At 45.4% G+C, this 60,948-nt stretch overlaps 1 protein-coding gene across 2 annotated transcripts; it reads left to right on the top strand.

The window, feature by feature from the left end:
* Positions 1–15,515: 15,515 nt before the first annotated feature.
* LOC120030633 lies at positions 15,516–43,886 on the top strand. 2 transcript variants are annotated; one of them, XR_005473662.1, is made up of 3 exons: positions 15,516–15,586; positions 43,485–43,582; positions 43,748–43,886. XR_005473662.1 is itself a non-coding variant. In XM_038976066.1 (2 exons), exons 1-2 carry the CDS (start codon positions 15,576–15,578, stop codon positions 38,171–38,173), a joined length of 1,227 nt encoding a protein of 408 aa, XP_038831994.1. In that variant the 5' UTR covers positions 15,526–15,575; the 3' UTR covers positions 38,174–38,447. The 2 variants fall into 2 exon arrangements, 1 of the variants encoding a protein (XP_038831994.1); XM_038976066.1 differs by lacking the exons at positions 43,485–43,582; positions 43,748–43,886 and adding an exon at positions 36,958–38,447 and having other exon boundaries at positions 15,526–15,586.
* Positions 43,887–60,948: the final 17,062 nt, after the last annotated feature.

Genomic DNA, 60,948 nt, shown 5'->3' with positions numbered 1-60,948 from the left:
CCTTGTTAAATAAAGGTTAAACAAAATAAATAAATTAAAAAGAACATTACGTTCATCATTGAGGACATGTAAGAGATCAGAGATTCTTTATGATCATTTATTTCCTGAAGAAGGTATCACAGGGGCATCATTTCAGCTAAACCTAGGGTATGGCAAAGGATATAAAAGTTAATTAAGGTAATTTACTGCATTTCTACACTATTTAAAAACTCTAAAATGAAATTTGCAGAACTGCAAAAACAAGCAAAATTGACTCCAGCCATTATCACCTTCTTGTTGTAGCTTCATTCACCTCGGTCAATAGGTGACATTCTACAAAAACATGTCATAATGTCATACAATAATTAGCTGCCTGCTACACACTTTTTGGATCTTTTTTTTGGACCTAAACTTGTCGCCTATCTTCCCGCCTTTTGGACCACTCCCTTTGTTAGGGCGACATGAGCATCTCATCATTATATATAGAGCTCTGCTCTCAATAAAGCCAGGCAGCAGTACAAACAGCCTTCCTTTCCGCTCCCAGGCATCCGCATGGTCCTCAAGTCAGTATATGTATCACAGCTAAACTGCATTTGCCTTCTAATAGCGAATGGAATGACTTTAGTTATTTTTGTGGCCACAAATGTTTGTATATAGGCCTACTGGTAATTAAGTAAACAGGGCCCGGTTTCCCTAAAAGCATCTTAAGGCCAAGTCCATCGTTAGAATCTTCGTAGGAGCATCGTTAGAATCTCAGAGTTGTTTCCCAAAACCATCGTTACTAAAATTGCACTTGAAAACGCTCATAATCTAGCACCTGCCTCAGGCGACTTGTAGAACAGTTAAGTGGGTAGGTAGATGCTGTTTTGCCCTCCCGCGCCACGTTAAACACAGATAATCTCCGCTAAACATAGAATCACATGATTTGTCCATCTCTCTGTGACCCCTGATAACTTGTGAACAAAGTTGACAACAAATACAAAGTTGCCAATGTCTTTTCAATTGATACAAACAAGCAACGTATAAAAACATGCTTCAAATGAAAACCGAGACGACTGCTTTAAAATATAAACTGTAGGCTATAGGCCTATTTCAATCATATTTGGCGGTGCACAAGTGGCCCAGCGTCGTCCGGGTTGGAGGAGGGTTTGACCGGGGTAGGCCGTCATTGTAATTAAGAATTTGTTCTTAACTGACTTGCCTAGTTAAAATAAAATATTGAAATAGCTACATTTCATGTTCAAACAATTTAGTTATATTTTGCTAATTGTAATCTACTGTCTGTAATTTGTCTAAATATATTTAATGCAGAGCACATGCTCATTTGTACTTCTAGTCTCCAAAGTGCTCTTTAATTTCCCCGAAAATGTAGGTATTTTTTTGTATACATTAGGCCTATTTTTCAGATTTTCTGAACCCACTGCCCGCAAATCTCATCTATGCTTCAGAACCAAAAAGTTGTGGGTCTTGATTGTTGACCAATGACCAGTCATCAGCATTGGCAAGCCTAGGCGGACGCATATTCAGATTAGTGACCAGAAATAATTTAATTTAATCCAGTTTTGCCTGCAAAAACAGAGCAGACCTACGTTTATCATTCATATAAAATACAGTTCAGCAATCTACTACTGTCTCATCTTTGCCAGAATTTTCATTTTTCAGAAAGGCCTATTTGACTGGCTACTGGCTATATGTCTAAAGATAGGCAGCTGTAACATCGCACTGCCATCAATATTATGGGATGAGGATGTAACATATGTTGTCAAATGTATTATGTTATTTGTGAGGAAGAACAGGGAGGCTGCCCTCAAAGTGATGGGGAGGTGCAGACAGAATATGCTTTCCATCCGATCCTGCAACCTCAGCTACAAGTAGGCTGTATGATTTTTCTTTCTCTGGACGCCAGAGAAGTGATAGCCTATATCCCTAGTTGATATTGGCTGCTAACATGAATGACTTTCAGCTCCAAATGCAGGTGTAAAACGCAGTATTTCTGTAGACTTTTGAAAAGAATGCATCACCATTTATGGCGTTTATGACCGACTACATTTGCACAGCGATTGTGCGCATGTGTGCCCAGGGTTGCACGTTTGGTACCACACATTTTTGGGGTCCATGGGTCAAAAAAGTTTCAAAACCACTGAGATACATGATAGTGGCAACAAATGGTGTTGGGTTTGATATAATAATGGAAGGCTACAGTATTTCTTACAATCTTCTATTTTGACTGGAATTGTGTTGGTCATTGTTAGTAAGTAGGTAATTTCTTCAAGCTGAAAATAGTTTAGCAAAATACTTTACTCATCAGGTTTTGCTGCATTCCCCTCTTCTTGTAATAATTTCTCAATGTCACGCGTGCCCCAGCTCCCCCTCCCTGGCGCTCGATGGCGTCAGGCTACCCTTCTTTACACGCACCTGTCATCATCATTACGCGCAGCAGCGCTCATTGGACTCACCTGGACTCCTCCACGTTGTTGATTAGCCCTGTATATCTGTCTGTTCCTCTGTGGTGTTCCCTGTGTCCTCATGAATTGTTGTTATGTGTTCCTGTCCAGACGCTGGTCCGTTTCATGGTCAGCTATTAAACCTTCACTCCCTGTACCTTTTTTTTTTGTTGGGGGGGGTGCCCTTTGTTTTGTTTGGGCAAATGCTCCCCAAAAGGTCTGTGCAAGGCCCTGCTAACATTGGCGCAAGGATGTGATAAATCTGTGATTTAGGCCTTGTGCATTTTCATTGGGTAAACATTATAATAAGCCTTAGCCGCTGTAATATTTGCAGCCATAGGTGGTAATATCTGTCTAGGAGCTGATCCATTATCAGTATTGTGAAATAATTCTAATAGTAAGGTAAGATTTGAATAGAGAAAGCTGATCAGAGCAGCGCTGCCTTTCTTTCGGTTGGAAAACACATGTTACATCTTCGTCCATTGTAGGAAATGGTGAGGGGGTGTAGCTCCATTTTAAGGTGTGAGCATAGAGATGAATAGAAATCGCAAAGTTGTATCCGTCCCATTCCGACGCCATGTCTGTGAGCGCACGGGCAGCACCAGTGAGGCCATCTCCATTTTGAAGTAGTCCATTTTCTACCTCTGAGTTGATAAATAAACTGAAATGGTGTATAGTGCTACCTGGAATGTGTAAGAACAGGTACAAAGCCAAGTTTTTAAATGTACTGCCACCTGCAGTTATGGAATGTTTGATCATGAGTATAATGCATTGGCTGATCCTACCTGATGTAGTTATGTGATCTTTCCTTAACACATAGGAAGTATCACCCAGTTGACTACTTCCAAATGGTGAAAGTCCTCAATGGCGCTGCCCATGCTAAAACTGGCATTTTGGGAACTAGAGTCCTCTATACATCTCCGTGTGTGAGCGGGACTGTGACAAGAAACTGAAAACCACTTCCTGTTGACTGAGTTCTGTGCTGAGAATAAGTGTTTGAAATTCTCAAGTGTGAAGGTGCTCTGTATATGTATCACGGTTTCCATGGCAAGAATGAATTAACTTTTTTAGGCCCACATTTAAAATAACATGGAAATGGAACTGAATCATGTCCAGGTTGATAGCAACTCATTCGATTTTGCAACGAAAGTTTTTTTTTGTGTCTCAGGTAGATTTTTTTTAAATTATAAAAATAATAATATATATATATTTATATATAGTCGTTTAAAAAATGTATTACCTAATTTTCATTATCTCCAGCACAATACCAAAACCATACTTTTAACCTTGTTTTACTAGGCAAGTCAGTTTCAAATAAAACGGCATTGTTGGTTAAGGGCTTGTAAGTAAGCATTTCACTGTTGTATTCGACTCGTGGGACTAACAACATTTGATTTGATTTGAATTTGTCTCCAACTGCCTCTAATGAAGAAATCTCCTTTATTTGTTTGGAAACCTGCCAACTATCCGGCACCCTCAACTGAAGAGATGATCTCTCTTCTCTGAAATCAGCTGACTTGGTGAGAAGGGGTGTACAGTACTGGAGTTGTGAGGTTAGGTGGGAGGAGAATGCTGGGCTGTTCCACTATAAGACCTGCAACACACATCACCCCCATTCCTCTGACTGCAGAACTGAAACAAACCATCTCCAAGAGCAGAGGTAAGGTGAAAGGGATGAAAAGATGCTAAGATTTTATTTTGTCTGAATCTCAAACTGAACACTGAGGACTCAATCACTCGATATGCTTGTTCACGAGTCAAACTAGTTGTCGAGTCACCGAATGGCGCAGTGGAAGCATCTTTATCGAGTGGGCAACCTGTGCATGTGGTGGAGAGTCAACTCTAAAATAATACATTCCTCGACTCGTTGCCAGTTGACTCCCATTTCTGGGTGTCAAGTTGTGGAATCGACTCCTAGACTCTTAAGATTCAGTATTTGTGCAAAGGATGAGACTGAGTAGCTGCCATAGGCTACTTCAGAGAACACAAACTCGCATCTACCAAGCAGAGTCCGAACCGTGCATCCAGTAATCAGAAGCTGTATCTCGAAATGCTTTATTTCACAATTTTTTGGAATGCATTGTCTCGCAAGTTAACTAAAGTAGGAGCAATCAATGAGTAGGCTATTCTATAAGCAATAAACTTAAGACAGAACACACACATCTTTCATAGAGAATAGATTTCGAAAGAGCAGGAGAGCCAGCGAGGGAGAGAGAGGAGGGGCAGGCAGACAGTCGGAACCAAGCGCATAAGCTATTTTGGCAATCCGTATCTCGCAATGTCTTGTCTTGCAATGCCTCATACATTCATCAAACGTATATTAAAGTATAGATTAGGTTATCAATGAGTATGGCTAAGCTATTCCATAGCTTTTCTTTAGCTAATGGATAAAAGTGTATTGGTAGGCTTATTTGGTCTCAAGCCTAACATTTCACGAAGCTATACGAGGTGTCTGTCCGCTGGCTAGCGGCAATAATGTAATTCTTCTACTTGTTCAGTGATTAAAGTTGGAGATTCAAACACTGCAGATTGTAAAATACATTTTTGATGCAACATCATATTACTCCGCTACCAATAGATTATTTTGCATATACAACGGTCTTGTATAGCCTACCTGAACCTGCATGAACATCAGCCGCCTTCGTGCTCTCGCCCAGCTTGAATAGAAAGTTATAGGGCATAAACCAGTCTATTAATGCCAAATAATACAGCCTAGTCTCAGAGCATTTCATATTATTCTGTACGTAAATTTGAGACACACCATTTAGTATGATATGTTACGTTCGGTATGGTTACAGAAGACAGATGGTTACTTAAGGCAAAAAGGAAAGTAGGGTGGCTGGTCAGGGTGGATGGGTAGGCATATAACACGAATCTCTAGCAACCCAGAGTTGCAAGTTCCAATCTCATGGACAACAAGTTTAGGAACCCAAATGTTCATCAAAAAGTTTGAATCTCATCATAAACAACATTTGCTATTTAGCAACTCTTCAACTTCTTACTACTTTTTATGTACTTTGTACCAACTTAGCATGTTAGCTAACCATAACCCTAACCTTAACCCTTTTAGTTAACCCTTCCCATAACCTTAACCCTTTTAGCTAACCCTAACCGTAACACTTTTAACTAACCTTAAAACCCTTTAATGTAACTCCTAAACTTAACCTTAACCCCTGACTCCACTGAATTGGTCCACACACACAGACAGCGTTGTGAAGAAGGCGCATTTTGATTTGACTCTAAACCCTAGCCTAGCTAATGTTAGCGAGCTAGCTAACATTTGCCAACTAGCTAGAATTCGTAACATGTCATACGTTTTACAAATTCGTAACACATAATACAAATTGTAATTCGTAACATATCATACAAATGGGTGATGGACATCCACAAATTAATACATACCATATGAAACATAACATATTATACTGAATGGAGTGATTCGGATTTAAATCCTTAATTATATAAAATGCACTCAGACAAGGTGTCACGCTCGTCGGAAGGATGAGACCAAGGCGCAGCGTGATACGTGTTCATGCTTCTTTATGTAAAACCGAACACCAAACAAAACAACAAAAGAACAACGAACGTCACGTTCTGAAGGCTACACAGAGCTAACAAAAAACAACATCCCACAACCTAAGGTGGCAAAACAGGCTGACAAAGTATGATTCCTAATCAGAGACAATGATAGACAGCTGTCCCTGATTGAGAACCATACCCAGCCAAAACATAGAAACACAAAACCTAGAAATAAAGAACATAGAATGCCCACCCAAATCACACCCTGACCAAACCAAATAGAGATATAAAAAGGCTCTCTGAGGTCAGGGCGTGACACAAGGTCAAATAATACAGTCAGAGACCAGTTGAATACTACAGTCAGTAGTAGTATCCACTCTCAAAACACTATCTTACTAGAGATTGTTTCATTATGCAGTGTAGACTACAATCTACAGCCACATACCATATTTAGCTGCTATTTATTACACATCAAATAATCAAAATAGACTAACAATAAGGAAAAAGTAGTTGGCTTGTGTAACGGTTTTTGTTGGTGGAAGAAGGTGAGGACCAAGGTGCAGCGTAGTACATGTTCGGCATTTTATTAAATATAACTGAACACCAGATAACAAAGTAACAAAAGGCACAACCGAAACAGCTCCGTCAGGTATCAACACACACTAAACAGAAAATAACTACCGACAGCCTATAGTGGGAAAACAGGCTGCCTAAGTATGGCTCTCAGAGACAACGATAGACAGCTGCCTCTGATTGAGAACCATATCAGGCCAAACACAGAAGTACAAAAACTAGACAAACACAGAATGCCCACCCCAACTCACGCCCTGACCAAACAAAAAGGAGACATAAAAAAGGAACTAAGGTCAGAACGTGACAGTACCCCCCCCAAAGGTGCGGACTCCGGCCGCAAAACCTAAACCCATAGGGAAGGGTCTGGGTGGGCATCTGTCCGCGGTGGCGGCTCTGGCGCGGGACGTGGACCCCACTCCACCATAGTCTTGGCCCACTTAAGTGGCGCCTTTGGAGCGGCGACCCTCGCCGCCGACCTCGGACTGGGGATCCTTTCATCGGGCCCCGAATAGACGAGCGGCTCTGGCAGCGCCGGAGTGAAGGGTGGCTGTGGCAGCTCCTGACTGACGGGCGGCTCTGGCAGCTCCTGACTGACGGGCGGCTCTGGCAGCTCCTGACTGACGGGCGGCTCTGGCAGCTCCTGACAGACGGGCGGCTCTGGCAGCTCCTGACAGACGGGCGGCTCTGGCAGCTCAGGACAGATGGGCGGCTCTGGCAGCTCAGGACAGACGGGCGGCTCTGGCAGCTCCTGACTGACGGGCGGCTCTGGCAGCTCCTGACTGATGGGCGGCTCTGGCAGCTCCTGACTGACGGGCGGCTCTGGCAGTTCCTTACAGAGCCGCCCGCCAGCCAGGATCTGCCGGAGCCGCCCGCCAGCCAGGATCTGCCGGAGCCGCCCGCCAGCCAGGATCTGCCGGAGCCGTCTGCCAGTCATGAGCTGCCCTTCAGTCCGGAGCTGCCCTTCAGTCCGGAGCTGCCCCTCAGTCCGGAGCTGCCCCTCAGTCCGGAGCTGCCCCTCAGTCTGGAGCTGCCCCTCCATCCAGTGGCGCCCTCTAGGATGGTATTCAGTCCGGGACTCGCCGTACCAGAGGCGCCACCAAAGCAGGAATTGACTATGGTGAAGTGGGGGTCACGTCCCGCACCCGAGCCGCCGCCATAAGAAGGCCCACCCGGACCCTCCCCTTCTGTGTCAGGTTTGCGGCCGGAGTCCGCACCTTTGGGGGGGAGTACTGTCACGCCCTGGCCTTAGTTATCTTTGTTTTCTTTCTTATTTTAGTTAGGTCAGGGTGTGACATGGGGAATGTTTGTGTGTTTTTGTCTAGTCGAGGGTGTTTGTAGTGTCTAGGGGGTTTTGGTAGAGTTTATGGGGTTGTGTTCAGTGTAGGTGTCTAGGTATGTCTATGGTTGCCTGAGTGGTTCTCAATCAGAGACAGCTGTCTATCGTTGTCTCTGATTGGGAGCCATATTTTAGGCAGCCATAGGCATTAGACAGGTTGTGGGTAATTGTCTATGTCTATGTTGCATGTGTGCACGTAGGTTTGTAGCTTCACGGTCGTTTTTTTTTTTTTTTTGTATATTTGTAAAAGTGTTTGTTTCGTCTTCGTTATATTAAAAGAAGATGTATTCGTATCACGCTGCACCTTGGTCCTCTCTTCCACAGAAAGACGATCGTGACAATAAGAAATAAAAGTAACAAGTAATCAAAGAGCAGTAGCAAAATAACAATAGTGAGACTATATACAGAGGGGTACCTGTACAGAGTCAATGTGCGGGGGCACCGGTTAGTTGAGGTAATATGTACTTGTAGGTAGAGTTATTTAAGTGAATATGCATAGATGATAACAACAGAGAGTAGCTGCGGTGTAAAAGATGGGGGGGGGGGGGGGCAATGCAAATAGTCTGGGTAGCCATTTGATTAGATGTTCATGTGTCTTATGGCTTGGGGGTAGAATCTGTTTAGAAGCGTCTTGGACCTAGACATGGCGCTCCGGTACCGCTTGCTGTGCGGTAGCAGAGAGAACAGTCTATGACTAGGGTGGCTGGAGTCTTTGACAATTTTTAGGGCTTTTCTCTGACACCATCTGGTATAGAGGTGCTGGATGGCAGGAAGCTTGGCCCCAGTGATGTACTGGGCCGTACGCATTACCATCTGCCGAGCAGTTGCCATACCAGGCAGTGATGCAACCCGTCAGGATGGTGCAGCCGTAGAACCTTTTGAGGATCTGAGGACCCATGCCAAATATTTTCAGTCTCCTAAGGGGGAAATAGATTTTGTCGTGCTACAGAACTGCTGTATTTGAAACACCACTCCCTTCTGCCCATTTTCCCTGATGTTGCTATGGCAATCAAGCTATTTGGATCATCTCTGTAACTGTTGCTTCTGAAGCTAAATCGTTTTCTTAGATAAAACTCATAAAAAGCAATAGAAGCATTAGGCTCTTGGTCTGAAATGTGCCTTTGAACACCTGAGTAAGCTAGACTCTGACTTTTTTGAGGCTTACTGTGTGCCAGTGAATTGGAAGTTCAACAAATTGCCAAATGTGTCAGTTTAATTAGGTCTAAATGTGCAATGTAAAGTATTTTGTCTATAGCTTATTTTAATGAAACCCTGGATGTTGACTTCCTAGGCAATAGATCACAAAGCAGGGCATCCCCGATTCCCCACTGAGCTAAACTTTTTGCAAATGGCAAGTTCACTTTCTCATCCATAAATGCATCTCAAGTGCAAATACTGTTCAACAGCTCAAATCATCAGGACGTTTTTATTAGGAGGGACGTCTGCCATGGATCGCTAAAATAATGATTATGATCACACTTTCTCGATTTAACCTGTCTGGCCCAGGGGTTCCGCTAGCGTTCCACTGAAAAGGCAGAGCGCGAAATTCAAAAAATATTTTTGAGAAATATTTAACTTTCACACATTAACAAGTCCAATACAGCAAATGCAAGATACACATCTTGTGAATCCAGTCAACATGTCCGATTTTTTAAATGTTTTACAGCGAAAACAGCACGTATATTTATGTTAGCTCACCACCAAATACAAAAAAGGACAGACATTTTTCACAGCACAGGTAGCATGCACAAAGCCAACCTAACTAACCAAGAACCAACCAAAATAACCAAGAAACAACTTCATCAGATGACAGTCTTATAACATGTTACACAATAAATCTATGTTTTGTTCGAAAAATGTGCATATTTGAGGTATCAGTTTTACATTGCAGCTACCATCACAGCTACCGTCAAAAATAGCACCGAAGCAGCCAGAGTAATTATAGAGACCAACGTGAAATACCTAAATACTCATCATAAAACATTTCTGAAAAATCGATGGTGTACAGCAAATTAAAGACAAACATCTTGTGAATCCAGCCAATATTTCTGATTTTTTAAGTGTTTTACAGCGAAAACACAATATAGCATTATATTAGCTTACTACAATAGCCTACCACACTACCGCATTCATTCATCAAGGCACGTTAGCGATAGCAATAGGCACGTTAGCGATCGTAACAAACCAGCAAAAGATATACATTTTTTTACTAACCTTGATAAGCTTCCTCAGATGACAGTCCTATAACATCAGGTTATACATACACTTATGTTTTGTTCAAAAATGTGCATATTTAGAGCTGAAATCAGTGGTTATACATTGTGCTAACGTAGCATCTTTTTCCCAGAATGTGCGGATATTTCTATTAGACTCTCACCTATTCTGACCAAATAGCTATTCATAACCTTTACTAAAAAGTACATGTTGTATAGGAAATGATAGATACACTAGTTCTTAATGCAATCGCCGTGTTAGAATTCTAAAAATAACTTCATTACGACATAAGGCTTACGTTATGGCGAGAGTGCCCAAAAACTGGGCGCAAAACTAATAGTTCACAAGTTCGACAGATATATGAAACAGCATCATAAAATGGGTCCTACTTTTGATGAGCTTCCATCAGAATGTTGTACAAGGGGTCCTTTGTCCAGAACAGTCGTTGTTTGGTTTTAGAACGTCCTTTTTCCCTCTTGAATTAGCAAGCACAGGAGCCAAGTGATGCGAAGCTCTCCTTCCTGAACAAAGTCACACAACGCAACACGCCTAACGTCCCGAATAAATTTCAATAATCTAATAAAACTATATTGAAAAAACATACTTTACGATGATATTGTGACATTTATCAAATAAAATCAAAGCCGGAGATAGTAGTCGCCTATAACGACAGCTTTACAGAAGGCAATACCAGGTCCCTCCTCGCGCTTTCCAGAAAACAGGAAATGGGTGACACGTCATGCCAAGAGGTTTTATTCCACCTCAGACCAAGATAAACACTACATTTCTTCTCTCACAGCCTATTGACATCTAGTGGAAGGTGTATGACGTGCATGTATCCTAATACACATCAAGCCCATTTATAGGCATGCCCTACAACAGAGCGTCGTTTTCAGATTTTCCACTTCCTGATCAGGAAGTTTGCTGTAAAAGGAGTTCTGTTTTACTCACAGATATAATTCAAACGGTTTTAGAAACTAGAGAGTGTTTTCTATCCAATAGTAATAATAATATGCATATTGTAAGAGCAAGAATTGTGTACGAGGCCGTTTAAATTGGGCACGATTTTCCCCCAAAGTGAAAACAGCGCCCTCTGTTTTCACAGCGCCCTCAGAATTTTTTGAATTCTGTCCTCAACAGGTTAAATCTTATTAGGACACGTGTACATTTGACAGCAAAGCACGAGTTATCAGTGTAGCCTATCGTCTAGACCAGTGGTTCTCAAACCTCTCCTCGGGACCCACAGACTTTTCACTGCTATGCCAAGATGGCGTGGTTTGTCGTCCTCTTGTTTACTTTTTGCATTTTTTTGTCTTTTTTGTATATATTTCAATTTATTTTCAATCTCTTTTCTTTTTTTAAATTAAATATACCTTCCTGTAACCCGCCTCACTCAATGTGACACAGATCCGCTTTTTTTAAGACCTTATAGCCAGAACCTCCATCATAAGCTAGCCATCAGAAGCTAACCAGCTAATTAGCTACTAGCTATTTAGTCATTGTTAGCGACTGCTAGCGGCCTTTACCTTCTGCACAGGCACCAACCGTTTTTTTTTGACTGGATAAAACCTACCAGCCTCGGACTGTTTTTCTCCACTACAACACCGGATTCCTGCCGTAAACCCTGGGCCATTACTCCTGATCATCACAGCTAGCTAGCTGCCACCGAGTGACCCAGCCCCGAAGCTAGCCCTGAGCTAGGTCCACCTACCGTCCTACTCTGTGATCACCCGACTACCCAGCCGATGCCTTCCGGACACGGCTAGAATCCACTACTCCGCCGTATACTTGCCGTAAGCTCTGGACCTTTGCAGCGGATCATCGCTGCTAGCTAGCTGCTACCGAGTGGCTATAGTGGCTAACGCCCCTGCCCTGAAGCTGGCACCAGTTTGCCGGGAGCCAGGCCCATCTCCCGGCTAGCAAACGAAATTACTACAACTACAATACCTCTTTCGCCATCTTGGCCAGGACCCTTTGTCGACACGACGCCCTGCCGTACCACCACGACTGGTCCGCAGATGTAATTCCATCCGCTGTGCCCTCAACCGGCCGTCGCCGGACGTCGGAGCAGACGCTTCTACTTTCCCCGGCCTGCTAACTATAAATGCTGTGTCTCCCGTGTGCTAGCGTAGCAACGACTACGTTGCGGCTTCCCTGCTCCATCTATTGCTGTTCACTGGACCCTATGATCACTTGGCTACATAGCTGATGCCTGCTGGACTGTTAATTTATCACGGTACTCCATTTTGTTTATTTCCTTTTGTTTATCTTTCGGTCCTAGCCCTGAACTCAGGCCCTGTGTGTAGTTAACCTACCCTCAATGCCCATCATCGCCATTTTACCTGTTGTTGTGGTCTTAGCTAATAAGCTGTTGGTGTCTTACCCGTTGTTGTCTTAACTAGCTCACCCATCAACACGTGTGATTGCTTTATGCCTCGCTTTATGTCTCTCTCAAATGTCAATATGCCTTGTATACTGTTGTTTAGGATAGTTATCATTGTTTTCGTTTACAGTGGAGCCCCTAGTACCACGTCCGCTGCCCACACTCGCCCGCTCGACTAGCATCACTATCCTGGACGGTTTTGACCTAGAACACGTGGACAACTACAAATACCTAGGTGTCTGGCTAGACTGTAAACTCTCATTCCAGACTCATATTAAAAATCTCCAATCCAAATCAAATTTAGAATCGGCTTTCTATTTTGCAAACAAAGCATCCTTCACTCACGCCGCCAAACTTACCCTAGTAAAACTGACTATCCTACCGATCCTCGACTTCGGCGATGTCATCTACAAAATAGCTCCCAATACTCTACTCAGAAAACTGGATGCAGTCTATCACAGTGCCATCTGTTTTGTCACCAAAGCCCCATGTACCACCCACCACTGCGACCTGTATGCTCTCGTCGGCTGGCCCTCACTACATAATCGTCGCCAAACCCACTGGCTCCAGGTCATCTATAAGTCTTTGCTAGATAAAGCTCTGTCTTATCTCAGCTCACTGGTCACGATAACAACACCCACCCGTAGCACGTGCTCCAGCAGTTATATCTCACTGGTCATCCCCAAAGCCAACACGTCATTTAGCCACCTTTCCTTCCAGTTCTCTGCTGCCAATGACTGGAACGAATTGCAAAAATCGCTGAAGCTGGAGACTTATAGTTCCCTCACTAACTTTAAACATCAGCTATCTGAGCAGCTAACCGATCGCTGCAGCTGTACATAGTCCATCTGTAAATAGTCCACCCAATCTACCTACCTCATCCCCATATTGTTTTTATTTACTTTTCTGCTCTTTTGCACACCAGTATCTCTACTTGCACATCATCATCTGCTCATTTATCACTCCAGTGTTAATCTCCTAAATTGTAATTACTTCGCTACTATAGCCTATTTATTGCCTACCTCCTCACGCCATTTGCACACACTGTATATAGACTTTCTTTTTTTATTGTGTTATTGATTGTACGCTTGTTTATTCTATGTGTAACTCTGTGTTGTTGTTTGTGTCGCACTGCTTTGCTTTATCTTGGCCAGGTCGCAGTTGTAAGTGAGAACTTGTTCTTAACTAGCTTACCTGGTTAAATAAAGGTGAAATTAAAATAAATAAAAAACAATGTTGTTGTAGCCGTAAACTAACTCAACGATTCAACTAGTCAAGGGCTTGATGATTATTTGACAAGTTGAATCAGGTGTACTAGCTCTGGAATAGATCAAATACATGGAATGGCTGGTTGGACCTGAGGAGAGGTTTAGAACCACTGGTCTAGACATGATGTTAAAATATCTTCATGTCTAGAATAAAAACCTCCACTCCAGGCGTCAGTCATAAGAGTAGATTGAATGAAAAAAACTGGGGAATACTGAAAGCAATTTGGAAAATCTAATCCCGTGAGAATGATCCTCTGGAATAACACACATGCTTGGCACAAAGGGGTGTGGTATATGGCCAATATACCACGGCTAATGGAGGTTCTTAAGCACGACGCAATGCGAGTGCCTGGATACAGCCCTTAGCCGTGATATATTGGACGTATACCACAAACCCAAGAGGTGCCTTATTGATATTACAAACTGGTTACCAACGTAATTAGTGCAGTAAAAATAAATGTTTTGTCATACCCGTGCTATACGGTCTGATATACCACGGCTGTCAGCCAATCAGCATTCGGGGCCTGAACCAACCAGTTTATAATAATTATATAATCAATGTCTCTAGTAATACTTGTCCTGTCTGAATAGGGCTATATAGCAAAGAATAGCCTTACTGGCGTATGCCTGTAGCTTTGGGACACAACATCGGGAGTCTGTGAATTGGTTGGACTCCCTGAGTTGTGAATTCTTCTGGTGGATGGCAACAGAAAATAACCCTACCACAATATAGCCAGCTTTCACAGACTCCCGATGTTGTGTCCCAAAGTAGCCAGCAGATCCGACCCACTTGCTAAAAGCTGCACTAGGGTCAGGCAGCATTCCTGTGTAGATTAAGACACCACAGAGCCGGCACGGGATATGGCTGGTAAAACGTACCTCAATCCAGGGATGAGAAATATGTACTCAAAATTATCCCAACTGTTACACAGATACTTTTTTATTTATTTTATTCAACCTTTATTTAACCAGTATCAGGTTATAATTTTCAGAGTAAAAACTCAACGGACACTATGAAAGCTTAAACCAAGTTTATTCTTCCCACAAGCACTGATATTTAACCCTTTCTCCTAGCCTGAGTCTCCTACACATTTGAACAGCCAAATCATCTCTGTTGCTAGACAGAACCTTACTGATATCTGTTCTTCCTCACTTCATCTGACCTGACCTCTGCCCCAAACAAGAATCCACCCCAAATTGTATTTAGAAGTAATAACTAGTGATTACAGGCTATTGTGAAATGGTAGAACCTGCTGTAGCTAACTAACTAGACATGTGCTTTTTTCTCGGTGACCAAAACATTATGAAATTCATTATGTTTGTCGCTTTTGAGACACCGTAGCCAGTATACTTCCTCAAAACAGTCTGAATTCATCTGATAATGGAAGAAATCTGTAATAAATGTTGATGTTTTGGTAAAGTATTTCTCAAGTGAAAAATGTGCATGAAAATGATATGTCTATCATTGAATGACAACAAAAACTTTATTGCAGAATCCGTATTGTTGACCAATCACCGACAATTTTTTTTGTATTCACGAACAGCTGAAGACACCCTTGCTGAAGACCAATACAAACAAAAAGGTCACAAAACTCCACCATAATATATACACAAACTGTTTCGGATTGGGAAGCATGTGGACACCTTTAGGGGTCAAGTGTTCGGTTTGAGATTCAGTCTTAAAATGCTTTTCCGGTGAGAGTTTGTTGAGTTCTCACCTTACTGAGATTGTTGATTAGTTTGATTCTTTCATATACAGTATAACATTCCTCAGTTGAAATGCCATGTTCTCTGTCGACAGAGATAACTTACCTGTCAACCTTATCTTCCTTGGGTGGATTACACAACTAAAGACCATCATGGCATGCAAGTAAGTGTCAACAGATTTAATTGTTATTTCAAATGTTATTGAATGTTTACGATTATTGAGGGACACAATTATAAATATTTGGGTATGGTTTCCATGGCCTAGATTAAGCCTACACTCAGAGTAAAAACATTCTCAATGAAGAATAGCTCAGGCTTAATCTAAATCAGGGAAACCAGCCCTTAGTCTATTTAAAATCCATTTAATCCCATCGGTCACAATAGTGAGAAGACATTCTTCTTTTGTCCTCTGCAGGCTCTAGAAGTTAAAGTTAATAAGTCATATTATGCCTCATTAAGGTGTCCAGTATTATTCAGAGATGTTTCATATGATTTCTCAAAATGGTCACAATATCAAGGTGTACTTTTACAGATTTGTTTCTTAGAAGATATAGTATTTAAAGGCCGGGGTTCCTCTAGCGCCACTCCTCCCACATTCCACTGAAAAGGCAGAGCGCGAAATTCAAAAAATATTTTTTAGAAATATTTAACTTTCACACATTAACAAGTCCAATACAGCAAATGAAAGATACACATCTTGTGAATCCAGTCAACATGTCCGATTTTTAAAATGTTTTACAGCGAAAACACCACGTATATTTATGTTAGCTCACCACCAAATACAAAAAAGCACAGACATTTTTCACAGCACAGGTAGCTTGCACATAACCAACCAAACTAACCAAGAACCAACCAAACTAACCAAGAAACAACTTCATCAGATGACAGTCTTATAACATGTTATACAATAAATCTATGTTTTGTTCGAAAAATGTGCATATTTGAGGTATAAATCAGTTTTACATTGCAGCTACCATCACAGCTACCATCAGAAATAGCACCGAAGCAGCCAGAGTAATTATAGAGACCAACGTGAAATACCTAAATACTCATCATAAAACATTTCTGAAAAACACATGGTGTACAGCAAATGAAAGACAAACATCTTGTGAATCCAGCCAATATTTCAGATTTTTTAAGTGTTTTACAGCGAAAACACAATATAGCATTATATTAGCTTACTACAATAGCCTACCACACAACCCCATTCATTCAAAGCAACGTTAGCGATGGCGAATAAACCAGCAAAAGATATATAATTTGACTAACCTTCATAAACTTCATCAGATGACAGTCCTATAACATCATATTACACAATACATATATGGTTTGTTCGAAAATGTGCATATTTAGAGCTGAAATCCGTGGTTATACATTGTGAAAACTTAGCATCTTTTTCCCAGAATGTCCGGATATATTCCTGACACTCACCTATTCTGACCAAATAACTATTCATAAACTTTACTAAAAAATAGATGTTGTATAGGAAATGATAGATACACTAGTTCTTAATGCAATCGCCATGTTAGAATTCTAAAAATAACTTCAGTATGACATGCAGCTTACATTATAGCGAGAGAGCGCCCAAAATCTGGGCGCAAACTAATAGAAAACATGTTCGACAGATATATGAAATAACATCATAAATGGGTCCTACTTTTGATGATCTTCCATCAGAATGTTGTACAAGGGGTCCTTTGTCCAGAACAATCGTTGTTTGGTTTTAGAATGGCATTTTTCCCTCTCGAATTAGCAAGCCAAACTAGCCAAGTGGCGCGAAGCTCTCCTTCCTGAACAAACGCAGAGAACGCAACACGCCTAAACTCCCGAAAATATTTCAATAATCTGATGAAACTATATTGAAAAAACATACTTTACGATGATATTATCACATTTATCAAATAAAATCAAAGCCGGAGATAAATGACGTCTATAGCGAATGCTTTTCAGAAGCCAACACTGATGACCTTTATGCGCTTCCTGAACAAAGGAATTCGGGGGTCATGTCATTCCAAGCTCTCTCTTTTGACCATAGAAATACCTAGAAACCCCATTTCACCTCTCACAGCCTATTGACATCTAGTGGAAGGCGTATGAAGTGCATGTATACTAATAGATTTCAAGCAAATTTATAGGCAGGCCCTGGAACAGAGCCTCGATTTCAGATTTTTCACTTTCTGACAGGAAGTTTGCTGCAAAATTAGTTCTGTTTTACTCACAGATATAATTCAAACGGTTTTAGAAACTTGAGAGTGTTTTCTATCCAATAGTAATAATAATATGCATATTGTACGAGCAAGAATAGAGTACGAGGCCGTTTAAATTGGGCACGATTTTTTCCCAAAGTGAAAATAGCGCCCTCTATCCTCAACAGGTTTTAAAGGGTCTACACTGAGTATACCAAACATTAGGAAAACCTTCCTAATATCCAGTTATTAAGTTACAGGGATGCTGGCCCATGTTGACTCCAACGCTTCCCACAGTTGTGTCAAGTTGGCTGGATGTCCTTTGGGTGGTGGACCATTCTTGATACACACAGGAAATTGTTGAGTGTGAAAAAAGCAGCAGCATTGCAGTTCTTGACACAAACCGGTGCACCTGACACCTACAACCACACCCTGTTTAAATGCACTTACATATTTTGTCTTGCCAATTCACACTCTGAATGGCACACATACACAATCCATGTCTCAATTGTCTCAAGGCTTAAAAATCCTTCTCTAACCTGTCTCCACCCCTTCATCTACAGTGATTAAAGTGGATTTAACAAGTGACATCAATAAGGGATCATATATTTCACCTGGATTCACCTGGTCAGTCTATGTCATGGAAAGAGCAGGTGTCCATAATGTTTTGTACACTCAGTGTATATAATATGATGAGTTCAATAAGAGGGACCAGAATGGACACACAGACAAACAATTAGACAAAACAAATATAAAAGACAAAACAACTTCAAGAAAAACCACAACAACCAAAATCATTGCAACATATGTTGCATTATTTGCCAGTGAAGTTGTGATTGATTTCAATAAATAGAGACATAGACAATTCATATTAATATCAAGGGCCAGCAAACAAGAGCCACATAGGAAAGACATTCAGCTGGACAATGCTATCTCCCATTTGCAAGAACAAACACTGTTTAATAAGTTCCTGCGAATTGGAAATAGCATGTGACCGTTGGCCAGAGTTTCGGGTTTGGCCACATACAAACTGTCAGTGGACCTCTTAAACTGGGCATTATCAAAGAACACAAGTTCCCAAATTCTACACAGGACAATATTTGGTTCGAACCAGCTCCTCAGAATTTGTTTTGCCTGCTGTTATAGCAGCCATAGCAATTTTCCTCACTTGATAAGTCAACGAAAATGCTCGGACTGTAACCCAATAGGAGAAGGGATGGGCAAACAGAGAGGCTCTTGCCTAGAATGACAATATGTCCTGGGTGGTAATTGGTGAAATAAACTGAAAAATCCACATAACATCATGCATTGTCTCATAACACTACCTGTGATCTGGTTGTAAGTGTTTGAAGCGTCTGAAATGCATCTGAGAGATAAAGGAATACATCATGGACGACCACAATGTGATTATTGTGTATGATCTTCTATATTGAAAAACACCCATTCACTTCCATTCATTTTGCCACAGTCATGTTATGCAGAGTTGGGAAGTGGCTAACCTTACCTTCTAACGAGTCCTGTGTGGCATGTGAGAGTCATAGAGCAAAACAGGCGGCATGTCTGTGTAAGTGAGAATTGGGTCGTAAGCGTTTCAGAATGGGGTCATAATAGTTTGTAGTTCAAACCGTTCAGACTTCACAGATGTTTTCGTGAGAATAACTGTTTTCAGGGATCTTCCCTTGTCACAAACACCGCTCTAGCTCATGCCCCATCCACTGCACAGGCTCATTGTGTGTGTTGGCGTTCGGTTCCTTGTTCCTTGTCAATCATTGGCTCATTGGTGAAATTAGCATTATGACAATATCTTTAATTAAATCATTCAAAAACCTTTATTAATGCAATTGCAGACAGAAGTTGACCATCAGGAACATAGCATGCATGTTTACGAGTAAGTTCTGCATCAAAGAAAAGGTCCCATGTTATTTGATCAAATCCGAAGTCCAGCCCTAGTGATGTCACTGCCTACGTCATTATCTTTTGCTCATGAGACCAAAACCAGCTATATAAACAAGGCTTTTAGTGTGTTATCTAAATGCTTAGCAGTAAATGTCCAAGTTGATTTATAGTGGAATGTCTGACTAGTCTTATCTCCTACACTCCCCTGCAGAGTTCTGTCTCAGTCACACATTTCTCAGAGGGGTCTCTTTATAAGAGGCAGAGAGAGAGAATTAGAAAACAACTGTGGAACAATACTAGAAAACAACTGTGGAACAATATCAAAATTCATAATGTATATATATTGTTAATCTGTAGTCTAGGACCCTATAAATGTAAGGTGGGAGGGGTCTTATAACCCCTTCTATTAATACAACATAAGTATAATCAATTATTCTAATACATCAATCATTTGGTACAGCCCCAATCATGACCCCTAGGTGAACTCCTGACATGGGTATCAATGGACCTTGGGCGGGCACTTTTAATGTACCTCTATGGCAGCAGCCAAGGGGTCTACAGCTGCCTGGAACTCCTAGTAAGTGCTGTATCCCGTAAGCACACGGCAATCACGTGCAGCCAATGACGTTCAACCAGAGAAAACCGAGGGCTGACCCCTGGCAAGCCCCTCCGCAAAGGAACACTGAAGTCAGACTGAAACAGCTGCATTTGGGAGCTGGCTTACTCAAAGAAAATGAACAAAAACAACAATAAAACAGATAACTGATCACAAATGCTTTATCAGCTAAAACAATTCATTTTTGTAATAGTTTGCTAACTGATATTGAAAGATTACTGGAATCTGTGTGGGTAGCTGGACAGATGGGATGACTGACACTGAAGGTGAACAGGTGGTGACGGGTCAGGTGACTGAGGAATGGATGAGACTGAGGCAAGGATTCCTTTAACCATAAAATGGTATATTTACTGGAAAGTGTGGATTCATGGACGCCCAGAACTTCTGGATTAGACTGAGTTAACTTCTTTGGAGTAGGGGGCAGTATTTTCACGTCCGGATGAAAAGCGTGCCCAGAGTAAACGGCCTGCTACTCAGCCATAAAAGCTAGAATATGCATATTATTAGTAGATTTGGTTAGAAAACACTCTGCAGTTTCTAAAACTGTTTGAATTATGGCTGTGAGTATAACATAACTCATATGGCAGGCCAAAACCTGAGAAAAAATCCAACCAGGAAGTGGGAAATCTGAGGTTGTTTCGTTTTTCAACTCATTCCATATTGAAGATATAGTGGGATATTGGTCATGTTGCACTTCCTAAGGCTTCCACTAGATGTCAACAGTCTTTAGAGCCTTGTCTGATGCTTCTACTGTGAAGTGGGGCCGAATGAGAGGGGATTGAGTAGGGTCTACCATGAGCTGAACATGCGCGTTCATGTGAGAGCGAGCTCTGTTCCTTCGCATTTCTGAAGACAAAGGAATTCTCCAGGTGGAACAATATTGAAGATTTATGTTAGAAACATCCTAAAGATTGATTCAATACTTCGTTTGTCATGTTTCTACGGTCTGTAATATAACTTTTTTAACTTTTCGCCCGTACTTTCCGCTGGACTTGCACGTGAGTTTGGAAAGTGTACTGAACGCGAGAACAACAAGGAGGAATTTGGACATAAATGATGGACATTATCGAACAAAACAAACATTTATTGTGGAACTGGGATTCCTGGGAGTGCATTCTGATGAAGATCATCAAAGGTAAGTGAATATTTATAATGCTATTTCTGACTAATGTTGACTCCAACATGGCGGATATCTGTTTGGCTTGATTTGTCGTCTGAGCGCCCTACTCAGATTATTGCATGGTATGCTTTTTCCGTAATTTAAAAAAATAATCTGACACAGCGGTTGCATTAAGGAAGAGAAAGCAGCGAGATCGGGCGATGGCGATTTCCTCCTTTTAATGAGTGGAGATCTGTCAGACATTTCCACCTGACCTAATTAAAGCGCCCCTGGCCCAGCTGAGCAAGTGGCCATGAATTAAAGGATTATTCCACCAACTCCATGGGCCTTTTCTACAGCCACCCTGGAAATGTGTTAAATTCCACACTCCTCAAAAAGGCTCATTGCTCCCCGTCCTCTATCATCTCAGGGAGAGGAATTAGTGGGGCAACTGGCCTAATATATGTCCTGTCCGGATATATGTCCGGTTCTTTACCTGGATCTCCACTGATCTAACACGACCATCGGTCCCAGGCATGGTCTTAGTGATATGGCCCACCGGCCTTGAGGCTCGAAGCAGCTGAGGGTCCACTATCATTACTACTTGGCCAGTTACCAGGCTGGCCGTTTCTCTCCGCCATTTCCCTCTGTGCTGTAGGCTTGGTAGGTAATCCCGAATGAATCGGGCCCAGAAATGGTCAGCCAAGATCTGGCTGTGTCGCCACCGGCGACTGCTAACGAGGTTGGTATCAGCATATATGGCTTGAGGAAGTGACGCATCTCGGCATCACATCAAGAGCATATTCGGTGTAACCGGATCGGGGTCAGCGATCCGGTTACAGCGGTCATATTCTGGGGCAAGAGAGAGAAGGCGGCTGTCCTTGGCCACTTCCCTACCGGCTTTCATAGCTTTTAGCTCCTCGGGGAAGCTAACTGCTTGTGCATGCTGGAGGAGTAGTGTTTCTGCCGCGAGGGAGGTGGGTATGGAAGCCACCCCATGTGAGGTCTGGTTTGTGGCGGCGATCAGATCCGGCAGTGTTTGGGATTGTGCTAGGTCAGGGAGAGCTGTTGTTGATTCCGTAGAGATGCTGTAGCATTGGGCGGACTTCCTTAACTCCTGAGCTTGGGGGCTGTCGGCCACTCGTTCTCTGGTTGGGACAAGAATGGTGGTCATAAGCTCCAGCGATGGGGTTGAGCCAGTTCCTTAAGGGTTTTACCACGAGTAACGTCATCAGCAGGATTGTTTACGCTGTCAACATACCTCCAGTCCTGGACGTCTGTTAGGTCTTGGATTTCCGCAATGAGAGTATACCTGCAGAACTCCGACTTGAGCCAGGTCAATACAGTGGTCGAATCACTCCAGGAGATGACCCTTTGGATTGGCAAGGTGAGTTCGGCTCGCAAGGTACAGGCCAACTTATCTATAGAAAGGGCAGCACTGAGTTCCAGACTAGGCATTGACAACTGCTTCTTGGGTGCGACCCTGGACCTGGCCATGACAAAGGAGACATGGGTGTGGCCGGCCTTATCCTCCACTCTTAGATTGGAAACAGCCCCATAAGCCCGCTCTGAAGCGTCACAGAACACATGCAGTTCCAGGCATGATCCCAGTTGGTCAGCACAGGGTGGCATTTGGACTGTTTCCCAACAGATCCATCGTTCCACTAAGTCAGCCGGGTGGATCGGTTCAACCCAGTCCCTCTTGATCTGCAACAGGTCCTGTACTAAGACTTTGGCAAGGTTTGTGTATGGCAGGATATACCCAAGGGGATCGTATTCTTCCACGAACTCCATGGGCCTTTTCTACAGATATGATATAATGTTGTGGCTAGAATGAACATCAGAATTACACGCAAAACAGCACCATCTCTTGGATAATGGTGGTGCCCCACTTCACCACTGGATCCAGGCACATTTAAAACATTTATATTTTAGTCATTTAGCAGATGCTCTTATCCAGAGTGACTTACAGCAGTGAGTACATACATTTTCTAACCCCCTCCCCCTTACTGTTTCCCGGTGGGAATCGAACCCACAGCCCTGACGTTGCAAGTTCCATGCTGTACCATATACAGTCAGCATCTTATACACATTTTTTTATGTGATAAATTATCTGCCTGTGTTCTGTATAATTAGCCTTTTGCATCAACTCTAGATAGCAATTTCTCTCTATTAAATAAATCTGAAGGTTTCATTCTCTGTTCTGATATGATGAGAAATAAGTAGATATTCCTCTTTTACAACACTTCCTTACTTCCCTTAATGTATGTGGGGAAATGCAAGCGGGACTAGGAAACTCAGAAATTGCTAACTTGTCGAACAAGGTACATGTATAAATCTCGACTGGTATCAAGGACTTCATACAGGTTAATGTACAACCTGGGGTAATGCCGGAACTAAGCAACTCAGTAAATTCCCGACTTGCTAACTATACTGAACAAAAATATGAACACAACATGCAAAGGGTTGGTCCCATGTTTCATGAGCTGAAATTTAAAAAAATTCATACGCACAAAAAAAGCATATTTCTCTCAAATGTTGTGCACAAATTTGGTTACATCCCTGTTAGTGAACATTTCTCCTTTGCCAAGATAATCCATCCACCTGACAGGTGTGATATATCAAGAAGCTGATTAAAATAACATGATCATTACACAGGTGCACCTTATGCACAAGGACAATAAAAGGCCCCTATAAAATGTGCAGTTTTGTCACAACACAATGCCACAGATGTCTCAAGTTTTGAGCGACCGTGCAATTGGCATGCTGACTGCAGGAATGTCCACCAGAACTGTTGCCAGAATTTAATTGAAGGTTCATATCCCAACCATAAGCCGCCTACAACGTCGTTTTAGAGAATTTGGCAGTACGTCCAACCTGCCTCACAACCACAGACCACGTGTATGGCGTCGTGTGGGCAAGCTGTTTGCTGATGTCAACATTGTGAACAGTGCCCCATGGTGGCGGTGGGGTTATGGTATGGGCAGGCATAAGCTATGGACAATTAACACAATTACATTTTATCAATGGCAATTTGAATGCACAGACGAGATCCTGGGCCAGTTGTCATGCCTCCGCCATCAACAATTGTTTCGGCATGATAATGCATGGCCCCATGTCATAAGGATCTGTACACAATTCCTGGAAGCTGAAAATGTTCCACTTCTTCCATGGCCTGCATACTCTCCAGACATGTCACCCATTGAGCATGTTTGGGATGCTCTGGATTGACGTGTACGACAGTCTCTGCTTCCAACCTCGGCTCCGCCGACCGTCCCGTGTGCCCCGCCCCAAATTTTTGGGGTGGCTGCCTCTCCTGGCTACACTGCTTGGTCATTTGGTGGTGGGTGGTTCTGTCACGATCCTCTTCCTGGAAATGACTGGACCAAAGCGCAGCGTCGTGAGTGTACATTTTATTTTATTATTGTTATTGTCGCCAACAAAATAAGAAACGAAGAAACAACCGTGAAGCTTAACAGGGCTATAGTGCCACTAACTAAGATAACTACCCACAAATGCAAAAGGAAAAAAGGCTGCATAAGTATGATTCCCAATCAGAAACAATGACAGACAGCTGCCTCTGAATGAGAACCACACCCGGCCAAACATAAAGAAACAGAAAACATAGAAATAAAGAAACTAGAATGCCAAACCTAGTCACAATAGAGATTTTTTTTTTGATAATTAAAGCCTCTCTATGGCCAGGGCGGGACAGTTAAAATGTTCCAAAAAGGTCTTAACCTTTCTCGCCCCGGGGTTCCGCTAGCGGAACACCCACAACATTCCACTGCCTTCGCAGAGCGCGAAATTCAAAAATATTTTTTTGAAATATTTAAGTCCATTACAGCAAATGAAAGATAAACATCTTGTGAATCCAGCCAACATGTCCAATTTTTAAAATGTTTTACAGCGAAAACACAATATATATTTATGTTAGCTCACCACAATAGCCAAACACACAACGCCATGTTTTCACCGCCAACATAGCTTTCACAAAACCCACAAATAGAGATAAAATTAATCACTAACCTTTGAAAACTTCATCAGATGACAGTCTTATAACATCATGTTATACAATACATTTATGTTTTGTTCGAAAATGTGCATATTTAGAGGTATAAATCGTAGTTTTACATTGCAGCCACCGTCACAAATAGCACCAAAACAGCCAGAATAATTACAGAGAGCAACGTGAAATATATAAATACTCATCATAAAACATTTATGAAAAATACATGTTGTACAGCAAATGAAAGATAAACATCTTGTGAATCCAGCCAATATTTCAGATTTTTTAAGTGTTTTACAGCGAAAACACAATATATATTTATATTAGCTCACCACAATAGCCAAACACACAACGCCATTTATTCACCGTAAAGATAGCTTTCACAAAACCCACAAATAGAGATAAAATTCATCACTAACCTTTGGACAACATCAGATGACAGTCTTATAACATCATGTTATACAATACATTTATGTTTTGTTCGAAAATGTGCATATTTAGAGCTACAAATCCTGGTTTTACATTGTGAATACGTAGCCATAATGCACAAAATTGTCCGGAGATATTTTGGACAGTCACGTTATCTAACCAAAGAACTCATCATAAACTTTACTAAAAAATACATGTTGTGCAGCAAATGAAAGATACACTGGTTCTTAATGCAACTGCTGTGTTAGAATTTAAAAAAAAACTTTAGTACAACATACAGCATGCAATATTGTGAGACAGCGCTCACATATTCTCCGCCTTGTTGGAGCCAACATTTACCACAAAAATACGAAATAACATCATAAATATTCTCTTACTTTTGATGATCTTCCATCAGAATGTTGTGCAAGGAGTCCTAGTTCCAGAATAAATCATTGTTTGGTTTTAGAATGTCCATTTCTTCTGTCGAATTAGCAACTTTGGCTAGCCATGTGGAGGGCACATGTCCAAAAATCGTTGCGCCTGGAAGGAAAAATTCCAAAATTCCCAATAAACGTCGAATAAACTGGTCAAACTCGGTTGAAATCCTACTTTATGATGTTTTTCTCATATGTATCCAATAAAATCAGAGCCGGAGCATTTCGTCGTGTATACGTAACGCATTTCAGAAGACAATGTGGAGTTTCCCTGTGCGCAGTTGAAAACTGACAAAAGAGCGGACCTGTCACTCCAAAAGCTCTCATTCGGCCTCACATCAAGCTAGACACCCCATTCAACCTTCTACTGCCTGTTGACATCTAGTGGAAGGCGTATGAAGTGCATACAGATCCATAAATCAAGCCATTTGAATAGGCAGGCCCTGACACAGAGCCTCATTTTCAGAATTTTCACTTCCTATATGGAAGTTTGCTGCCAAATGAGTTCTGTTTTACTCACAGATATAATTCAAACAGTTTTAGAAACTTCAGAGTGTTTTCTATCCAATAGTAATAATAATATGCATATTGTATGATCTAGAACAGAGTACGAGGCTGTTTAATTTGGGCACGATTTTTTCCCAAAGTGAAAATAGCGCCCCCTATTCACTAACAGGTTAATTGCAGTTGAAGTCGGAAGTTTACATACACCTTAGCCAAATACATTTAAACTCCGTTTTTCACAATTCCTGACATTTAAACCTAGTAATAATTCCCTGTCTTAGGTCAGTTAGGATCACCAATTTATTTTAAGAATGTGAAATGTCAGAATAATAGTAGAGAGAATGATTTATTTCAGCTTTTATTTAGTTTCATCACATTCCCAGTGGGTCAGAAGTTTACATACACTCAATTAGTATTTGGTAGCATTGCCTTTAAATTGTTTAACTTGGGTCAAACGTTTTGCGTAGCCTTCCACAAGCTTCCCACAATAAGTTGGGTGATTTTGGCCCATTCCTCCTAGGAGAGCTGGTGTAACTGAGTCAGGTTTATAGGCCTCCTTGCTCGCACATGCTTTTCAGTTCTGCCCACAAATGTTCTATAGGATTGAGGTCAGGGCTTTGTGATGGCCACTCCAATACCTTGACTTTGTTCTTCTTAAGCCATTTTGCCAGAAGTGTGGAAGTGTGCTTGGGGTCATTGTCCATTTTGAAGACACATTTGCGACTAAGCTTTAACTTCCTGACTGATGTCTTGAGATGTTGCTTCAATATATCCACAACATTTTCCTCCCTCATGATGCCATCTATTTTGTGAAGTGCACCAGTCCCTCCTGCAGCAAAGCACACCCACAACATGATAGTGCCACCCTCGTGATTCACGGTTGGGATGGTGTTCTTCGGCTTGCAAGCCTCCCCCTTTTTCCTCCAAACATAACGAAGGTCATTATGGCCAAACAGTTCTATTCTTGTTTCATCAGACCAGAAGACAGAAAGTAAGATATTTATCCCCATGTGCAGTTGCAAACCGTAGTCTGGCTTTTCTATGGCGGTTTTGGAGCAGTGGCTTCTTCCTTGCTGAGCGGCCTTTCAGGTTATGTCGATATAGGACTCGTTTTATTGTGGATATAGATAATTTTGTACCTGTTTCTCCAGCATCTTCACAAGGTCCTTTGCTGTTGTTCTGGGATTGATTTGCACTTTTCGCACCAAAGTATGTTCATCTCTAGGAGACGGAACGCGTCTCCTTCTTGAGCGGTATGACGGCTGCGTGGTCCCATGGTGTTTATACTTGCGTATTATTGTATGTACAGATTAACGTGGTACATTCAAGCATTTGGAAATTGCTCCCAAGGATGAACCAGACTTGTGGAGGTCTAAAATGTTATTTCTGAGGTCTTGGCTGATTTCTTTTGATTTTTCCATGATGTCAAGCAAAGAGACACTGAGTTTGAAAGTAGGCCTTGAAATGCATCCAGAGGTACACCTCCAATTGACTCAAATTATGTAAATTAGCCTATCAGAAGCTTCTAAATCCATGACATCATTTTCTGAAATGTTCCAAGCTGTTTAATGGCACAGTCAACTTAGTGTATGTAAACCTCTCACCCACTGGAGTTGTGATACAGTGAATTATAACTGAAATAATCTGTCTGTAAACAATTGTTGGAAAAATGCACAAAGTAGATGTATGTAAACTTCCGACTTCAACTGTAGCTTGAAGGTGCCCGGCATGCCTTAACTTCTCTTGGGTAGGGGGCAGCATTCGGAATTTGGATGAAATGCATGCCCAAATTAAACTGCCAGCTACTCATCTCCAGAAGATAAGATATGCATATTATTAGTAGATTTGGATAGAAAACACTCTGAAGCTTCTAAAACAGTTTGAATCATGTCTGGGTGTATAACAGAACATATTTAGCAGGCGAAACCCAGAGGAAAAACCATTCCGATTTTGGTTTGTTTTGAGGTCACTCTCTTTTCAATGAGGTTTCATTGGGAAACCAGATTTCTCAGGGACTTTCTTGCAGTTCCTACCGCTTCCACTGGATTTCAACAGTCTTTAGAAATTGGTTGAGGTTATTCCTTTGTGTAATGAAGAAGTACGGCCATGTTGAAGGAGAGTCACTTGAAGTGTCCTGTTAGATAGAAGTGCATGACCAGAAAGCTAGCTACAGTTGGTTTTAATCCTGTATTGAACACAGATCATCCCGTCTTCAATTTTATCGCTTATTTACGTAAAAAAATACCTAAAGTTGTATTACAAAAGTAGTTTGACATTTTTTGGTAAAGTTTACAGGTAACCTTTGAGATATTTTGTAGTCACGTTTCACAATTTGGAACCGGTGTTTTTCTGGATCAAACGTGCCAAATAAATTAACATTTTGGATATATATCGACGGAATGAATCGAACAAAAGGACCATTTGTGATGTTTATGGGACATATTGGAGTGCCAACAACAGAAGCTCGTCAAAGGTAAGGCCTGAATTATATTTTTATTTCTGCGTTTCGTGTCGCGCCTGCAGGGTTGAAATATGCTTCTCTCTCTTTGTTTACTCTGTTGCTATCCTCAGATAATAGCACCGTTTGCTTTCGCCGAAAAGCCTATTTGAATTCTGACATGTTGGCTGGATTCACAACAAGTGTACATTTTAACATTTAAGTCATTTAGCAGATGCTCTTATCCAGAGCGACTTACAAGTTGGTGCATTCACCTTATGATATCCAGTGGAACAACCACTTTACAATTGTGCATCTAACTCTTTTAAGGGGGGGGGGGACGCTTGCCCAACTCGGAGAGGGTGGAGAGGAGGATCTGATGGTTCACTGTATCAAAGGCAGCCGATAGGTCTAGAAGGATGAGAGCAAAGGAGAGAGAGTTAGCTTTAGCAGTGCGGAGCGCCTCCGTGACACAGAGAAGAGCAGTCTCAGTTGAATGACTAGTCTTGAAACCTGACTGATTTGGATCAAGAAGGTAATTCTGAGAGAGATAGCAGGAGAGCTGGCCAAGGACGGCACGTTCAAGAGTTTTGGAGAGAAAAGAAAGAAGGGATACTGGTCTGTAGTTGTTGACATCGGAGGGATCGAGTGTAGGTTTTTTCAGCAGGGGTGCAACTCTCGCTCTCTTGAAGGCGGAAGGGACGTAGCCAGCGGTCAAGGATGAGTTGATGAGCGAGGTGAGGTAAGGGAGAAGGTCTCCGGAAATGGCCTGGAGAAGAGAGGAGGGGATAGGGTCAAGCGGGCAGGTTGTTGGGCGGCCGGCCGTCACAAGACGCGAGATTTCATCTGGAGAGAGAGGGGAGAAAGAGGTCAAAGCACAGGGTAGGGCAGTGTGAGCAGAACCAGCGGTGTCGTTTGACTTAGCAAACGAGGATCGGATGTCGTCGACCTTCTTTTCAAAATGGTTGACGAAGTCATCCGCAGAGAGGGAGGAGGAGGGGGAGGGGGAGGAGGATTCAGGAGGGAGGAGAAGGTGGCAAAGAGCTTCCTAGGGTTAGAGGCAGATGCTTGGAATTTAGAGTGGTAGAAAGTGGCTTTAGCAGCAGAGACAGAAGAGGAGAATGTAGAGAGGAGGGAGTGAAAGGATGCCAGGTCCGCAGGGAGGCGAGTTTTCCTCCATTTCCGCTCGGCTGCCCGGAGCCCTGTCCTGTTCTTAAAGTGTAGCTTTAATTTGGTATCTTTTATGTGTGATTTAATGAAAGTTAGATTTTTATAGTAATTTTTATAGTAATTAATTTGAATTTGGCGCTCTGCATTTTCTCAGGCTTTTTGCCAAGTGAGACAGTAGCGTCCCTCCTAAACTCAGATTTTTTTGTATAAATATGAACTTTACCGAACAAAACATACCTGTATTGTGTAACATGAAGTCCTATGAGTGTCATCTGATGAAGATTATCATAGGTTAGTGATTAATTTTATCTCTATTTCTGCTTTTTGTTACTCCTCTCTTTGGCTGGAAAAATGGCTGTCTTTTTCTGTGACTTGGCTCTAACCTAACATAATCGTTTGGTGTGCTTTCGTCGTAAAACCTTTTTAAAATCGGACACTTTGGCTGGATTTACAACAAGTGTATATTTAAAATGGTGTAAAATACTTGTATGTTTGAGGAATTTAAATTATGGGATTTCTGTTGTTTTGAATATGGCGCCCTGCAGTTTCACTGGCTGTTGACGAGGTGCGACGCTACCGTCCCACATACCCTAGTGAGGTTAATGTCAGTATTAGTGGTATCAATAGTAGAATCTACTGTCAGGTTAAAATCTCTCCCAGGAAAGGTCACTGAGTCTGGGACGCATTTTGAGCTGAGCTTCAAAAACGTTTGCCACATAATGGAAGACAGGCATCATTTAGTACCATAGATAATAACAGAGGGATAACAATACCTGATTATACCCCAACCTTCGCATTAAGCTTCCTCATAATTACAACCTCATGTTTAATAACTAAGAATAGCTGGTGTTTGCTGATGCCAACCCTTCCATTAAATCTTTTTGTAGTTAATATTCATTCATTATCATGGAGGACTGTCAGGGTTGTGTGCGGCGAAGTAGCAGAGTCAAATGCAGGACACAGGTGTTGAGCGAAACACCAAACGTTTACTCAAAAATCTCAGCAAAATTCCACAACGGGAATAATTACAAAACATATATGAAATAACAACAACCACTAACGTAACAAACAATCACGGACAAAACAGAAATGAAAGCCAGAGGGTTAAATAGGGAACATAATAGGGGAATTGAAACCAGGTGTGTATAATACAGACAAAACAAAACGAAACAGAAAAATGGATCGGTGGTGACTAGAAAGCCGGTGACGTCGACCGCCGAACACCACCCGAACAAGGAGAAGGGCCGACTTCGGCGGAAGTCGTGACAGTACCCCCCCCTTGACGCGCGGCTCCAGCAGCGCGACGACACCGGCCTCGAGGACGACCCGGAGGGCGAGATGCAGGGCGATCTGGGTGGAGACGGTGAAACTCTTGTAACATAGACGGATCTAGAATGTCCTCCACCGGTACCCAGCATCTCTCCTCCGGACCGTACCCCTCCCACTCCACGAGGTACTGAAGGCCCCTCGCCCGACGCCTAGAATCCATGATGGCTCTTACGCTATACGCCGGGACCCCCTCGATGTCAAGAGGGGGCGGAGGAACCTCCCGCACCTCAGACTGCTGGAGCGGACCAGCCACCACCGGCCTGAGGAGAGACACATGGAACGAGGGGTTAATACGGTAATCAGGGGGGAGTTGTAACCTATAACAAACCTCGTTCAATCTCCTCAGGACTTTAAATGGCCCCACAAACCGCGGACCCAGTTTCCGGCAGGGCAGGTGAAGGGGTAGGTTTCGGGTCGAGAGCCAGACCCGATCCTCACTGCGGTGGCGGTCGGTGGATGAACGCAGTGCCCTTGTTTGGGTGTAGGGCCTGATCAGAGCCTGAAGGTACGGAGGTGCCGTTCCCCTCACAGCTCCGTAGGCAAGCACCATGGTCTTGTAGCGGGTGCGAGCTTCAACTGGAAGCCAGTGGAGAGAGCGGAGGAGCGGGGTGACGTGAGAGAACTTGGGAAGGTTGAACACCAGACGGGCTGCGGCGTTCCCGATCCCCCGGTGCATACACCGGGGCCTCACTGCGGTGGCGGTCGGCACTCTCCTTTTGTCTCCTGATGGCACGTTGTAGCCGTACGTGGGCAGCGTTCCAAGTCTCTTCTGAGTGCCGAAACCATTCATCCACCGCAGGAGCCTCAATCTGGCTCTGATGCCATGGTGCCAGGACCGGCTGGTAACCTAGCACACACTGAAAAGGTGATAGGTTGGTAGAGGAGTGGCGGAGGGAGTTTTGGGCCATCTCGGCCCAGGGGATGTAAGCTGCCCACTCCCCCGGCCGGTCCTGGCAATAGGACCTCAGAAACCTACCCACATCCTGGTTTACTCTTTCCACCTGCCCGTTGCTCTCGGGGTGGAAACCTGAGGTAAGGCTGACCGAGATCCCCAGGCGTTCCATAAACGCCCTCCAGACTCTAGACGTAAATTGGGGACCCCGATCAGAAACTATATCCTCAGGCACCCCGTAGTGCCGGAATACATGGGTGAACAGAGCCTCCGCAGTTTGTACAGCCGTAGGGAGACCGGGCAAAGGAAGGAGACGGCAGGACTTAGAAAACCGATCCACAACGACCAGGATCGTGGTGTTACCCCGCGACGGGGGAAGATCCGTCACGAAATCCACCGATAGGTGTGACCATGGTCGCTGTGGAACGGGAAGGGGTTGTAATTTCCCTCTGGGCAGATGTCTAGGTGCCTTGCACTGTGCACATACCGAACAGGAGGAAACATAAACCCGCACGTCCTTAGCTAAAGTGGGCCACCAGTACTTCCCAGAAAGGCAGCGCACCGTCCGACCGATACCAGGATGACCAGAGGAGGGTGACGTATGAGCCCAACAGATCAAACGATTGCGGACATCAAACGGAACGTACAGACGCCCCGCTGGACAGTCATGTGGAATGGACTCTGTACGTGACGCCCGTTCGATGTCCGCGTCCACCTCCCACACCACCGGTGCCACCAGGCGAGAGGCTGTAATTATGGGAGTGGGATCTGTGGACCTCTCCTCTGTATCATACAGCCGGGACAGTGCATCTGCCTTAACGTTCTGGGAACCTGGTTTGTAGGTAAGGGTGAAATCAAAACGGGTGAAAAACATGGCCCACCTTGCCTGGCGAGGGTTCATTCTCCTCGCTGCCCGGATGTACTCCAGATTGCGGTGATCAGTCCAAATGAGAAAAGGGTGTCTAGCCCCCTCAAGCCAGTGTCTCCACGCTTTCAGAGCCATGACAACACCTAGCAACTCCCGGTCCCCCACATCATAGTTTCGCTCCGCCGGGCTGAGCTTCTTCGAAAAGAATGCACAGGGGCGGAGCTTTGGTGGCGTACCCGAACGCTGAGACAGCACAGCCCCTATCCCCGCCTCGGACGCGTCCACCTCAACTATGAATGCTAAGGAAGGATCAGGATGAGCCAGAACTGGAGCCGAGGTAAACAGAGCCTTCAGGTGACCAAAAGCCCTGTCCGCCCCAGCTGTCCACTGCAGTCGCACCGGTCCTCCCTTCAGCAGTGAGGTAATGGGAGCCGCTACCTGACCAAAACCCCGGATAAATCTCCGGTAGTAGTTGGCAAACCCTAAAAACCGCTGCACCTCCTTTACCGTGGTTGGAGTCGGCCAATTACACACGGCTGAAATGCGGTCATTCTCCATCTCTACCCCTGACGCTGAAAAGCGGTACCCTAGGAAGGAGATGGATCGTTGGAAGAACAGACATTTCTCAGCCTTGACGTACAGGTCATGCTCCAACAGTCGACCAAGCACCCTACGCACCAGGGACACATGCTCGGCGCGTGTAGCGGAGTATATTAGAATGTCATCTATATACACCACTACACCCTGCCCGTGCAGGTCCCTGAAGATCTCATCCACAAATGATTGGAAGACTGATGGAGCATTCATTAACCCGTACGGCATGACGAGGTACTCATAATGCCCAGAAGTGGTGCTAAATGCTGTCTTCCACTCATCTCCCCCCTTAATACGCACCAGGTTGTAAGCGCTCCTGAGGTCCAATTTTGTGAAGAAGCGCGCCCCGTGTAATGACTCGGTCATACTGGCTATGAGTGGTAGCGGGTAACTGTATTTTACCGTGATCTTATTTAATCCTCGATAATCAATACACGGGCGCAAACCTCCATCCTTCTTCTTCACAAAAAAGAAACTCGAGGAGACAGGTGAGATGGAAGGCCGAATGTATCCCTGTCCCAGAGATTCGGTGACATATGTCTCCATAGCCACCGTCTCCTCCTGTGACAGAGGATACACGTGACTCCTGGGAAGTGTAGCGTCTACCAAGAGATCTATCGCACAATCCCCCGGTCGATGGGGTGGTAATTGAGTCGCCTTCTTTTTACAGAAGGCGAGTGCCAAATCGGCATATTCGGGAGGAATGTGCATGTTGGAAACCTGGTTTGGACTTTCCACCGTAGTGGCACCTAAGGAAACACCTACACATCTACCTGAACACTGACAGGACCATCCCTTGAGAGTCCTCTGTTGCCACGAAATAATCGGATCATGAGAGGCCAACCAGGGAAGACCCAACACAACAGGAAACGCAGGAGAGTCGATCAAAAAGAGACTAATTCTCTCCTCGTGATCCCCCTGCGTTCTCATAGCGATGGGCGCTGTGACCTCCCCAATCAGCCCCGACCCCAAAGGACGACTATCTAAGGCATGTACAGGGAAGGGAACATCAACAGGAATAATAGGGATCCCTAATCTATGTGCTAAAGAGCGATCAATAAAGTTCCCAGCTGCGCCTGAATCTACTAGCGCCTTATGCTGGGGATGCGAGGAAAACTCAGGAAATTCTATATGTAACCACATGTGCGCAACAGAAGACTCTGGGTGAGTTATGTGCCTACTCACCGGAGATGACCCATCAGTGCTCCGCCTGCTACCTCGACTTCCAGGAGAAACACCCCAGCACCGGACAGCAGTGTGTCCTCTGCGTCCACAGTTGGTGCATGGAGTGGTCCTCCCTCCGGTCTCCCTACTAGCAGCCCCTCCTAACTCCATCGGTGTAGGATCCAAGGGGCTGGGTAATGGAACGGGCGGACCCCGATCTAGACGTCCGCGGGAGGCCAACAGGTTATCCAGCCGGATAGATAAATCCACCAGCTGGTCCAGGTTAAGAGTGGTGTCCCTGCAGGCTAACTCCCTACGAACGTCCTCTCGTAGACTACACCTGTAGTGATCGATCAGGGCCCGCTCATTCCATCCCGCACCAGCGGCCAGAGTACGGAAGTCCAGGGCGAAATATTGAGCGCTCCTCATCCCCTGTCTGAGATGGAACAAACGCTCTCCCGCCGCTCTCCCTTTAGGTGGATGATCAAAGACCGCCCGGAAGCGGCGAGAGAAGTCATCATAGTCATCCAGGGTTTGGCCCTCTCTTCCCCAGATGGCGTTGGCCCACTCCAGGGCCTTACCAGTCAGACAGGAGATGAGGGCGCCCACTCTCTCTCGTCCCGAAGGGGACGGATGAACAGTTGCCAGGTATAGCTCCAGCTGTAGGAGGAACCCCTGGCACCCGGCGGCTGTACCGTCATACGCTCCTGGGAGCGAGAGCCGAATCCCACTGGGTCCTGACGATGGAGGGATGGCCGGTGGAGTAGGGAGAGGCGCGGGTGGGGGTGATGGGGTATGATTTCCCGGGAGACCTCCTCTCTCCCATCGGTCCATTGTCTGCAGCACGCGATCCATGGCTGTCCCTAAACTGTGCAACATGGTCGCGTGCTGTTGAACTTGCTCCTCGACTGGGAGAGAAGGGCTGGCTGCGCCTGCTGACTCCATTTGAAGTTTGGTCCGTGATTCTGTCAGGGTTGTGTGCGGAGAAGTTGCAGAGTCAATTGCAGGACACAGGTGTTGAGCGAAACAAAAACGTTTACACAAAATTTCAGCAAAATTCCACAAAGGGAATAATTACAAACACATAAGAAATAACAACAACCACTAACGTAACAAACAATCACGGACAAAACAGAAATGAAAGCCAGAGGGTTAAATAGGGAACATAATAGGGGAAATGAAACCAGGTGTGTATAATACAGACAAAACAAAACGAAACAGAGAAATGGATCGGTGGTGACTAGAAAGCCGGTGACGTCGACCGCCGAACACAACCCGAACAAGGAGAAGGGCCGACTTCGGCGGAAGTCGTGACAAGGACTGAAATGGCAGAGAGAGTTGGTTGACTAATCAAACCATCGACTAAGTCAGTCAGGTAGAATGCCATTAAATCGGTGTCAAACATAAACATGTTCCACTGCAGAGTATAACTGCTACAGTCATAATATGACCCAGTCTGTGCAAATCAAGACTCCAAGGAAAAGAGCCAGGGAAGAAGCAAAAATGTAAATACATTAAAATCTAATGTGTTATTTATTTAGATTAAATAGAACAAGAGATTTAGGATACTTTATCTTATGCTACAGCCTCAAAATTAAAGATGTTGAATCACCCCCTATACCACCCTTAAGATCTCTGAGTAAAAGGACAATAAATGACGTCCCATACAGACAGAGTGGATCTGGCTTAGGGCAAAGAATATGACCACAATGCCCATTAAAATAAATGACATTGTTCACGATAAACATGAAGTAGTTGATCCATGCCATGTGAATAACTAAACTTAGACATTTGTGTACCTAAGGTTGTGGACATCATTCATATTGTAGAGTAAGAGGATATTCATTGTTACAGTACAATTTAATGTAAAATTAAATGCATAGGGGTTAAGAGTATAACACATGTTCATTTATTTCACATTTTAGGGACACACCATCAAAAATACAAGACACCATTGCAATAAGTACCTGTATCAATCAAGGACCTCCTGCACGGTATCGTCTGGTAACAAAGAAACAGAGTCTGGATGAGGTTGATCAACTCAGAAAATGGACCTTTGGAGAGAGAGATCCCACCAAGGTCAACAAAACCCTACTGATAGTGGGAGAGACAGGAACAGGGAAATCAACTCTGATCAATGCCATGGTCAATCATGTCCTAGGAGTAGAGTGGGAGGACAAAGTCTGGTTTCAGATCGTTGAGGAGGAAAAAGGAAGTCGAAGTGAAAGTCAAACTACAGCAGTCACTATATATGAAGTCTTCGGGTGTGAGGGCCTACGAGTCCCCTTCTCTCTCACCATCATTGACACTCCTGGGTACGGAGACACCAGAGGGATCCAAGAAGACCAACTGATCTCTGGAAAACTGTTGGAGATGTTTAGGTCTACCAATGGAATTCACCAAATTGATGTTGTGGGTTTTGTGGTAAAGGCAACTGAGAATCGACTCAGTGACAGACAGAAGTACATCTTCGATTCAGTTTTGTCTTTATTTGGCAAAGACATGGAGAAGAACATTGTAGCCCTTATCACAGACTCACTAGGGAGGTCCCCAAAGAATGCCATTGAAGCTATTACAAGAGCAAACCTTCCTTGTGCCAAAAATGACAGGAATCAGCCTGTTCATTTTGTGTTCAACAACTGTCAATGTGAAGTCTTTGATGAAGAAAATGAGGATTATGAAGAATATGTGTTTAGTCAGAAGACAGCGTGGGACAAGGAAGCAAAGTCCATGGACAAGTTTTTTGACTATAAAATGGAACCCAAAAGCGTGAAGATCACTGAAGGAGTTCTGAGAGAACGCAAACAACTGGAGGCGTGTGTCAGCAACATACACAAGCGGGTCCACCTGATTAATCTGAAGCAGGTTGAAGTCAAGCAGACTCAAGAAGCCCAGGAGAAACACAAGAAAGAGAGGTACACTAACTCTGTTTCTGATAATGTAAGGTCTTACAGAGAAAGGATACCTACACCGAAATTGTTCGCAACCACCTGTGAAGTGTGTGAGGAAAACTGTCACTATCCATGCACGCGTGAAAAAGATGCCTCAGTGTGTAAAATGATGAAAAAGAACCATTGCACTGTGTGTAAAAACAAATGTCACAGCAGTAAACATGTCAGTGAAGCCAAAATGTATTCATAGTTAAAGTAGTGGTTAGAGACTGATCATCCTGAGGGGGGAGCCAAAAAACTGTTGGTAGAGTTGTAGTAGGTAAGAAACTGTTTTTCTTGTTATTAAATATTGTGCTTCTCATAATATTGTAATAGACAAAAAATATTTTATTGGCATACCCCAATAAGGTTTTAGTTAAGGGCGCTGATGAGGTCTATCAATTTAATTTACTGTTGATGTTTGCCTATCATTGATTGGTGATATTGATTTGTGATTGATTAATTGGTCTGGGATTTTTTTTGTATGCCTGTTTCTGGAATTTTGAATAAACTTGTGTTATTGTTCTGAAACCCTGTGTCATCAAAGAGTCATACAAGTGCGTGTCATTTTACTTTCTGTCTCCGGAATAGACTTGATTCATTGAGGATTTTTTTTAGCATCTGGTTAGTTAGTCTATCAGGGACCCTAGTGGCTGGTATAAAGGAACCTAACCTGAGACCAAACTATAGTTACTGAGTGCATTGGTAAGAGTCGTAGGGAGAGGTGTCTCTGGGCTAAAGCCAACCCAGAGGAAGGCGACCCGCTCATGGTGTGGTTGAGGTTGAAACTCTGGCCCGTTCGATCCTGAGAAGGCGCCGGGTTTATAAGGTTCAGGGTGAGGGAGCGTAGGCACACGACTTCAGGGATAGCCCACTTTACTGTAAGGCCCTTACTGTTGAGTCTGAGGTACAGTCCCGAGCTGTAGACGAGCTCAGTGGTAAGGCAGAGCGGCATCTATCAGACCTGTAGGGGTTAATGCGGACTGATACCTACCTGCTATTGGGTAGGCAGGGGCGAGTTGAATTGCTATTCTGTACATTTTATGTTACCAGATAATATGCTGGGAGACGAGAAGCAAGTACAGGGAGTGAACATTTAATGGCTAAAAGGACATATAACAAAAAAAGAACATCGTCTGGAGAGGGGGAACAAAACAACATTACGACAACAATACTGACACGGGGAACCAACTGACGAACAGTTAATATAGAGGGGCAATCAACAAAGAGCTGAAAAATCTGGACCCCTACAAATCAGCAGGGCTAGACAATCTGGACCCTCTCTAAAATTATCAGCCGAAATTGTTGCAACCCCTATTACTAGCCTGTTCAACCTCTCTTTCATATCGTCTGAGATTCCCAAAGATTGGAAAGCTTCCGTGGTCATCCCCCTCTTCAAGGGGGAGACACTCTAGACCCAAACTGCTACAGACCTATATCTATCCTACCCTGCTTTTCCAAGGTCTTCGAAAGCCAAGGTAACAAACAGATCACCGACCATTTCGAATCTCGCCACACCTTCTCCGCTATACAATCTGGTTTCCGAGCTGGTCAAGGGTGCACCTCAGCCACGCTCAAGGTCCTAAATGATATCATAACTTCCATCAATAAGAGACAATGCTGTGCAGCTGTATACATAAACCTGGCCAAGGCTTTCGACTCTGTCAATCACCACATTCTTATCGGCAGACTCAACAGCCTTGGTTTCTCAAATGACTGCCTCGCCTGGTTCACCAACTCCTTCTCAGACATAATTCAGTGTGTCAAATCAGAGGGCCTGTTGTCCGGACCTCTGGCAGTCTCTATGAGGGTGCCACAGGGTTCAATTCTCGGGCCGACTCTTTTCTCTGTATACATCAATGATCTCGCTTTTGCTGCTGGTGATTATCTGATCCACCTCTACGCAGACGATACCATTCTGTATACTTCTTGCCCTTGTATACTTCTGGCCCACACTGTGTTAACTTCTTTGGGATAGGGGGCGGTATTTTGACGTCCGGATGAAAAGCGTGCCCAAAGTAAACTGCCTGCTACTCAGGCTCAGAAGCTAGGATATGCATATTGGTAGATTTGGATAGAAAACACTCTAAAGTTTCTAAAAATTTTAAAATACTGTCTAAGTATAACAGAACTGAAATGGCAGGCGAAACCCCGATGACAAACCATCGCAAAAAAATTAATAATCATCCTACCACTGATTTCAATGGCTAGCACTTTTATAATAGGGCGAAATCGTGCCCGATTGCAGTTCCTAGGGCTTCCACTAGATGTCGACAGTCTTTAGAAAAAGTTTCAGGCTATTTTTTGGAAAAATTAGCCAGAAATTATAGTTTTCCTAGGTGGCTCCTATTTTGACTGTAGTGTTTCCAAGTGCGTGAATGAGAGCGTGTTCTTTGGTATTTTTCTCCTGTAAAGACAATAACGGTTCTCCGTCTTAAATTGTATAATTTATTTGCATATTAGGGTACCTATTGTTTGATTATAAACGTTGATTGACTTGTTTGGATAAGTTTATTGGTAACGTTTGGGATTAATTTTGTATGCATTTTGAAGGAGGGAAACCGAGTGGATTATTGACTGAAGCGCGCCAGCTAAACAGAGTTTTTATGGATATAAAGAAGGACATTATCGAACAAAAGGACCATTTGTAATGTAACTGGGACCTTTTGGAGTGCCAGCATAAGAAGATCTTCAAAGGTAAGGCATATATTATATCGCTATTCTGACTTTCGTGTCGCAACTCCCTGGTTGAAAATGAGTTGTTATGCATTTGTGTGCTGGACACTGTCCTCAGATAATCGCATGGTTTGCTTTCGCCGTATAGCCTTTTTGAAATCTGAGACGGCGTGTCACGGTCGTGTGTAGAGACGGACCAAGGCGCAAGGCACAGGACATACCGCACTGGGGAGGTGAACTGGAGGCCTGATGCGTGGGGCCGAGTGCAAGGAGCAGGCACAGGACGTACAGGAATGTGGAGGCGTACTGGGGGTCTGGTGCGTAGAGCTGGCACAAATTGTCCTGGACTGATGACACACTCCGCACGGCGAGTGCGGGGAGCTGGCACAGGACGTACTGGACTGTGGAGGCGCACTGGAGATCTGGTGCGTAGAACTGGCACAAATTGTACCTGAACGGTGACACACACTTCAGGGCGAGTGCGTGGAGGAGACACAGGACGTACCGGACTGGGGAGGCGCACTGGAGGCCAGATGCGTGAAACCGGTGCAGATGACACCGGACTGGTGTCACGCTCCTCAGCACACCCGCTCTGCAGCACTCTCATCGCCACCACCTCTCTCCGGAATCTCTCATCGAGTTCCTCCTTTGATTCCCTGACTGGCTCTGGTTCACCCCCCAACTCCGCCGACCACCCCGTGTGCCCCCCCAAAAATAAATTAGGGCTGTCTTTTGGGCTTTCCTTGTGGCCGCGATCCCCGGCGTCGTCGCTGTCCTCCCTTCTCTCCCTGCGTCTGCCGCCAAGGAAGGCAATCCTGTCCTGCCAGGATTTCCTCCCAAGTCCAGGATCCCTTCCCTTCCAAAATCTCCCAAGTCCAGGATACACTCTCCTCCTGGGCACGCTGCTTGGTCCTGGTGTGGTGGGATCATCTGTCACGGTTGTGTCTAGAGACGGACCAAGGCGCTGCGTGCTCTGAGTTCCACATCTTTATTTGTGAAACTTACAAAACAAAAAGGAAACAAACAACGAACCGTAACAAAAGACGTGCTACATGCACTAACTCAAAACAAGATCCCACAAAACACAGTGGGGCTGCCTAAATATGATCCCCAATCAGAGACAACGATAAACAGCTGCCTCTGATTGGGAACCATACCAGGCCAACATAGACATGCAACAACCCAAATAACCCACCCTAGTCACACCTCAACCTAACCAACAAAGAGAATAAAATGCTCTCTATGGTCAGGGCGTGCCACGGCGGCTAGATTAACAACAAGTTAAGTTTATTTTGATGTATTGCACTTGAGATTTCATGAAAGTTTAATATTTATAGTAATTTAAAACTTCTTATGGCTGCAGTCCCGTTAACGGGATGATATGACAACAGCCAGTCCAAGTGCAGGGCGCCAAATTCAAAACAACAGAAATCTCATAATTAAAATTCCTCAGACATACATGTGTCTTATATCATTTTAAAGGTAATCTTGTTGTTAATCCCACCAAAGTGTCCGATTTCAAATAGGCTTTTCAGCGAAAGCACTACAAACGATTATGTTAGGTCACCACAAAACCAAAAATAATCACAGCCATTTTTCCCAGCTAAAGATAGCTTCACAAAAACCAGAATAGAGATAAAATTAATCACTATCCTTAGATTATTTTCATCAGATGACACTCATAGGACTTCATGTTACACAATACATGCATGTTTTGTTTGATTAAATTCATATTTATATAAAAAAATCTGAGTTTACATTGAGGCGACTAGATTCACTAAATGCAAAAACATCAAGTGACTTTGCATAGCCCATCGTTTCAACATAAATACTCATCATAAATATAGATGATAATACAAGTTATACACATTGAATCATAGATATACCTCTCCTTAATGCAACCGCTGTGTCAGATTTCAAAAAAACTTTACGGAAAAAGAAATGCACGCTATAATCTGAGACGGCGCTCAAAAATAGCATACCACAGCTGCAAAGATGGCGTCACTATAAACAATAAAATACATGATAAATATTCCATTACCTTTGATGATCTAGATCAGAAAGTACACCAGGAATCCCAGGTCCACAATAAATGTTTGTTTTGTTCGGATAAATCCGTTATTTATGTCCAAATACCTTCTTTTGTTAGCGCGTCTGGTTTACATATCCAAACGCTAATTCTGGTCAGCGTTATATCGGACAGAAACTTCAAAATGTGATATTACCGGTCGAAGAAACATTTCAAACTAAGTACTGAATCAATCATTAGGATGTTTTTAACATATAGCTTCAATAAAGTTCCAACCGGAGTATTCTTTGTTCTCTTCGTGAGCAATGGAACGTCAGTGGCTTGCATGAAGAAAAAGCATGATCAGGAAATGGCTGCTTGATGGACACCTGACTGATTCTGCTCTCATTCTCTCCCACAACATCATAGAGGTCTCATTGAATTTCTATTGATGGTTGACATCTAGTGGAACCCCTAGGCAGTGCAACATCATTAATAGCTCAAGTGGATTTCTTTAGGGACTTTAGGGACTGTGTGAATACACACAGGCTCAGATTTCTGACTTCCTGTTTTGATTTCAACTCAGGATTTTGCCTGCCAATATGAGTTCTGTTAATCTCACAGACATAATTCAAACAGTTTTAGAAACTTTAGAGTGTTTTCTATCCAATACTAATAATAATATGCAAATATTAGGAACTATGACTGAGGAGCAGGCCGTTTGATATGGGCACCTTTCATCCAAGCTACTCAATACTGCCCCTTCAGCCATAAGAAGTTAATTTGAATCGTCTTAGTTCTTATCGTCTTAGTTCTTCATGAGTATCTCTCCCTCTAGGCACCCCCAGACCCAGAGCACCAACCAGGACCCCCATCAGGACCAAGGATCTACCCAGGGTCAGGCTCCTGGTGCAGGGGATACACATCAGCAGCATGGTCAGTTTCTCAACCCAGACCTATATCACTCCTCTCTCTTTAACCTCATACACTGACTCATCAACATCCACTTTGTATAACAACATGTTACTGTACTCTCTGTCCCTAGACAAGCTGAGGGAGAACCAACCTAACTAACCTGTCTCTCTCTTCTTTGACCAACAGGTGACACTAACATCTATGATACGATCAATCCCTCAGACAACAATGATAATGGTACTGCTGCTGTTCTTCATGTGTTTAATATGAATACAGTATAGAGTTACTGCTGCTGTTCTTCATGTGTTTAATATGAATACAGTATAGAGTTACTGCTGCTGTTCTTCATGTGTTTAATATGAATACAGTATAGAGTTACTGCTGCTGTTCTTCATGTGTTTAATATGAATACAGTATAGAGTTACTGCTGCTGTTCTTCATGTGTTTAATATGAATACAGTATAGAGTTACTGCTGCTGTTCTTCATGTGTTTAATATGAATACAGTATAGAGTTACTGCTGCTGTTCTTCATGTGTTTAATATGAATATAGTATAGAGTTACTGCTGCTGTTCTTTATGTGTTTAATGTGAATACAGTATAGAGTTACTGCTGCTGTTCTTCATGTGTTTAATGTGAATACAGTATAGAGTTACTGCTGCTGTTCTTCATGTGTTTAATATGAATACAGTATAGTTACTGCTGCTGTTCTTCATGTGTTTAATATGAATACAGTATAGAGTTACTGCTGCTGTTCTTCATGTGTTTAATATGAATACAGTATAGAGTTACTGCTGCTGTTCTTCAAGTGTTTAATATGAATACAGTATAGAGTTACTGCTGCTGTTCTTCACGTGTTTAATATGACTAACACACTAAGACTAAGGGCTGTATTCAGTCCATATCGGGGAAGTTCAGCGTTACAGTGTGATTTAGATTTAAAGGCAATGTTTCAACATTAGCGGAGACTACATTCAAGGTAAACGCTGTATAAGTTGGCTCAATTGGAAATAACTTTTACATTTCTGTCAGTCAATCTGTAACCCTTTATCAACACAGACTGAATAGAGCCCTAAGTAGAGATATTAGTGTTTCACCTGTATGTTTCAGATGCTGCTGCTGCAGGACCAAGTCATGTGACATACACCCAGATTCAACTCACAAAGTTGGACAAGAAAAAGAAAGGTGACTCTGACAACTGTGACATTGTAGAATAATAGTGAAGACATGAAACTATGAAATAATACATATCGAATCATGTAGTAACCAAAAAAGTGTTAAACAAATGAAATTATATTTTATATTTTCAAAGTAGCCACCCTTTGTGTTCATGATAGGTTTGCTCACTCTTGGAATTCTCTTATCCAGCTTCATGAGGTAGTCACCTGGAATGCATTTCAATTAACATATGTGCCTTTTTAAAAGGGAATTAATGCATTTGAGCCAATCAGTTGTGTTGTGACAAGGTAGGGGTGGTATACAGAAAAAAATGCCTGCTCCCCCTCGCCAGGCTCCCCAGCATTACGCGCTCCTGCCACCATCAGTATGCACACCTGCCTTTTCCCATCACACGCATCAGCGTATTAGTGGACTCACCTGCACTCAATCACCTGTTTATTACCTCCCCTATATTTGTCAGTTCCCCATCTCTGTTCCCCGCTTCTGCATAGATTGACGCTGTTCCTGTCTTGCTCTTTGTCTGTTCCTATAAATGTCAACTTCCCATACCTGCTTCTCGACTCCAGCGTCGGCCTTTACAGAGAGTCATGTTTGGTAAAACGACCATGTCCATATTATGGTAAGAACAGCTCAAATAAGCAAAGAGAAACAACAGTCCATAATTACTTTAAGACATGAAGGTCAGTCAGTATGGAACATTTCAAGAACTTGAATGTTTCTTCAAGGGCAGTTGCAAAAACCATCAAGTGCTAAGATGAAACTGGCTCTCATGATGACAGCCACAGGAAAGGAAGACCCAACGTTAACTCTGCTGCAGAGGATACATTTATTAGAGTTACCAGCCTTACCAGAAATTGCAGCCCAAATAAATACTTCACAGAGTTCAAGTAACAGAAACATCTCAACATTAACTGTTCAGAGGAGACTGCATGAATCAGGCCTTCATGGTCTAATTGTTGCAAAGAAACCACTACTAATGGACACCAATAAGAAGAAGAGACTTGCTTGGGCCAATAAACATGAGCAATAGACATTAGACCCGGGGAAATCTGTCCTTTGGTCTAATGAGTCCAAATGTGAGTTTTTTGGTTCCAAACGCTGTGTTTTTGTGCGACGCAGAGTAGGTGAACGGATGATCTCTTCATGTGTGGTTCCCACCGTGAAGCATGGAGGAGGTGTGATGGTGTGGGGGTGCTTTGCTGGTGACACTGTCTGTGATGTATTTAGAATTAACAAGGTACACTTAACCAGCATGGCTACCACAACATTATGCAGCGATTATCCCATCTGAATTGCGCTTAGTGGGACTATCATTTGTTTTTCAACAGGGCAATGACCCAACACACCTCCAGGCTGTTTAAGGGCTATTTGACCAATAAGTAAAGTGATGGAGTGCTGCATCAGATGACCTGGCATCCACAATCTCCCGACCTCAACCCAATTGAGATGTTTGGGATGAGTTGGACCACAGAGTGAAGAAAAAGATGCCAAGAAGTGCTCAGCATATGTGGGAACTCCTTCAAGACTATTGTAAAAGCATTCCAAGTGAAGCTGGTTGAGAGAATGCCAAGATTGTGCAAAGCTGTCATCAGGCAAAGGGTGGCTACTTTGAAGAATCTTAAATATTAAACATATTTTGATTTGTTTAACACTTTTTTGGTTACTACATGATTCCATATGTGTTATTTCATAGTTTTGATGTCTTCCCTATTATTCTACAATGTAGAAATATTAAAAATAATGATAAACCCTTGAATGAGTAGGTGTGTCCCAACCTTTTGACTGGTACTGTATATATTGACCGCATCCCAGATTCAGAAACTGAACAGCAAACACATGGGAAACATACAAATGAATAGTTTTTATATATGATACATTTCTGGTGCATAATTACTTTGTAAACAAGTGTGTTGTTTGTATTTCCACATAGTTGATTTGACTGAAAAAAAAAAAAAAAACTGTTAGAGATGGAATAGTAAATGTAAATGAACCCAGTTGCACTTTTTAGCCTTGTTTGTTTTTGGTATTGTATTCCTTGTGTCACAATCGTCTTGAGGCGAAAGAGTGGACCAAGGCGCAGCGTGAAAGAAAGACATCTTCTTTATTTATGAAGATGAAACAAAACAAACAAAAACAACAAACAGACGACCGTGAAGCTATTCTAACAAATAGTGCTGACACTAAACACTACACATAGACATAGACAATTACCCACCAAAACTCAATGAAATATGGCTGCCTAAATATAGCTCTCAATCAGAGACAAATGAACAACAGCTGCCTCTAATTGAGAACCAATCTAGGCAGCCATAGACATACAAACCCCTATACAATACACTGCCCCGTAAAACATACAAAACCCCTAGACAATACAAAAACACATACATTCCCCATGTCACACCCTGACCTAACTAAAATAATAAAGAAAACAAAGATAACTAAGGCCAGGGCATGACAGTAACCCCCCCAAAATGTGCAGACTCCGGCCGCAAAACCTGACACAGAAGGGGAGGGTCCGGGGTGGGCCTTCTTATGGCGGCGGCTCGGGTGCGGGACGTGGCCCCCACTCCACCATAGTCACTACCCGCTTTGGTGGCCTCCTCCCCACGGCCACCCTCCACATCAACCCCACTGGATTAAGGGGCAGCACCGGACCGAGGGGCAGCACCGGACCGAGGGGCAGCTCCGGACCGAGGGGCAGCACCGGACCGAGGGGCAGCTCCGGACCGAGGGGCAGCTCCGGACCGAGGGGCAGCTCATGACCGAGGGGCAGCTCATGACCGAAGGGCAGCTCATGACTGAAAGGCAGCTCATGACTGAAGGGCAGCTCATGACTGGAGGGCAGCTCATGACTGGAGGGCAGCTCATGACTGGAGGGCAGCTCATGACTGGAAGGCAGCTCCTGACTGGAAGGCAGCTCATGACTGGAGGGCAGCTCATGACTGGAGGGCAGCTCATGACTGGAGGGCAGCTCTGGCTGCTCCTGTCTGGCGGAAGGCTCTGGCTGCTCCTGTCTGGCGGAAGGCTCTGGCTGCTCCTGTCTGGCGGACGGCTCTGGCTGCTCCTGTCTGGCGGACGGCTCTAGCGGCTCCTGACTGACGGACGGCTCTAGCGGCTCCTGACTGACGGACGGCTCTGAAGGCTCAGGACAGACGGGCGGCTTTGAAGGCTCAGGACAGACGGGCGGCTTTGAAGGCTCAGGACAGACGGGCGGCTTTGAAGGCTCAGGACAGACGGGCGGCTTTGAAGGCTCAGTACAGACGGGCAGCGCAGGCGGCGCTTGGCAGACGGACAGCTCAGACGGCGTTGGGCAGACGGGCAGTTCAGGCGCCGCTGGGCAGACGGCAGACTCTGGCCGGCTGAGGCGCACAGTAGGCCTGGTGCGTGGTACCGGAACTGGAGGTACCGGGCTAAGGACACGCACCTTAAGGCTAGTGCGGGGAGCAGCAACAGGACGCACAGGGCTCTGGAGACGCACAGGAGGCTTGGTGCGTTGTGCCGGAACTGGTGGTACCCGGACTGGAGACACGCACCATAGGGCTAGTGCGTGGAGGAGGAACAGGGCTCTGGAGACGCACAGAAGGCTTGGTGCGTGGTGCCGGAACTGGTGGTACCGGGCTGGAGACACGCACCACAGGGCTAGTGCGTGGAGGAGGAACAGGGCTCTGGAGACACACTGGAAGCCTGGTGCGTGGTGTAGGCTCAGGACAGACGGGCGGCTTTGAAGGCTCAGTACAGACAGGCCCGAGGAGACGCACTGGAGACCAGACGCGTTGAGCCGGCTTCATGGCACCTGGCTCAATGCCCAATCTAGCCCTGCCAGTGCGGGGAGGTGGAATAACCCGCACCGGGCTATGCACACGTACAGGAGACACCATGCGCTCTACCGCATAACACGGTGTCTGCCCGTACTCTCGCACTCCACGGTAAGCATAGGGAGTTGGCGCAGGTCTACTACCTGACTTCGCCACACTCCGTTGTATCCCCCCTGCTGCTGCCTTGAATCACGCTGCTTGGTCCTTGTTTGGTGGGTAATTCTGTCACGATCGTCTTGAGGCGAAAGAGTGGACCAAGGCGCAGCGTGAAAGAAAGACATCTTCTTTATTTATGAAGACGAAACAAAGCGAACAAAAACAACAAACAGACGACCGTGAAGCTATTCTAACAAATAGTGCTGACACTAAACACTACACATAGACATAGACAATTACCCACCAAAACTCAATGAAATATGGCTGCCTAAATATAGCTCTCAATCAGAAACAAATGAACAACAGCTGCCTCTAATTGAGAACCAATCTAAGCAGCCATAGACATACAAACCCCTATACAAGACACTGCCCCCTTAAACATACAAAACCCCTAGACAATACAAAAATACATACATTCCCCATGTCACACCCTGACCTAACTAAAATAATAAAGAAAACAAAGATAACTAAGGCCAGGGCGTGACACCTTGCTGAAAAAACATTTTCAAATCTTACACCTAGTAAACCTGATACTTCTCTCTTTAGGGACTTGGCTGAAGACCCTCCAATAGACCAGTAAGTGTTGAACTTATATTGGACTTATGGTGGACTTATATTTCAAGTGCAACCAGTCGGAGAAATAGGAAAGAGTCAACTGTTACACACCGACTAACATTGCAGGGTGATATTTGTGCAGTTTAATTTCTTGTATAATCAACTGCATGTTTCTGTTTACATGTAATATCTCGTAATGTCTAGAGTCATGCAATGTTCTCTTTACAAACTCTACTGGTACTTGCACCTTCTGTGCATACCACTATGATTGCATTATAGGCTATAATATAAGAAATGTTTGTACTGTGTGTGTGTGTGTGTGTGTGTGTGTGTGTGTGTGTGTGTGTGTGTGTGTGTGTGTGTGTGTGTGTGTGTGTGTGTGTGTGTGTGTGTGTGACCGCTCAGGTATTGGAGAGAAGAAGAGATGTGCTGCAGCATCACCACCAGTATTGGTGGTATTGGTGTAGTCTTCTTCGTTGGTGTGCTAGTTGGTGTACGATGCATCATATCAGCCAGAAAAAGGTCCTGTAAAGAAGAACTGCCACTGCAGGTAACTCCTCTGTCCATCATTTATCCATTGTCAGCATCTTATAAAAACCTTATATCTCCAAAAAGTACTTATTTCCAGGTCACTGAAGCCATGTTTTTATAACATTGTAAAGAATTATCATTTGAATATATTTACAGTGTAATGTCTCATCTCCTAACAGGTCAACCCAGTGAGCACTCCACCAGCGGAGAGGCTGGAACCACAGAACACAGGGGGTCCTGAGTTACCATCAATTTGCTAAACTGCTGGGAAACCAGGATACGCAGTACCAGCAGGAGCAGCAGCAGTAGAAGAGTGCCAGACAGAGGCAATCTACAGCAATTTGCAGCAGCCAGCAGTAGAAGACCCCCACCTGGTGGACAAAGTGAGCAGTGCTCCAGAAAAGAGTCCAGAAGCACAGGGCACAGCAACACTCTACAGCGTCATACAGAAACCAGCTGTACAATGTACTGCACAATAAGAGATAAAGTACCCCCTGATTTTTCAGCCACACCTGTTACTGACAGGTGTATAACATCTAGCATGTAGCCATGCAATCTCCATAGCAAACATTGGCAGTAGAATGGCCTCATTGAAGAGCTCAGTGACTTTCAAAGTGGCACCACCATAGGATGCCACCGTTCCAACATGAACAAGTTCATCCAATTTCTGCCCTGCTAGGGCTGCCCCAGTCAACTGTAAGTGCTGTTGTGAAGTGGAAACGTGTAGGAGCAACAACGACTGAGCAGTGAAGTGGTTGGCCACACAATTTTACAGAAAGGGACAGCCGAGTGCTGAAGCGCGTAGCGCGTAAAATCTGTCCTTGGTGTGGAATAACTTGACTGGCCTGCACAGAGCCCTGACCTCAACCCCATTGAACACCTTGGGATGAATTGGAATGCCAACCGCCCACCATAAGTGCCCTACCTTATAGCAGCAAAGGGGGACCAACTCCATATTAATGCCCATGATGTTAGAATGAGATGTTTGACTAGCAGGTGTCCACATACTTTTAGTCATGTACTGTATATCATTGACCAAGATCAGGGCTGGGGTCAATTTCAATATGTTGACAGTCAGTTCAGGAAAATATATGAAGTTAACATCCTAAAATAGTAAAAGTTTTGATAATCCTTTTCAGTTTATTGAAAATGCCATTTGAATATCAGTTAAATTCCTGAATTGACTGTTTTCAATTAGAATTGACTCCAACCCTGACTCAGACCATACAATAGCATTAAAAATACAGGTAAAACTATCAAAGCACACAATCAATTAACAATGAACCAACCAACCAATCCACCAACTAACCAACCAATCATCTGAGTATATACCTATTTTTCTGTAATCATTTTTCTAATACATGCTGTATGTCTAATTATTAATAAGATGAGACATATTAGACATATTAAAGCAATAAGGCATGATGGGTTGTGGTATATGGCCAATAAACCATGGCTAAGGGCTGTACACACAATGTAACGGATACAGCCCTAAGCCATGGTATATTGGCCATATGCCACAAACCCCAGAGGTACTTTATTGCTATTATAAACTGGTTACCAACATAATTAGAACAGTGTAAAATAAATGTTTTGTCATACCCGTGGTATACGGTCTGATATTCCACGGCTTTCAGCCAATCAACATTCAGGGCTCGACCCAGTTTACAATTACGAACATAACCATAAAAGTGATCTATCTATTTCAGTATCTTCTGTCACATCCAGTTGGTTGTGGTTGTTCCACTGGACATCATAAGGTGAATGCACCAACTTGTAAGTCGCTCTGGATAAGAGCGTCTGCTAAATGACTTAAATGTAAATGTAAATGTAAATGTTGTGTGGAGGAACTACAGAAGTATGACAGTCAATTATAGCTAAAAGCAGAAGCATTTGGGAGTAATGTCAACAAACCAGACACACAGTGTACTGCACAATAGGAGATACATTACCCCTCTATCTCTGTCAGAGACAACGTTGTTGAGCTCCAGAAACATCTTGACGTCATCAGTTGTCCACATTACAATAATGTGAAATTGTCTAGTATAGTGTACATCCAATACATTCCACTAGGTGTCTCATCCGTCAACATTTTCACAATATACTATAATCTCCAACTACTGTCTGTTAGTGTTGTTGTTCTCAGTGTTGATGTAATCAATCAACGTCATAGAAACCTGATTTGGTGAGTCTAGAAAAATGGGGTCAAACATTGTCAGTTAAAAAACTTAGAGTGACAATATTAAAGAGACTGAACTCATATAATGCCCTTGTAAAGATTTATTTAATATATTTCTTATTGGAAATGTAACGGCAGCCTTTCCTCTCTTCACGAGAAGAGAGGGTGTAGCAAGGATCGGACCAACACACAGCGTAGCCAGTGCTCAACATGTTTAATAAAACTAATAAACAGTGAACACTTAACACTTAACACTTAACAAATAACAAAATAACAAAATGTGGCAAACCGAAACAGCCCTATCTGGTGCAGACAAAACACAGAGACAGGAAACAACCACCCACAAAATCCCAACACAAAACAAGCCACCTATATATGATTCTCAATCAGGGACAACGATTGACAGCTGCCTCTGATTGAGAACCATATTAGGCTGGACACAGAAACAGACAAACTAGACACACAACATAGAATTCCCACCCAGCTCACGTCCTGACCAACACTAAACAAGCAAAACACATAAGAACTATGGTCAGGACGTGACAGTACCCCCCTCCTGAGGTGCGGACTCCGAACGCACCCCTAAAACTCAAGGGGAGGGTCTGGGTGGGCATCTGTCCGCGGTGGCCGGTGGACGAGGCCACCACTCCACCATTGTCTTTGCCCCCCTCCTTAGCGTCCTTTGAGTGGCAACCCTCGCCCCCGACCCTGGTCTAGGAACCTTCACAAAAGTCCCCCCTAGATAGAGGAGACAGCTCAGGACAGAGAGGTAGCTCAGGACAGAGAGGTAGCTCAGGACAGAGAGGTAGCTCAGGACAGAGAGGTAGCTCAGGACAGAGAGGTAGCTCATGACTGAAGGGCAGCTTCGGACTAATGGCAGCTCCGGACTGAGGGGCAGCTCATGACTGAGGGGCAGCTCATGACTGAGGGGCAGCTCATGACTGGAGGGCAGCTCATGACTGGAGGGCAGCTCATGACTGGAGGGCAGCTCATGACTGGAGGGCAGCTCATGACTGGCGGGCAGCTCATGACTGGCGGGCAGCTCATGACTGGCGGGCGGCTCTGGCAGCTCCTGACTGGCGGGCGGCTCTGGCGGCTCCTGTCTGGCGGGCGGCTCTGGCGGCTCCTGACTGGCGGGCGACTCTGGCAGCTCCTGACTGGCGAACGGCTCTAGCGGCTCCTGACTGACGGACGGCTCTGACGGCTCGGGACAGACGGGCGGCTCTGACGGCTCGGGACAGACGGGCGGCTCTGACGGCTCGGGACAGACGGGCAGCTCTGACGGCTCGGGACAGACGGGCGGCTCAGATGGCGCTGGGCAGACGGATGGCTCAGATGGCGCTGGGCAGACGGATGGCTCAGATGGCGCTGGGCAGACGGATGGCTCAGACGGCGCTGGGCAGGCAGGCAGCTCAGACGGCGCTGGGCAGACGGATGGCTCAGACGGCGCTGGGGAGACGGATGGCTCAGACGGCGCTGGGCAGGCAGGCAGCTCAGACGGCGCTGGGCAGGCAGGCAGCTCAGACTGCGCTGGGCAGGCAGGCAGCTCAGACGGCGTAGGGCAGACGGCCGACTCTGACCTGCTGAGGCGCACAGTAGGCCTGGTGCATGGTGCCGGAACTGGTGGTACCGGACTGGAGACACGCACCTCAAGGCTAGTGCGGGGAGCAGGAACAGGGCACACTGGACTCTCGAAGCGCACTATAAGCCTGGTGCGTGGTACCGGCACTGGTGGTACCGGGCTGAGGGCACGCACCTCAGGGCGAGTGCGGGGAGAAGGAACAGTGCGTACAGGGCTCTGGAGACGCACAGGAGGCTTGGTGCGTGGTGTAGGCACTGGTGGTACTGGGCTGGGGCGGGAAGGTGGCGCCGGATATACCGGACCGTGCAGGCGTACTGGCTCCCTTGAGCACTGAGCCTGCCCAACCTTACCTGGTTGAATGCTCCCCATAGCCCGTCCAGTGCGGGGAGGTGGAATAACCCGCACTGGGCTGTGTTGGCGAACCGGGGACACCATGCGTAAGGCTGGTGCCATGTACACCGGCCCGAGGAGACGTACTGGAGGCCAGATATGTTGAGCCGGCTTCATGGCACTTGGCTCAATGCTCAATCTAGCCCGGCCAGTGCGGGGAGGTGGAATAACCCGCACCGGGCTATGCACACGTACAGGAGACACCGTGCGCTCTTCCGCATAACATGGTGTCTGCCCGTACTCCCGCTCTCCACGGTAAGCATGGGAAGTGGGCGCAGGTTTCCTACCTGGCCTCGCCACACTACCCTTTAGCTCCCCCCCAAGAAATTTTTGGGATTTCTTCTCGGGCTTCCTGGCCAGCCGTGTTCCCTCATAACACCGGTTCCCCTTCTCTGCTGCTTTCGCTCTCCTAGCTGCCTCCACCTGTTCCCATGGAAGGCGATCCTTACCAGCCAGGATCTCCTCCCATGTGTAGCAACCCTTTCCGTCCAACACGTCCTCCCAAGTCCATTTCTCCTGGTCCCGCTGCTGCTGCTGCTGCCGCCGCTGCTGCCCGTTGCTACGCTGCTTGGTCCGAGATTGGTGGGTGGTTCTGTAACGGCAGCCTTCCCTCTCTTCACGAGAAGAGAAGGTGTAGCAGGGATCGGACCAACACGCAGCGTAGCCAGTGCTCAACATGTTTAATAAAACTAATAAACAGTGAACACTTAACACTTAACAAATAACAAAATAACAAAATGTGGCAAACCGAAACAGCCCTATCTGGTGCAGACAAAACAGAGAGACAGGAAACAATCACCCACAAAATCCCAACACAAAACAAGCCACCTATATATGATTCTCAATCAGGGACAACGATTAACAGCTGCCTCTGATTGAGAACCATATTAGGCTGGACACAGAAACAGACAAACTAGACACACAACATAGAATTCCCACCCAGCTCACGTCCTGACCAACACTAAACAAGCAAAACACATAAGAACTATGGTCAGGACGTGACAGTACCCCCCTCCTGAGGTGCGGACTCCGAACGCACCCCTAAAACTCAAGGGGAGGGTCTGGGTGGGCATCTGTCCGCGGTGGCCGGTGGACGAGGCCACCACTCCACCATTGTCTTTGTCCCCCTCCTTAGCGTCCTTTGAGTGGCAACCCTCGCCCCCGACCCTGGTCTAGGAACCTTCACAAAAGTCCCCCCTAGATAGAGGAGGTAGCTCAGGACAGAGAGGTAGCTCAGGACAGAGAGGTAGCTCAGGACAGAGAGGTAGCTCAGGACAGAGAGGTAGCTCAGGACAGAGAGGTAGCTCAGGACAGAGGGGCAGCTCCGGACTAAGAGGCAGCTCTGGACTGAAGGGCAGCTTCGGACTAATGGCAGCTCCGGACTGAGGGGCAGCTCATGACTGAGGGGCAGCTCATGACTGAGGGGCAGCTCATGACTGGAGGGCAGCTCATGACTGGAGGGCAGCTCATGACTGGAGGGCAGCTCATGACTGGAGGGCAGCTCATGACTGGCGGGCAGCTCATGACTGGTGGGCAGCTCCTGACTGGCTGGCAGCTCTGGCAGCTCCTGACTGGCTGGCGGCTCTGGCAGCTCCTGACTGGCGGGCGGCTCTGGCAGCTCCTGACTGGCGGGCGACTCTGGCAGCTCCTGACTGGCGAACGGCTCTGGCGGCTCCTGACTGACGGACGGCTCTGACGGCTCGGGACAGACGGGCGGCTCTGACGGCTCGGGACAGACGGGCGGCTCTGACGGCTCGGGACAGACGGGCAGCTCTGACGGCTCGGGACAGACGGGCGGCTCAGATGGCGCTGGGCAGACGGATGGCTCAGATGGCGCTGGGCAGACGGATGGCTCAGATGGCGCTGGGCAGACGGATGGCTCAGACGGCGCTGGGCAGGCAGGCAGCTCAGACGGCGCTGGGCAGGCGGATGGCTCAGATGGAGCTGGGCAGACGGATGGCTCAGACGGCGCTGGGCAGGCAGGCAGCTCAGACGGCGCTGGGCAGGCAGGCAGCTCAGACGGCGTAGGGCAGACGGCCGACTCTGACCTGCTGAGGCGCACAGTAGGCCTGGTGCATGGTGCCGGAACTGGTGGTACCGGACTGGAGACACGCACCTCAAGGCTAGTGCGGGGAGCAGGAACAGGGCACACTGGACTCTCGAAGCGCACTATAAGCCTGGTGCGTGGTACCGGCACTGGTGGTACCGGGCTGAGGGCACGCACCTCAGGGCGAGTGCGGGGAGAAGGAACAGTGCGTACAGGGCTCTGGAGACGCACAGGAGGCTTGGTGCGTGGTGTAGGCACTGGTGGTACTGGGCTGGGGCGGGAAGGTGGCGCCGGATATACCGGACCGTGCAGGCGTACTGGCTCCCTTGAGCACTGAGCCTGCCCAACCTTACCTGGTTGAATGCTCCCCATAGCCCGTCCAGTGCGGGGAGGTGGAATAACCCGCACTGGGCTGTGTTGGCGAACCGGGGACACCATGCGTAAGGCTGGTGCCATGTACACCGGCCCGAGGAGACGTACTGGAGGCCAGATATGTTGAGCCGGCTTCATGGCACTTGGCTCAATGCTCAATCTAGCCCGGCCAGTGCGGGGAGGTGGAATAACCCGCACCGGGCTATGCACACGTACAGGAGACACCGTGCGCTCTTCCGCATAACATGGTGTCTGCCCGTACTCCCGCTCTCCACGGTAAGCATGGGAAGTGGGCGCAGGTTTCCTACCTGGCCTCGCCACACTACCCTTTAGCTTCCCCCCAAGAAATTTTTGGGATTTCTTCTCGGGCTTCCTGGCCAGCCGTGTTCCCTCATAACACCGGTTCCCCTTCTCTGCTGCTTTCGCTCTCCTAGCTGCCTCCACCTGTTCCCATGGAAGGCGATCCTTACCAGCCAGGATCTCCTCCCATGTGTAGCAACCCTTTCCGTCCAACACGTCCTCCCAAGTCCATTTCTCCTGGTCCCGCTGCTGCTGCTGCTGCCGCCGCTGCTGCCCGTTGCTACGCTGCTTGGTCCGAGATTGGTGGGTGGTTCTGTAACGGCAGCCTTCCCTCTCTTCACGAGAAGAGAAGGTGTAGCAGGGATCGGACCAACACGCAGCGTAGCCAGTGCTCAACATGTTTAATAAAACTAATAAACAGTGAACACTTAACACTTAACAAATAACAAAATAACAAAATGTGGCAAACCGAAACAGCCCTATCTGGTGCAGACAAAACAGAGAGACAGGAAACAATCACCCACAAACCCCAACACAAAACAAGCCACCTATATATGATTCTCAATCAGGGACAACGATTGACAGCTGCCTCTGATTGAGAACCATATTAGGCTGGACACAGAAACAGACAAACTAGACACACACATAGAATTCCCACCCAGCTCACGTCCTGACCAACACTAAACAAGTAAAACACATAAGAACACTGGTCAGGACGTTACAGTACCCCCCTCCTGAGGTGCGGACTCCGAACGCACCCCTAAAACTCAAGAGGAGGGTCTGGGTGGGCATCTGTCCGCGGTGGCGGCTCCGGCGCAGGACGAGGACACCACTCTACCACTGTCTTTGTCCCCCTCCTTAGCGTCCTTTGAGTGGCGACCCTCGCCCCCGACCTTGGTCTAGGAACCTTCACCAAGGCCCCCACCTGCTTTAGGAGACAGCTCAGGACAGAGAGGTAGCTCAGGACAGAGAGGTAGCTCAGGACAGAGAGGTAGCTCAGGACAGAGGGGCAACTCAGGACAGAGGGGCAACTCAGGACAGAGGGGCAACTCCGGACTTGAAGGGCAGCTCCGGACAGAGAGGCAGCTCTGGACTGAATGGTGGCTCTGGCGGCTCCTGACTGGCTGGCGGCTCTGGCGGCTCCTGACTGGCTGGCGGCTCTGGCGGCTCCTGACTGGCGGCTCTGGCGGCTCCTGACTGGCTGGCGGCTCTAGCGGCTCCTGACTGACGGGCGGCTCTAACGGCTCGGGACAGTCGGGCGGCTCTGACGCCTCGGGACAGACGGGCGGCTCAGATGGCTCAGACGGCGCTGGGCAGACGGATGGCTCAGACGGCGCTGGGCAGACGGATGGCTCAGACGGCGCTGGGCAGACGGATGGCTCAGACGGCGCTGGGCAGACGGATGGCTCAGACGGCGCTGGGCAGGCAGGCAGCTCAGACTGCGCTGGGCAGACGAGCAGTGCAGGCGGCGTTGAGCAGACGAGCAGTGCAGGCGGCGTTGGGCAGACGGCCGACTCTGACCTGCTGAGGCGCACAGTAGGCCTGGTGCGTGGTGCCGGAACTGGTGGTACCGGACTGGAGACACGCACCTCAAGGCTAGTGCGTAGAGGAGGAACAGAGTTTTGGAGACGCAAAGGAAGCCTGGTGCGTGGTGTAGGCACTGGTGGTACTGGGCTGGGGCGGGAAGGTGGCGCCGGATATACCGGACCGTGAAAGAGTACACGAGCTCGTGAGCCTGCCCAACCTTACCTGGTTGAATGGTACCCGTAGCCCTGCCAGTGCGGCGAGGTGGAATAGCTCGCACTGGGCTATGCTGGCGAACCGGGGACACCATTTGTAAGGCTGGTGCCATGTACACCGGCCCGAGGAGATGTACTGGAGGCCAGATATGTTGAGCCGGCTTCATGGCACTTGGCTCAATGCTCACTCTAGCCCGGCTAGTGTGGGGAGGTGGAATAACCCGCACCGGGCTAAGCACACGTACAGGAGACTCCGTGCGCTCTTCCGCACAACACGGTGTCTGCCCGTACTCTCGCTCTCCACGGTAAGCCCGGGAAGTTGGCGCAGGTCTCCTACCTGACTTCGCCACACTTCCCTTTAGCCCCCCCCCCCCAATACATTTTTGGGTGAGCCTCTCGGGCTTCCAGCCGCTCTGCCTTGCTAGCGCCTCATAATGCCGCCTCTCCGCTTTAGATGCCACCAGCTCCGCTTTGGGGCGGCGACACTCCTCTGGCTCTGCCCAGGGTCCTTCTCCGTCCAGAATCTCCTCCCATGTCCATTCCTCCTTGTACCACTGCTGCTGTCGCTGCTGCCCGTTGCCACGCTGCTTGGTCCGGGTTAGGTGGGTGATTCTGTCACGGTTTTCTTCCATAGTTGAAGGAGAGGACCAAAATGCAGCGCGGTTAGTGTTCAACATGTTTAATAAGACAATAAACTGGAACACTATACAAACAACAAAATAACAAAATGTGGCAAACCGAAACAGCCCTATCTGGTGCAGACAAAACAGAGAGACAGGAAACAACCACCCACAAAATCCCAACACAAAACAAGCCACCTATATATGATTCTCAATCAGGGACAACGATTGACAGCTGCCTCTGATTGAGAACCATATTAGGCTGGACACAGAAACAGACAAACTAGACACACAACATAGAATTCCCACCCAGCTCACGTCCTGACCAACACTAACAAGTAAATCACATAAGAACACTGGTCAGGACGTTACACTGAAAGCCGTGGAATATCAGACCGTATACCACGGGTATGACAAAACATTTATTTTATACTGTTCTAATTACGTTGGTAACCAGTTTATAATAGCAATAAAGTACCTCTGGGGTTTGTGGCATATGGCCAATATACCATGGCTTAGGGCTGTATCCGTTACATTGTGTGTACAGCCCTTAGCCATGGTTTATTGGCCATATACCACAACCCATCATGCCTTATTGCTTTAATATGTCTAATATGTCTCATCTTATTAATAATTAGACATACAGCATGTATTAGAAAAATGATTACAGAAAAATAGGTATATACTCAGATGATTGGTTGGTTAGTTGGTGGGTTGGTGGATTGGTTGGTTGGTTCATTGTTAATTGATTGTGTGCTTTGATAGTTTTACCTGTATTTTTAATGCTATTGTATGGTCTGAGTCAGGGTTGGTGTCAATTCTAATTGAATACAGTCAATTCAGGAATTTAACTGAAATTCAAATGGCATTTTTTCCAATATCTTCTCAATAAACTGAAAAGGATTATCAAATCTTTTACTATTTTAGGATGTTAACTTCATATAATTTCCTGAACTGACTGTCAACATATTGAAATTGACCCCAGCCCTGATCTTGGTCAATGATATACAGTACATGACTAAAAGTATGTGGACACCTGCTAGTCAAACATCTCATTCTAACATCATGGGCATTAATATGGAGTTGGTCCCCCTTTGCTGCTATAACACCCTCCACTCTTCTGGGAAGGCTTTCCACTAGATGTTGGACCATTGCTGCGGGGACTTGAATCCATTCAGCTACAAGAGCACTTTGTCCACCAGGTAGCGGTCTTCTACTGCTGGTTGCTGCAAATTGCTGTAGCTTGCCTCTGTCTGGCCCTCTTCTCCTGCTGCTGCTGTTCCTGCTGGTACTGCGGATCCTGGTTTCCCTGCAGTGTCGTAGATTAAGGTTACCTCAGGACCCTCTGTGTTCTGTTAGGAGATGAGACATACTGTAAATACATTCAAATGATCATTCTTTACAATGTTATAAAAACATGGCTTCAGTGACCTGGAAATAAGTACTTTTTTGGAGATTTAAGGTTTTTCCAGGATGCTGACAATGGATAAATGATGGACAGAGGAGTTACCTGCAGTGGCAGTTCTTCTTTACAGGACCTTTTTCTGGCTGATATGATGCATCCTACACCAACTAGCACACCAACGAAGAAGACTACACCAATACCACCAACACTGGTGGTGATGCTGCAGCACATCTCTTCTTCTCTCCAATACCTGAGCGGTCACACACACACAAACACACACACACACACACACACACACACACACACACACACACACACACACACACACACACACACACAGTCTTGTACAGCTAACCTTGTGGGGACATACAATTCAGTCCCATTCAAAATCCTATTTTCCCTAACCCCTAACCCTAACCCTAAACCTAACCCTAACCCTAACCCTAACCCTAACCCGTACTCTTACCCTAACCCTAACCCTAACCTTAACCCTAACCCTAACCCTAACCCAAAAACCT

The sequence above is a fragment of the Salvelinus namaycush genome, chromosome 36 (genome assembly GCF_016432855.1).
Source record: "Salvelinus namaycush isolate Seneca chromosome 36, SaNama_1.0, whole genome shotgun sequence".
NCBI classification, from domain to species: domain Eukaryota; kingdom Metazoa; phylum Chordata; class Actinopteri; order Salmoniformes; family Salmonidae; genus Salvelinus; species Salvelinus namaycush.
This window is presented reverse-complemented; position numbering and strand designations above follow the sequence as displayed.